The sequence below is a fragment of the Cyprinodon tularosa genome, unplaced genomic scaffold (assembly GCF_016077235.1).
Source record: "Cyprinodon tularosa strain WSP-4 unplaced genomic scaffold, ASM1607723v1 ctg999, whole genome shotgun sequence".
Lineage (NCBI taxonomy): Eukaryota > Metazoa > Chordata > Actinopteri > Cyprinodontiformes > Cyprinodontidae > Cyprinodon > Cyprinodon tularosa.
Genome location: NW_024039783.1, coordinates 16442 through 88530, shown reverse-complemented (window position 1 = coordinate 88530; position 72089 = coordinate 16442). Strand labels below are relative to the sequence as shown.

Genomic DNA, 72089 nt, shown 5'->3' with positions numbered 1-72089 from the left:
GCCCATAGGAAGACGTTACGTGGATATAACCTAACGGAATATCTTCAGAACGGCTCCAAATGGCACAAAACTCATATGGGTGAGTAGAACATGATGTAATAACGTAAAATCAAGGAGCCAAAGTAAAAAAAACGGTGTTCCCCTTTAAATGGAGAGGGCTGGTCTTTTCAAAAATAACGAAAATCCTCCATGACAGCTTTAATGAAATCTGCGGAGCAATGCAGAAGTCAGACCAGAAAAACTCCTCCTATGGATTCTTAAACTGTAAAGACTGCTTCAAATTTGCATATATGCATTTCTCATGCCTCTTAGTTCTCTGATCTCCAGCAGTATATGGGTGAAAGGCGGGGTTCTGTCACCAGTCTGTCACAGGGTGAAGCAGACACACACAATCATACGCACAAAAACTCACAGCTAAGGACAATTTAACAATGCCCATTAAGATAACAGTCAGGTTTTTAGACTGTGGGAGGAAGCCAGACTACCACCACTGCAAAAACCTGGAAATAAGTAAACATTTGGTAAATTAAGTGTATTTACTCTTAATTGGAGTGGGTAAATAAGATGATTTGCCAATAGAATGAGATAATTCAATAATATGCACTTAAAATAAGATAATGCAATTGTTTTTTTTTTCTGAGTCTAAATCCAAATAGTCTTGTTCCATTGGCAAAGTGTCTCACTTACCTCCTCAATTAAAGAAAAAATGACTTATTTAGATTTCAATGTTTTGGAGTGCATGTCTATGGAATGTGGGAGGAAGCCAGAGTACCCAGAGAGAACCCATGCATGCACAGGGAGAACATACAGTAAGACTCTGGACTGTGATTCAAACCCAGGACTGTTTTGCTGCAAGGCAAGACTGCTACACACAGTGACTCTGTGCAGCATCTAAATATATATGTAAAACAATATAACAATTTAAAATAGGCTTTGTCCCACCAGTTAGTTCTTTTTATAACTAAACTGCACACATTAACTGTGTTTAGTCATATTCCTTTAGTTTGATCTTTTAGAAAAAAAAAATAGTGAAGACAGAAGTACAGATGAAATTTCTGAAAATTAAACCTCAGTAATCTCATCCAGGGGTTGCTGAAGTTGCAGGATAGGGGCTCTGGACGACCTGACCACATGTTTTCTGCCCTGTTTGGGTAGAAAACACATTGATCCTAATCTAGATGTAAAGTTTTTTTTTTGTGACATTTGAAATTTTCCCCAGACATTTTTTTTTTTCCTAGCAGGTTTTATTCCAGCAGATCTAAAGGTAATTAAAGTAAAGCCTCCCCAGAGCATGATGCAACCACCAGCCCGTTTCACAGTAGGGGAATTGTGCTTATTAGGAATGTGAAGCCTTTCTATTTTCAGATGATGGATAGAAGAACGCTCTGGGATATTGTTTTATAACCTCACATGAAGCCAAATACTCTAACTTAAATTCATTGTTTGGGTTGTTGGCATGTCCAGTGCACCGACCTGAGGGCGCTGTATCCTTGGCAGACGCTGACGCAGCACAGCACTCGCTCCTGGTTGGACCGATTCTCTCCCAGGAACTTGCACACTATGTTTCCTCCCAGACTGAAGCCTACAACCACCAGCAGTGTTTGGGGAAAGGTACGCTTGATGTAGTCCACCATGGCCCCGAATTCCCAAGTACAACCTGAAGTAGAGGAAAAAGAAAATGCTTTGCTACATACAGTGGGTACGAAAAGTATTCAGACCCCTTTAAATTTTTCACTCTGTTTCATTGCAGCCATTTGCTAAAATCAATAAAGTAAATTTTATTTCCCAATAATGTACACTCAGCACCCCATCTTAACAAAAAAGAAACTGAAATGTAGACATTTTTTGCAAATTTATTAAAAAAGAAAATCTAAAATACCAAATGGTCATAAGTATTCAGACCCTTTGCTTTGATACTCCTATTTAACTCACATGCAGTCAATTTCTTCTGATCCTTGTTCAGATGGTTCTGCTCCTTCATTGGTGTCCAGCCGTGTTTAAATAAACTGATCGGACTTTTATTAGGAAAGGCACATATCTGTCTATGTAAGAGCTTCCAGCTCACAGTACATGTCAGAGCAAACGAGAATCATGAGGTTGAAGGAACTGCCCAGGAAGATCAGAGACAGAATTGGGGCAATGCACAGATCTGTCCAGGGTTAAAAAAGAATTTAGCAGCCCTCAAGGTTCCTAAGAGCACATAGACCTCAATAATCCTCAAATGGAAGAAGTTTGGGACGACCAGAACTCTTCCTGGACATGGTCATCTGGCCAAACTGAGCAATCGTGGGGGGACAGCCTTGCTGAGAGAGGTAAAGAAGAACCCAAATATCACTGTGACTGAGCTCCAGAGATGCAGTAGGGAGATGGGAGAAAGTTCACCATCACTGCAGCCCTCCACCAGTCAGGGCTTTATGGCACGGTGGCCCAATGGAAGCGTGCATAGAGTTTACCAACAAACACATGAAGGACTCCCAGACTATGGGAAAGAAGATTCTCTGGTCTGATGAGACCAAGATTGAATGTTTTGGCATATATTCTAAGCAGTATGTAAGGACAAAACCAGGCACTGCTCATCAGATGCCCAATACAATCCCAACAGTGAAACATGGTGGCGGCAGCATCATGCTATGGGGTGTTTTTCAGCTGCAGCGACAGGTTGCAATTGAAGGTAAATTGAATGTACAGAGATATCCTGGAAGAAAACCTCTTCCAGAATGCTCAGGACCTCAGACTGGGCCCAATGTTCACCTCCCAACAACTTGGACTTACACAAATTTTATTGCCGTTCTTTTGTATACACAGAGTGTATACAAAATTATATTTCGTTTATTAAAGCTTTTCAGACAGTAAACTAACATTTCCATTCCATAAAGTGCAGCAGTGATCAAATATAAAGACAATGACCTTAGGCACAAAGCTAAAATAACAAAGGAGTGGCTTGGGGAGAACTCTGTGAACATTCCTGATTGGCCCAGCCGGAACCCTAACCTAAACCCAATTGAGCATCTCTGGAGGGACCTGAATATGGCCGTCCACCAACGCTCACCATCCAACCTGACAGAACTGGAGGGGATCTACAGGGAAGAATGGCAGAGGATCCCCACATCCAGGAGTGAAAAACTTGTTGCATCATTTCCGAGAAGACTCATGGCTGCTCTAGCACAAAAGAGTGTTTCAACTCAATACTGAGCAAAGGGTTTGAATACTTATGACCATGTGATATTTCAGTTCTTCTTTATTAACAAATTTAAAAAAAAACTTTCTACTTTTTTTTCTGTCAAGATTGGGTGCTGAGTGTACATTAATAAGAAATAAAATAAACTTTAGTGATTTTACCAAATGGCTGCAATGAAACAAAGAGTTTTATCAAAAGACTTAAAGTAAAAAAAACAATCCACTGAACTTTGTTTCCAAGTTTGAAGACTTTTTGTTAGCCATCCAGGAAGCTTTTTCAATTCAGAATGTCAGAATTGGCATTTAGTTTGAAGCTTTATATAGTAACCCAAACAATTGTTTTGGCTTAGAAAACATGCAAATTAAACCAGATGAATTAAAAAATTGTGAAAAATGTAAAGGGGTCTGAATACTTTCCATTCCCCCTGCATATATCACCATCTAGAAGATCTGTGTTAGATCCTGGCAGTAAATCATGTTGACCCTCCTTACCGCAGGTAAACATGCGCGGCGAGGTGAGCTCCATGTCAGGCAGAGCTCCCAGATGGTTGAGGACGGCACAGCGGTAACCCCGCCGCTGGGAGTAATCCACAAAGGTTCGAATGTAGTTCTTCTTACTATGGTTACCAATCCCAGGGCAGATTACCATAGTAACATCATCTGACACCCAAACAAAGAAACCAAATGAAAACATTAACTGGAGTCACTCTGAGAGTCAGGGTGTGTTTGTGTGTTTCTCATTGGAGTTGTTCATGCTCCTGCATTCTTCAGCCTGAAGCACTCTGCATCCAAATAAGCAAGCAGATAAAAACAAAACAATACTATAATAGTAAACCGACCCCTAAGCTGACACTCAGATGCTACCGACCTCCTGTGCTGTGCTCTCCAAGAGCTTCAAACAGGTCAAAGGTGGCTGTGGCTCCGTCCTGCATCGGGAGGAATACACGAAGCCCGCAGGGTGTTGGAGTGCTGACACGTCCCATCTTGCCATACAGAGCTGTCTGAAGATGACCACTCTTCCCCCACAGTAAGGGAGGAATGTATCTGAGGGGAATCACAACCTCCAGATTACAAAAATGTATCCTCCTTCACAGCCAGATGGTTTAGTGGAAAGGAGAGGGACAGAAGCAAAGATCATGCGCTGTGTGAAACCCACTCCTTGGACAGCGTGGGGCAGGACTTGAGCAGGTATCGGCTGAGCGGCGTGTCCTGACTGATGATCTCTGGGGCCGCAGGTGAACTCGTCAGATTGAGGCAGCGCACAATGACGTAGAGGACTGCAGCCACTGCGGCCAGCTTCATGCCATCAAACATGGCTGGCAGCTCGGAGCCAAAGGTCTCCATGTCGCCATCCTCCGAGAATGTCATGGTGGGAACTTTAGACCTGTGGTTCATTGGAACAACAAACACCTTGCTAAGGTTGTATCATATTTCTACGTGTCTCCTTACAAACACATTTATTTGTATTTTTATGGGACAGACCAACCAATAGAACATAACTGTGAATTCAACATCGTCTGATCTGCTCCTGGTCTCCATGGTGCTCTTCTAAAGGCTTTATTTAAATAAAAAGCAATGCTAGCTAACCTTTGAAAAATAAGCTCCACAAACTCCATCAAAGTGAAAACGAAGCTGCTGCCCCCTGAGATGATTCCCATTTATTTTCTCTGCAGCGATCACTCTTTAATTAACAATTCTTTCATCGTTAAATGAATCAAAATAATGGAGGGGATACTTTTATCCTGACAAAAGTTTGACTTTAGAGGGAGATTAAACAAAACATTTGGATTTATGAAATGTATTATGAGGAAAAACTATTATCAATGATTATCAGTGATAATCAATTGTTTGTTGCCAGATCATGACATCATACACATTAGCAGATGAGGATTCATCCATGGCTCCTGCCTTATCAAAATATTACACTTTGTTCTTAGCTGAAGGACGCCGCTCTCATTCCATTCCCAGCTCTTCGCCACGTACAGAATGAAGATGATAACTGCAGGAACTGTCCTAGTTAGAGAAACTACATTAGTTCTGACACGCAACAGGCAGCTAATATTAGGGATTAACAGACTCAAACATTATTAATAATAATAATCCTAACAATTCCCTCTGACAAGGTGACATTTTTAAAGTCACCTTTAAACAAACGCTTGTATGTCCGCAAACCCATTAATGTCTGTTTATGACCGGGATATTAAAAGAAAAGAAAAACGTTCTTTCATCATACAATCATCAAATAAAGAATCAACAGTCTCCCTGATGATGTAGCATTAATCAGGGATCAAAAGTAATCACAATCAAAACTTCACGCTGTCATTTAAGACCACAGGTTCAGCATCTAACTACAATTTGGGTTTCATCTAATTAAAGGAAAGCTGTTTTAGTTTCCTATGCGCACATTATTTTAATTTACAATAGATTAGGTAATCTAAGCCTATAACTGTAATAAGGTCAAATTCATCTACTGTTACTCCCACCTGGAGGCTTCCTAAGTGTGACTGCTCATCATGGATAAACCATCCATCCACATTTACCAATAGTTCAGTCACAGTAGGGACCAGAAAACCCCACCTTATCGAAACAGTAGTAAAAATGGTGGATGAGCCCAGGGAAATAACATTCTGAGCAAGAAGACCCCATTTTGAATCTGATAATTAGCATAACCATCTAAGTAAATAACCTAAAGCCAATCATGTTCTGAGACTGTCTACATCAAAACAAAAGAGGAATAAAACATGATCTTGGTTGGTCTGAAGCAAAATATTTACATGTTCTTCATAATGAAACCGTTTTAAATAATTGCCCTGCACTTTCAGTGGTCTTGGAGTCCAAATACTAAGTCACCGGCCCCCCAAAAATAAAAATAAATAAATAAAAATAACAAGCATCAGGTGCTAGAGAGTCATCATGCTCAGATAATTTGGCCTCTTGGTGAATTCATTGCTTCCAACTTAGAAGAAATATTTTAATCTCAATAGGAAACATTTACAACCTTAAAGGAAATGATTCACACAGAAATTATAGTTCATGAAATATTAAGATCATCATCTTAAAGCATTTGCTTAAATCAGCAATAATGATCCTTAAAATAAACAAGTTTAAATGATTTAAGTGATGGTAAAGCAACAGCTCTGACTCACCTTTCTGCTTTAGAACCAACAATTACTGCACTGCTAGAAAAGAAAAAAACACGTAATAAAGAAAACTTCACACAATGACACACAAAGACGCTACAATTAAGGTAAAAATGAAAAACAAAAATGTATCTTGGTTGGTTTAACTTTACCGTGAGCTGGTGAAAGCAGAGAACAGGTTCAGTTTTTCTCTTCCAGGTAAAACTGGAACAGAACGAACAGGGGAGAGAAAAAGAAAATAAAACCACACGGACGCCGCAATGAATGTCGCAAAAGTTTCTAAAGTTTTTAAAAAGACACTTCCGGACTCACCATTGTGTTTAAGGAGCTGGCAGAGTTTATTTACAGGCGTCTCTTCCTGCGGAGAAACTGACCAGCTGAGCAGCGAGCCGGAGATGCCTTCAGGTTCCTCCCAGAAAGCTCCAAAATTAAAAAACTTTTCCTCCCACAACTCTAGATAAGTGACGTCCTGAACACGGATTAACTGATATGTGTGTATGTTCTCCCTCACAATAAGGCTATGTTACATGCTTATTCGTATATTCCTTCCGTTTACGGTCCATTTCTCATTTCCGTGGAGTAGTCTTTGGCCCTTTAAGAAAGTTTCAACAGCCCCGAAAGGCAGCACAGCAAACAGCGATCCTTCCCACTGAACCCTACCTCAGCTTTACTGTCACCTCCCTCCCAGTTTGTCTGGTCAGGCATACGCCCTGTGACTGACTGCTGCACACTAAGGTCACAAATATGTGCCCTGATGACAGGACATAGTTGCATAATCCCTCTGAATAACATTCAACATCCAGTGGAAGGACGGAAGTTCACAAACTAAACTAAACTACGCTCAGACTCTTCTGAAAGGAAATAAAAATGTAATCATGGATGAGCAAAACTAAAACTGTAAAAACGTTGAGAAATCTATCAGTTTAAAAAAACAAAAAACAAACTTTGATTAAAACCAGAGTGCAATAAGTGAGTAAAGTAAAAGTTATATGTATACCACTTCCAAAAGTGAAAAAAAAAAAATCCACCAGACTTTGTTTCCAAGTTTGAAGACATTTCTCTTCCCATCCAAGAACCTTTTTCAATTCAAAGTGTCAGAAATAGCGCTGAGATGTGAAGCAAAACGTCTTCAAACTTGGAAACAAGTCCAGTGGATTATTTTTTTATGTTTTTTGGAACGACTATAACCTGGATAACCTGGATTAGCGAGAATCTTCATCAGTATATTGTATATATGCAATATATTTTTTGTAAACAGGATTTTAAACACTGAATTTTTTTTAACACTGTATTTTAAACAGGCAAATTTTTTGCAGCTGATTTTTATATATATATATATATATATATATATATATATATATATATATATATATATATATATATATATATATATATATATATATATATATATATATAGTGTTTTTTGCAGCTGAATTTGCACCAAATAAAAATTCTACGGAAGAGGACTAGGACCACTGGGAAAAAAAAGTTAACAGATTTTTTAATTTTATTTCAGTTTAGTATGGGGAAAAAAGTCAGAATTCTGACTTTAATCTCAGAATTCTGACTTTTTTCTCAGAATTCTGAGATTAAAGTCAGAATTCTGACTTTTTCCCATACTAAACTGAAATCAAATTTTAAAATCAGTTAACTTTTTTTAATTTTCAGTGGCCCTAATCCTCTTCAGTATAAAATTATAAAATTCAGAATAAGGCATTCAGTTTATAAAAATATTCCGTCTTTAAAATTAAGTGCTAAAAAAATGTAGTATTTAAAATTTGGTGTACAAGAAAGGCCGATTCCAATTAGACTTTTTTCCTTCCATAGCATACCACTTCAGTGGCAATGTTATGCAAAGTGCGTTATATGATTAAAAACAGCAGAACATATGTGCAGTAAAATTGCTAAAATCATTCAAAACATCAATCAAGTATAATAATAATAAAAAAAAAAAAAGTCAACCAACTACAGGTGAGAATCCCAGGGAGATGGTCAATGTATAATAAGATATTTAGTTTCAGGCAGCTTTTCAGCTGGATTACTGTAATATTAGTTCTATTCAATTTCATACAATAAAATACTTCATTAATTCCAAAGGGAAATTAAATGTTGGAGCAACTCATATGTTTTTAAACAGTTGTTGATGCTGTAGGAAGGAAGGATCTTTTTTAACGGTCTGGAGAAGCCTCTGACTGAAGACACTCTGTTGTTGTTTAATAGTCTAATGAAAATGATGTTCACTGTGGTCCATAATCTTCTTCACTTTATGAAGAACTCTTCTTTGTAGAATAATCTCCAGAAATTCTGGAGGAGTTCCTAGAACATCATCAGCTTGTTGAGATTTTGTAAGTAATTTCCTCTGATGCTGTTACCACAGCAGATGATGTCAGAATGGATCACACAACTGGTAGACGACCTGTAGCATTGGGAAGCAAACTCTGTAGGACCTAAGCTTCTGCTCTGTCTCTTCTTGTAGACGGCTTCACAGTTGCGTCTACAGTGTAGTTTGTTTTCCAGGTGAACATTAAGTTATTTCCTAAAGGTATTTCTACTGCTTCACCTCCACTTTGTCTCCCATGATGTTAAAAGGATTCATCTTGTTCCTGTTTGTTCTGAAATCTTCAATCATATCCTTGTTTTGTTGACATTCAGGATCAGATGATTCCAAAAAAGTAAAAAAAAAAACGAATCCACTGGACTTTGAAGTGTAAATTCAAAAAATAAGTGTGAATTAAAAAAAAGAAGTCTTTCCAAGTTTGAAGACGTTTTTCTTCCCATCCAGGAAGCTTTTTTAATTCAAAATGTCATAATTAGTGTTGAGCATGAGGTGTTATACAGTAGCCCAACAAAGCCTTGTTTTTGTTTAGAAAACATGCAAACAAATTCCAGTGAAATGTTTCTTTACCTTTTTTTGGAATGTCTATGACCTGTATGACTGAGAACCTTCATCAGCATGCTCAGATGATTGTTTTAACACCATGCCACAAAGCGCTTCACCAGCTCTCTGTGCTCAGCTTCTGCTCCATCTTTGATGCTCCATCAATGACTGCAGAGTCATCCCAGGATTTCTGCAGATGACAGGACTCTGGAGACAGTAAAAAGAAACGGAGAGAGTACCATCCCCTGTGGTGCTCCTGAGCTGCTGACTACTTGATGAGACAGCTGAGCCTTCAGGCTAACAAACTGTGGTCTGTTTGTCAGGTTTGATCCAGGTGATTGTTGATCCCTCCACCCGAGTCTTCTGGAGTTTCTCTCAAAGTAATTCAGGCTGAATAGAGTTAAATGTTCTGTATAAATCAAGATCACGATCCTCGCAGTGCTGTCTGCCTTGTCTAAATAACAGTGGGTTTGTTGAAGCAGGTGGATGATGACATCATCAACTCCAACTCCATGGTGATACTGCAGAGGTCCTGATAGGTATGTGTCTGCTCGCTCAGGTGAACCAGCAGAAGTCTCTGGACCTTTATGATGTGGGATGTAAGGGTTACAGGTCTACAGTCAATCCCAATAGTTTCATGTTAGCAGGGTAGGACATAAAACAACTGTGTTAAAGTAACTAAATATGATTAAGTAAAGGCCAAAAGTGGTTGCACTATTTTCTTCAGTGTACTTCATTTCTCTTTACCTCGAGTTGCTTCTGTATAATCCTCAACAATTCCTTGTCTTCTTTCTTGAAGTCTGTTTTTATTCTTTAGTTCCTTCAGATCACCTGTGATTCATGGTTTATTATTTGGGAAGCATTTCACTACTCTTGTTAGGATGGTATTATCTACACAGGTGTTTATGGAGTCACACTCAGTTATTACATTGATCTACATTCAGAGAGATATTTATGATGAGACTATATCTGAAATAGTTATTCTGAACTCCAATTTTAACAACCCTTTGCACATTTAACCTTTTAACTAATGTCGCTGAAAATTTTTATATCTAAAATGGCCCAGATAGTGTAATTACAGTAAAATGAAACTATGTTACTTTTGCAAGGCACTGTAAATAAAACATTTGTTGCTGAAGATTGTTTGTTGGTTTGTCTCTCACCAATTAAAATCTGAATTCACACAATTTATTGTTTAACAATTCCAGGACATTAAAAAATCAGCTGGTACGTTTTCCCAGTGCCACACGTGTAGTTTTGGAATTCATAATTTATGGAGACATTTTTTAATCATGTTTACTATACAAATACTTCATCATAATCTTATATTGATAAAGTTTTATAAAGTTAAGCATAACGTTGGAGTGTTTAGCATAATTCTAAATGGGGGCAAGTTCCTGGAGGCCCCATAAAACTCTGTTTACATGCATAGTTAATACAACTATTCCATATTTGTGCACATTAATTATGTTTTTGATTAAAAAAAATCCTTTAGCTAAAATGCCAAGTGCCAAATCTAGTGACTTTTTTCCGCTACTGGAGACTTTGTAGACAACATCTAAAAGCAGCGAACTCTGCTCTCCAGAGCAAGTAGAAATGGAGAACAGAGAAGCAGATCATGGCTTGTCTACAGTGAAAAGAATGACTGGGTTATTTACTTTGGCCTTTTTGGAAACACAGGAAGGAGTAATCAGCTAAGTGAGCTTAGTGCTTGGAAAAAAATCTTTCATTCCTTTAGAGACAGCATGAAAAGTCAGCTGAGTACAAAACATAGAGAGGAAAACAAGAAGAAAAGGGACAAGAATAGAGGGACAAAACTTAGAACAGATAATGGATGTCTATTCTATTAACATTTCTCTATCTGTAGAATGGGTCTGTTTGATGTCTTGTCTTCTCAGTTCAGAAGGCCCCCTGTCTGTCTTTGCCTAGGGCCCCAAATTTGCTAAATCCGTTTACACCCATCCTCAGTCATAGAACAATCACTCTTTCTATACAACAAAGTACATTGTTTGTTGACACGGTAACAATAATCTACAATCTTGCATTTATTTAAATATTTTTTTTCTTATATTTTTTGTTAATTAGTATTGGCTTGCAATATACATAGCTCATTTAATAATTGGGGGGGGGGAATCCCAGTTTAAAAAAAAATTTGTTTCAGTCATCAGTTTCTAGTAAAAAAAAAAAAAAAAAAAAAAAAACATTAGTTTTTGGTTTTAAAGTATCAAAAAAAAAATAATCGTACGGACAGTTTTTTCAGTTTGGTCAGTTTAAATAACTCCAGTAAATACTTTGACCACAAGAGGGCGTTATTGATGTATAGGTTTGCATGTGCCCTCATCTTGACTTTCACACAAGAGTTGTAACAATGCACATATGCTGTAAAAGCCTTTCAATTTTAAAACAATTAGATTTGCATCGGATGCTTCTTTCATGACGTCCTGATCTTTGATGCATGAGCTGTTTGGACTTATCATGTTTCTGTGAGGGTGACAGAAGTGAAACACTGCAGATGCACACATAGGAAACATTTATTCACACTGTTGCAAATTTCTTCAGAAGCATTTCCCTTTTTTTGTGATTAAAACATTGCCTTGAGGTGGGATGAAATTGAACAGATCTTCCTTTCACTATGTGATAAAAGCCCTTGCTGTGGCTTTAACAATGCAAAGGTTATCTGTGGGAGGAGGATTTTTATAAAGCAGAACATCAGACATTGATGCTATTGTGGAGTTTTCCTACAGCTGACCATTAATAAAGGTCAGAAACGAAGCCATGGTTGAAATCTGATGAGAGCGGACCATCGAGGTGTCACAGCCAGCCCCTGCTGTGTTCCAGTAAGCTGTCATGTGTGAGAACATTTTAAGGTACATTTAAACTGCCTTGGCTTGTTACTAAGCTACAGAAAAGGTTAGCTTTACACTGCTGTAAAAATGTGTTGACTCTTTCTGTGGCTGCTGTAGCTGCTGCTGTTAGAAATCTCAGCAAGCTGCAAGGAGAGAGCTGTGCCAGAGTGAGAGGAAGACGATTCACAAGCCAGATTCTAGTTATCTCACTCTCTAAAATGACTATGACTCTGTTTCTAGTCTCTAAAATCTGGGGTATTTTAGTGTGAGGTGCAATGCTTTAATCTTGATCTAATACCTAAACCCAAAGGAAAGGCCACGTCCGGAACACTTCTGACCATGGTTAGATTTAACATTTAACATTTAGACCTTTTCAAAATAGAAAAAGCAGCAGAGATACAAAAGGCAACTGTAAACCACCTCAATAGGCAGAACGTCCAGGAAACACACAACCAGGCAGACGAGCCCAGAGCCAGCTCCCATGTCAGAGGATGAAAAAGAGGACATGCAGTTAGTCACAGTCAGTGAGAAAAAGCAGAGAGAGCAGAACGTTAGAGATTGAATTAACAGATTCTGCAGAGTGGGAAGATAGAGATAGAATGAAGCAGAATGATGAAATGGGGGTCCCTATGTCCTCCAGCAGTCTAAGCCTATAGCAGCATAACTATAGAGATAGCTCAGCATAACCTGAGCCACTCTAACTATAAGCCTTATCAAAAAGGAAAGTTTTAAGCCTAGCCTTAAAAGTAGACAGGGTGTCTGCCTCACAGACTAAAACTGGTAGTTGGTTCCACAGGAGAGGAGCCTGATAACTAAAAGATCTGCCTCCCATTCTACTTTTAGAAATTCTAGGAACCACTAGTAAACCTGCAGATTGGGAGTGAAGTGCTCTGTTAGGAACATAAGGAACAATCAGATCTCTGATATAAGATGGAGCTTGGCCATTTAAGGCTTTATATGTGAGAAGGAGGATTTTAAAATCTATTCTGGATTTAACAGGAAGCCAATGAAGAGAAGCCAGGATAGGAGAGATATGATCTCTCTTTTTCATTTGCATCAGAACTCTGGCTGCAGCATATTGGATCAGCTGAAGGCTTTTAACTACAGTTTGTGGACTTCCTGATAGTAAAGAATTACAATAGTCCAGCCTTGAAGTAACAAATGCATGGACTAGTTTCTCAGTATTACCCCTGGACAGGAGATTTCTAATTTCTGCAATATTCCTCAGATGAAAGAATGAAATTCTAGAAACCTCTATGATATGGGATTTAAATGGCAGGTCCTGATCAAAAATAACACCACACCACAAAAAGGCATCAATTGGGATGTGAGGGATTTTGAACCATTTTGGTTATGTTCATCAGATGACATTATGTTCTTCTTTAGGATCATCTGAATGCCTTTCCACATCCTCCTGGTGTTGCTGTCGTCGTGGAAAAGATCCTGGATCTTCTGGCTGCTTCGCTGATCTGATGGCACGTTTAAGTTGGCACGTGCTGTTCTTAGTGCCTCTTTATCAATAGACTTGAAAGCTGAGTTTAATGCTTTTAGTGATTTCTGAACCTCTCCATTCATCCAGGGTGGTTGGTTGGCCCAGGTGGTGATGTTCTTTGTGATGCTGACGTCCTCAATGTTAATGTAGGCTGACACAGTCATGGCATACTCATTAATATTTAATAAGTTGTCATATGTTGCTGCAGCCTTGAAGATGTTCCAGTCAGAGCATTCAAAACAGCTTGGAGTGTCTCCATGGCGCCCTCAGACAACACTCTTTAACTGTCGGTTTAGCCCTGACCAGCTTGGGCTTATGTGCAGGGGTAAGCATGACAGAGAGGTGATCTGATGAACTGAGGTAGGGGCGGGGGGTTGCTCTGAATGCATCTTTGATGTTAGAGTAAACCAGGTTTTAAGTGTTTTCACCCTGAGTTGCAAAGTCCACATGTTGGTAAAAATAAGGGAGAACAGTCTTCAAGTTAGCCTGGTTAAAATCCCCAGCAATGATGAAAACACCCTCTGTGTGCAGATTGGAGCTCAGAGATAGCCTGGTATAGAGTCTTCATGGCCTCTTTAGTGTTAGCACTGGGGGGCACATAAACAGCAGTGACGCTAACCACACTGAACCCACTTGGCAGGTAGAACGGCCTGCAGTTAACAGTCAGATACTTGATGTTTGGAGAGCAGAAGCTGGCGACCGATCTAGCATTTTTACACCAGCTGGTGTTGATGTAACTGAGCTTTGGCCAATAAGCACAGTCATGGTTTGAAAAACAACAGGTTGTTCTCTTTAACAATCTTCCGATGTCTCATTCATCAGGCCCAGACTAAATTACAACTTTTGTCTCCCATTTATTCTGGTTTATCAGGCTAATGCACCTTTTCATCTGGCTCTTTATCCAAAAATAAACAGTTTACAGTTAGATATTTGCCTTAGATGTAATTTAGGTTCCTTTTGGTCAAAATAGGTTTTAAGGCAAAGACTATGTTTTGCTGTGTTCTCACTTAAAAACATATTAAATCTACTTTTTACTAGTGTTGCGGCGATTACATTTATGGCTCCGATACCGATACCCGATACCTGGCTGTGCATACCATACTGATACCATCTGTTTGAAATTGATAGGTGTGTATATATGAAGAACTGTGGACTACTTAGGTGTAAATTAATTGCCATCATGGCTTTGTCAAGCTGCTGCCTACCTTTGTGAAGCAAGAAAAAGACTAATACAAAGTGAATCCAGTAGAACTTTTTATGGCCTACCTGGAATGGGTGACAATAGTTGAATAAACTTTTGGCTCTCAAAATGTTATCGGTGCCCTATTTGTCGGTACTGGCTGATACCGATACGACCATTTTAGAACCAATTTTGAAAGGCTACTACTTTAACAAAAATATTAAATGAAATATACTTTATAGGAGTTCTCCATTAAACTAAACAATTTTTGTTTTTTAATAAACCTAAATTGTTTAAGGTAATAGTTTCCACCCCATGTAATTGTACAGTTTATGAAGTGGCTAAAGATTTAAAAGGCTATACTGTGATTGAATTACACACAGAAGAACCTTATGTACTGAATTAGGTGACTTTCAAATGTAAAAGCAAATCACTAAAGCCACCATTATTATTGTTGTCATTAAATGGTAAAACTGAAACAGCTAATTTCCCCTGAAAGCCTTGGTTTCAAGGTTAATTCAGTTTGTATTGATTTTTGTTTATCCCTACTGAAGAAATGGGCGGGGCTATGATGAACAGGGGATCGCTATTGGCTGAGGACTGATGCGCACGTGCTCCTTCCCTCCGCCTGTTACTGGGAGCTTAGTAGCGCTCGAGCCCCTCAGTATCAGCAGCTTTCAAACCGCCGCGGAGCTTCAGCAGAGCTGTGGTTTCTGCTCACCGACACACAACAGCCTGTCTACGAGCGACAGAACCAGCGGCCATGGCGCCTCTCTTCCTCTGGGTGCTTCTTCTCTCAGGCGGTCTGCTGTTTGGAGCGAAAGGTGAGCAGCTTCTCCTGTTTGTTCTCAGCGGAGTGATGGACGCCGCTCTGCCTCTAAACTTCTTCCAGCTGTTCGTCCTGTCGGTAAAGTTTACTCCAAACTCTATTCAACACCGGATGAGATCCTTTTTTTAATATTAAAAAAGTATGTTCGGTTTATTTATTTATTTATTTATTTTTTGTTAAGCAAACAATTCGTTAATTTAGGGAACAAAAATCAAGGAATGGCGAGCAAATAAAGTTTTTCACCACACTTTTACAGAACATAAACAATTAATTTCTAATACTATCCGTTAAAGTTCTCCACATGCTTTAGAAACAATTTTAAAACATGCATAAGCCTTACAAAAAAACAAAATAAAAAAAACAAAACATATATCTGGGTTAAAAAACAAATGCCTTCAGGTGATTTTTCTGCATGACCCCCTTTTTTATTTTTATTCAGGCTAATCTGCGGGTCCTCCTCTAACCTCTGGCCTTGGTTTGAGTTTCTGTGCATTGAAGTGATTTAGGCCAGAGAACAGAAAGGCCTGACCCCCCCCTGCCTCCATTCTGCTCACCAACATACCAGAGAACAGGAAGTGGTCCCCCATGATGATGGATGAATGTTATGCTGTCAAAACAAAAATTAAATGATGCTTGTGTGTTTCCTGCCAGATGTCATTTTATAAAATCTTCTTGTTTAACAGTAGGGATGGTAAAACATCAGTAAATCCCATCTTTGATAAAGTTTAGAGTAAAGGAAGTGTCTGTGGAGGCTAGTGGGGTTTTCTCAGAGGGGGGCTAGAAATTCAAAATAGATGTGATCAAGTACTGAGTTATCACGCCAGTATGTTTATATGAATGCCAATAACAAAACACTTTATAAAATCAAAACATAATTTCATGTACAGGTTTACTTTTTGTCCATAAATGTTGCCCTTCTGAGGCTTTGTGAAGGTAAATCTGTGTTTTGCATAGTACAATATTAAGTCACAAGCCTAAGAAAATAATGTACCAGTTTAATATTGCAGAAGCTATTAGTCAGCTTTAGATTTTTTTAATATATAAGAGCTATTTATTTTTTGAGAAAGTGTTTATTTAAGAGCAACTATGCAAATTAACAAACATCAAATTAACAAACGGGGGCGACCAGTGGCGTTGGATGTAGGAGTTTGCCCTGAAATCAAAGGAATGATGGTTCAAGCCCCGGCTCTGACTTTCAGTGTCGATGTGTCCTTGGGCAAGACACTTCACCTGCATTATCTGCTGATGGTGATCAGAGGGCCCCGTGGCGCCAGTGCACGGCAGCCCTGCTTCTGTCAGTAAACCCCAGGGCAGCTGTGGCTACAATGTAGCTTGCCACCATCAGTGTGTGAGTGTGTGCGTGAATGACTGAATGTAGAGTAAAGCGCTTTTTCAACTCAGGAGACTTGACCAAAGTGGGCAAAGTCTTAAGTACAGGCCATTTACCATCTAGAAAAAGTAGACTATATTCTATTATTTTCCATGTGATTCCTAGATTGTTTATTCCTCTTTGCCTTCTCTAAAAATGGCGCAGATCCTGACGTCTGAAAAAGGAGGCAGGGAAACAGAATACAGCGTTAGCCTCGCTGCATGCAGCTATCCTAGTCTTGTAGCTAAACCAGTTCCTGGACGTTTCTTCTGCCATTTCTTTCTTTCTCTCTCTCTCATGGCTCTCCAACTCCTGCAACTCACCCTGTCAATCACCCGCCAAACGTCTGTGATGTGGCGGGAGGTGGTGAGCAAATACGCTTCCTGTCACCTCAGGTTGTAGCTTAGCTGCGCCCAGAGCTCTCCTGTCCTTCTCTATTGCAGAGAAGCTACTGCACATGTACAACTTTTAATGAGAGTATAGGGGCAAAGAGTTTTTTGCTCTAGGATGGAAATACGTCACCAATCTGACAAAAAATGAAAACAGCTTTACTTGTCATTGAAGATTAAGTATTTATCTTGCACATCCAAATAATATATATGAATATATTTTGAAATATTTTAAATTTAGAATTAAATTACATAAAAAAATAATGTATGTCTTAATCAGGGTCATTGGGTCAGTGGGTGGGAGCCCTAGCGCCATCTATTGGCCTGCCGCCTTTGCGTCTGGTTGTTTTTTTCCAAGACTTAATACTTATCCTGATCTGCTTCGAGAATCCTTTCCTGAAATGATGATGCATTCTGTGTCTCCTGAGGTGTCTTTTAAAAAAAATAAAATTGACAAAAACAGAAAACTTATAATAAGGAAAATGTCTCAGAATCTTTTGTTTTTCACTTTTTCAAATTTAGGGATTAGGTGTGGTGATGATTAATAATGTTTCGTTAATGCAGAAGGAAGCTTCCAACCCTAAAAGTTTGCTGAATTGCCAGGAAGGGCGAGAAATCTCAGAGATGTGTTCCTTTTTTGTCGAAAAACAAACAACCTGACAGCAGGGTTTACAGGATTCGATCCATTCAGCAGGTTGTGGGTTGCTGGTGTAGCTGCTGAATGGGGAGAAGTGGTTTTGTGCTTAGGCGTTTTTCCCCTCAAATGAAGCACTTATGTTGGCTAAGAGAACCAGGGCTAAAAATAGCCCCACATTGAACCACTAAGGATGCTGGAAAATGTGTTTGTTTTTTAATTCTTTGTCTGAAAACTAATCTGTGCTAAATCTGGCTCAATTTCACTGGGAGATTAAAGATACACGTTATCAGCCAGATAATGGCTCTCTCTGTGTCTCTGGGGTTGAATGTAATTTCCTGCTAATATGATAAAGTCTTTGCTACACAGATAAACATGCATTGGTGTGGATATATGTTTAATTTTAGGTTCTTTAATGGCTCATTCCAGGAAGAAGATGTTGCTTGGTGCAAGTTTAGTTTCTTTAACGCTGTAACGCTCTTTATCTTGCCATGGATGTTGATGTTTTTGGAAACAAATGATATGAAGGTCTAAAAGATAAGAACATTTATAAGCTTTATTAGAACCCTAAATCCCTGCCATGGTTATATCAAGGGTATTTATTTTTGCTGCCCTTGTGTTTGGCTGTGCATGTTTCCCTGTGTTGGGATGAAGTGTTTATAACATTTCCAGCGTGTTTCTGTGTTTAGCCATATTATCATCCCCCATCGATGCTCAACGATTAAACAGAAAATTCAGTGCTAAATTCAGAGTCTTGGATGAGTTTTTCCTTTTCTTTAAAGTGAGCTGCCACATTTTTACACTTCTTTTTTTCTATTTTATTCCAAAAAAGCTTTAAATGTTCAGATTGCCTTTTATATAAAGCAGATAAAAATTGTTCTACATGCTGCTAAAGTGATGTAATGAAGTCTGCTCATATTCAGAATTCAAACATCTGAAGATACACTATATTGCCAAAAGTATTTGCTCACCTGCCTTGACTCACATATGAGCTTAAGTGACATCCCGTTCCTAATCCATAGGGTTCAATATGACGTCGGTCCACCCTTTGCAGCTAGAACAGCTTCAACTCTTCTGGGAAGGCTGTCCACAAGGTTTAGGAGTGTGTTTATGGAATTTTTGACCATTCTTCCAGAAGCGCATTTGTGAGGTTGCACACTGATGTTGGACGAGAAGGCCTGGCTCTCAGTCTCCGCTCTAATTCATCCCAAAGGTGTTCTATCGGGTTGAGGTCAGGACTCTGTGCAGGCCAGTCAAGTTCATCCACACCAGACTCTGTCATCCATGTCTTTATGGACCTTGCTTTGTGCACTGGTGCACAGTCATGTTGAAAGTGAAGGGGCCAGCTCCAAACTGTTCCCACAAAGTTGGGAGCATGAATTGTCCAAACAGTAACTTGGTATGCGAAAATTCTCAGAGTTTTCCTTTTCAACTGGATTAGGTGCCAGCGTGTGAAAAAGCAATCCCAACATAATCTCCTCCAACCTAAAGTTTACACTTGCCAGAAGGCAGTCATACAAGTACGTTTCCTTTTTGTCGAACCACAAACCTACAGCAGGGTTTCAGGATTGCCGATGCATAGCGGTGGTTCGGTAGCTCGATGGGAGAAGGTTTCACTGCTCCTAAATGACACAGTTGGCGGCGGGCTAAATACCCACGATTGACCACTAAGGATTGACAATGTGTGTGTTTATTGGTTGAAACTAATCTGCTAATCGGCCAATTCATGGAATAATACACTATCGCAGATAAGCTCTCTCTGTGCACTGGTCTGAGCTAATCTGAATAGAGGCCACATAAGTTGGAGGTCTGTGTGATTATTTTCAAAGTTCTAAGCTCATTCCGGAATATGTGCTTGTGCAGTTATTCTTCGCTGAACCCTTTACTTGCCTGTTTGATGTTTTGGATACAATTGTAGGCTGAAGTTGCTGTATTAAACCCTAAACCCTTGCCATGTTATATAATATAAGCTGCAGTTTATGTGGATGTTTCCCTGGTTTGGTTGACAGTGTTCTATCAACATTTCCACGCTGTTTCTGTTAGCCTATTAACACCCCATCGTTTCACGATAATGTTTGTAAAACAGGTCTTGGATGACCCTAGTGCTTGAATTTATACACCTGTGTTCTATTGGAAGTTGATTGCCTTTAAACACCAGATTAAAAATTGTTGGATGGTGAGTAAAATCTCTATGCAAATTTAATGGGTACTTTAAATATGAAATTATTACATACTGTTCAATAAATGATAAGTGTTTTCAGTTAAGAGTAATTGCCACTTAGTCAGATATCCCTTTTAATTTAAAACTGACTGGCTTTAGGTATCTCGGTATCAACATTACTAGAACGCTAAATTCTCCCTTTTCTGCTAATTTCTCACCTTTATCGTCTAAAGTTAAAATGGACCTACAAAGATGGAGAAGTTTACCACTCTTTTTAGTAGGAAGAATTAACGCAGTTAAAATGAATGTTTCGCCCAAATTTCCTTGCTTTTCCTACCAAAAAAGTTTTTTTATAAACAATTGACCAGACTGTCTCTAACTTCTTACGATGTGGAAAGGCTCCCAGGATCCGCAAATCTATTATTGGTCAGCTCACATTCATAAGATCTCATTCTGTTTTAATCCAACCTCTCTGGTTTTACAGACAATCAAGTGGTCCTTTCCACACTAAAAATTTCGTATCAATTTAGGAGGCACTTCAAATTTAAGTCAGTATCTGCTTTAACCCCTACACTAAAAAATCATTTATTTCAGGCTTCATTTACAAATCCAACCTTCCTAGCATGGCATAATAAAGGCCTGTAATGTTTTAAAGAGTTTTACAAGGATGATATTTTTTGCAGCTTTACAGATCTCTCAGGAGAATTTAATCTCCCACCTTCTCATCCTTTCCGGTACTTTCAAATTAGACATTGTGCTAAAAGTTGTTTTTTTTTTTCTGTTCCCCCTCTTACCGCCAACTCAACAGCGGGATGAGCTATTAAATCATGACCCACGTAGAAAGTCACTCATTTCTAAAATGTATAATGAAGTTCTGTCTTTTGACTGCTCGCCAACTACTAAAGGTAGGGATTCCTGGGTCAAGGAATTGGACGTAAACTTAGAGGGTGATTGGTGGGACGCTGCTTTTAAGACAATTAATTCTGCGCCTGTCTTACACTTGTTCAGTTTAAAGTACTCTTTAGAGTTCTTTTTCTAAAACTCGACTGTCCCAAATGTATCTCAGCATCATAAATGCAACAAATGTCATGCCTCACCCTGCAACTTATCCCATTTGTTCTATTGTTGTCCACTACTTTCTTGCTTTTGGTCGAATTACTTGATGCCGGGCCAAAAATACTTTCTGTGGTTATAAAAGTCTCTCCCCAACATTGCCATATTTGGGCTTCCAGAGGAGCATAAGCGGTTTACTTCTAACCAATTATATATCTTAGCATTTACTTCATTACTGGCAAGACGCTGCCTTTTTTTACACTGGAAGTCGACTAAAGTCCCTCCCAGTACCCAGTGGCTCAATGACACCATGTCTTTTCTGAAGTTGGAAAAGATCCGATATTCAGCGAAAGGTAATCCTGATAAATTTTATGACAAATGGCTTCCCTTTCTTACATTCTACCGCTCTCTTCAGTCCCTTCCCTCTGATTGACCCCTCCCTTCCCCTGTTTTTTATTATTATTTTTTTTATCTTCTCTTATTTATTCTTATTGATTTCTTGTGTGGCTTTATTTATACTAATTATAGCTAAATTAGATCCTCAGCTATTTAGCTGTAACTATTACGATATTTATTATTTTGCTCTCTATATTTTTTTTTTAATTAGTTACTTTTCTAATTTTTTTTTCCAGCTGTGTGGTGTACTGTTTGTACCATTTAATTAACAAAAACACCCTAGGAGGTCGATTGTAAGCCTTATTCTCAAGTCTTCCAGTTGCATAATATTGTTAAGATGCCAATATGTACATATTGTTAATTACTGTTACTAGGGATGCACGATATAATCGGCCCCCTATCGGTATCGGCCTTAAAACTGAATATTGGACATCGGCCACCCCACCGATATTTAACCCGATATTTGATCAGTTTCTGAGTTTCTAAAGTCAAAAAAAAAAAAAAAATACTACTTCTTCTTCTTCCTCAAAAACTTCTTTTTTACAGACTTAAAAACTTCTAAAGACGAGGGAAAAAATATTGATACATTAAAATATCACAATATCTTCATATCCTGATATATTGCCATTTAAAACACCATATCAATCTCTTTTACTAATGAAATATATCTATATGTCATCTTAATGCTATGAAATCCCCGAAAATTCACAAAATTTTGCCATATTTTTATATATTGATATATTGACGCGGGTTCGATCTATTTTACTAACAAAATCTCACAAGAATTTGGAAAATATCACGAGAGTTTGTAACAGAACGATGAAATTTCATGAGATTTTGAAAGTAAAATAGATCGATACCGCGTTTTTTAATATCAATTTGATATCAGCATATGAAAATATATTTGAGTATATTATTTTTCAAAGTGTCAGAAATGGATAACAAAACTACTATTTTCAATGACTACTTATTTTTGTCCAGCTTTAACATCGGTATCGATATCGGTTATCAGCTACATGAGTTTTAATATATCGGCATCTCGGATATCGGCCAAAATCACAATATCGTGCATCCCTAACTGTTACCCAATGTGCAAAGGATGTGCACATGGACACACATCTCTACTGTAAGGTACATTACTTCCTAATAAAAAAAAATAAATAAAAAAATTGAGTAATTGCCACTACCCAATCTGTTGTGAACAGATATACATCCAGGTGTCCATAAATAATGCAGTTATGGTACTAAAATTACTTATTTTGTATCCTTAAAGAATGTTAATACACATCTTTAAAAAATGTTTTATGAGTTTTCTGAGACAATTGTGATGCTTTTTACATTTTCCTCGATAAACTGCTTCTGACTTCATCATGGGACATGCTCAGAGCAGTCTGGCAAAATAGGATTAAACCATGTGTATCTGCATTTAAGTTGTTTATTTAGCATTAAATAAACAAACATGCTATATAGTGTGGTGTTACGCACTATATAGCATAATGTTAACATGAAAGGAAAACATAAAACTCAAAAAGACTACATTTATGTTTTAATCCGAAGCTGAAAAAGTTAGCTCCCGGAAGTAGGTGGTGATGGTGGTCAGGAGCTGTGGCTACAATGTAGCTCGCCACCATCTGTGTGTGCGTGAATGAATGTAGTGTAAAGCACTTCAAAAAAAGGCGCTATAGAAGTACAGGCCATTTACCATCCTTTCTGACCGGCAATCTCTCCCTATAGCTCCTCTCTGCCATTGGATATGGTGATAATAGATGGAAGATGGTGTTCTACATACTCATTCCAATAGTGTGTACACAATCTGCACCATAACTAGTCATATATTTCACCTGTTAGCAATACCTCAATTAATGGATTAATAAATAAATTGATTAATAAATGGATTAATATCGATTAATCGATTTTAATAAGAATGCAGTCAATTCTTAACTGGTTATCCAGACTCTAAACCTGCTATTTGCTGAAACATCCCACTTAGAGAATTATTTAAGCTAAAATTTGTAAAAAAAGAAATAGATTTTGGTTTTAAAGAATTACTAAGTAGTAGCCTAATAAAGATTGCGTTAGTAAGAGGATTGAGGGGTCTCTCATTGCTACCTGACGATGCCTACACCTTCAACTGTCAGTACCACCAGTCCGGTGTCAGTCTGAGACCTCTTTCCTACTGCAACCATTGGGCTAACATGGGTCGACCTGCTAGCAATCGGCATTTGGCTCCCTTCCTACAGGCAAAACAAGCTGGGTCTAACCCCTTGCTGGCAGCTGAGTGGCCTCTGTTCCCCTGTGGCTGCGTGTCTGACACCATCCGGCTGTGTTAGTGTTGATGATGTCACCAGTGCGACAGAAATCAAGGAAGTAAACAATGGAGAGCAACATGTAAGGAAGCCAGAGTGTAGTCGGTGTGCTTTATTGTTTCTCTCTATCATCTGTCTTAATCCCTCTCACCAGAGCTGCTCCATGTTTATTGAATGTGAACAGGTGTTTCTGCTTGTTAGGTCAGAAGTGACTGACGCGGTGTGATGATGTCTGTATGTTGTGCTAAATGGTGTCACATAATTTAGCAGGTCAACCTGGCTCTGGTGTTCCCACAGCATGCCGATCAGAGCCAAGGTTATTTTAACGCGGGTTGCTTGCCGCACCGTTTAATCAGAGTAGACGCGTGTCAGTGAGCTTTTCCCGCTGCCACTAACAGTCGGTTGTGGGTTTTACCGGGACAGGGCTCAAACATGAGAGAATTTGGGCAAGGCGCTTACTCTGGGGTAAGACATCAAACAAGGATCAAAAACCTATGCAGACATGGAAATGTTATTGGACTTGTACCGTATGTGCTAACCTCTGTTAGTGCTACTACTTTGGCATTAAAATTATCATTTTTTTTTTACTGTGCTGCTATAAAACATGCAGACGCTGATTGATTTTATGAGAGGAATAAAACTGTTTACTGGGTATACAGACTGGCACATATCTCAAAAGCGCAAGCTGCAGCAAAAAATGCTGATGTGCACTAGTTTACATTATTTATAAATTTGATATTGGGCATTACTACCCAGATATTTCACCACAATCTGCATTTTTCTAGCTGCTTTGAGAGCAATGGTGCCGTAGCCTTATGTGGGTGAATGGGGGCAGTGTTTACAACAGTGCTGTTTTCACAATGCCCTGTAGGGGGAGCACTATTTCAAAATGTTTCAGAAGATTGAGAAAAAATGAAATCGCTCTGAAACTCCTAAAGGGTCATTTCTAATTATTTTTAATTAGTCCTACATGTTTATTATTTAAAAACATGTTTTATCAACCTCTCAATCCACCTGTTTGCCAGCGACTGTTTTTATAGCGTTTACAACTAACGACTCAGAACGCATAAAAAATTAAAATGGTACATTTTTTACCAATAAACACATGTTAGACATCGATAGAAAACTCCACAATTCAACCACCAAGTTGATTTTATGGACACAGCGAGCACCAAAGCACATTAAACAACAGCAACGACAACATAGCTTTGAAGGCGTCCAGAAGCCATTTCATAAATCCAATCTTCAATTGTTTGTACTCCATTCATCCATAAGGGTCCTCAGAATAAAAGCAATCCAGCGTATTAGGAATAAAATATTCCATGATGAGAAAATTGCCACATAAAGCCATTTTTTTCTCATCAGAATCGTTAGCTGGTCATAACTAATGCTTAGCATATTTCTAAGAAGACATGCTTCCTCAAATGTTTAAGTCTGAACTGATGCAGCTTAGGCTGTCTTTTAGTTAGATTATTTTCAGCACCTAGAAGGTGTTAGCTTTCAATTAATGTATCAAGTATGTAATTTGGGCTTACAGTTCCTCAGTTATTTGCTTTTCCATTTGGGTATGCAAAATAAGCGAGGATTACTTAAAGAGGTTAATGTTTGCTTTTAGATTAATTAGGACAGAAAGATATTGCTAGATAACTCTGTCTATAAAATAATCTCTTTACTGTCAAGTTTAACCGTGTGTTTACGATCAGTGTGGTCCTCTCTCAGTGCCTGTAATGAATGCATCCTTATGTACGATGGCTTGGATCTTTAAAGCGCATGGAGAACGGTGGGTGTCAGTGAATGGTGCATAGGCTCCCGGCTTTGGGAATCAAATATGAATGTTCCAGTAACAAATCTGACTCATCCCATCTGCTTGTGTTGGGATTTCCCTCCAGGCTTCTACCCTCCTCATCACCAATGTTTGTATGTTTCCTAACTTCTGGGGATAATATATATTTTAGCTTTAAGCTCCCCGGATCAACATTTGATCTCATTATGGAATATGGTCTAATTTTAGATGATTATTAGTATACGTCGCCCCACTTTCCAATCTGCCGTCTTGAATATTTTACATGCTGCTGTGTGAATGTCATCACTGAGCCGGAAAGGATCTTGAATCAAAGATCACAAACTGTTCCTTCAAACCAACTTTATTTAATCAGAAAGCCGTGAAAAAATGACGAATCCAACATTGGCTTTTTTATTTGAATAAATCTTTTTGTTGTCAGCGCTTTGATCCCAGATCTGATTCAGCTCCGGTTCTATGGAGGAAAGTGTGTTGTTGTTTTGCCAGTGCGTGACTCTGGTGTGTATTTATAGACTTTTAGAGCAGGAGCAGATGGCTGTGCTCTGGAGTCGCAATCACAGATTATAGAAAGCTCACCTGCAGCTGGAGCCCTGCTGATCTCAATATTTAGAAATGTATATAAAACAGCGCTTTACTCTTCAATGCTCAATAAACTCATATCCTGTTGCACTTCCTTTTTCAACCCTCCTGCTGTTCTCCAGCTCATTTTAAGACTAACCAACAACCACAGGCTGCTTTAATGCCCGTCAACACAGCCCCTGACTCGTGACAGGGCATCAGAAACGGGGGGTGACACCACCCTCACTCCTTGGCTTCCTGGAACACAGAGTCCTGTTAGTTTACACGCCCCAGGATACTAGTGTGTGCATGGCGATGCAGGGAGCAGAGCGTGTTTGGTCTTTTATTTTTTTTATTTTTGTTTTATATAATACGAACACTGACCTACTAATGCATGGTAAATGCTTTTACATTAATTCCGCTGCCTTAACGCAGCCTCTGTTCTTGCTCCTCCAGCTGAAATCTCAGCCTGAGAGCATCACATGTTTTACCGGCTGGGTCACATGTTGGGTAACTTGTTCAGGTTAGGATGCAGGTGCTGCTTCAGAGGACTGCTTACTTTCATGGGACCTGCTGTCTACCCAAATAAATGAACTTGATAAAATTATTTATTTTAAGGATTATGTTTCATATTTGAACTATTATGCATTTCATCTTAAAGGTCTTTTTATTTTACAAATGTTTAACACCGGGCAAAAGTAACAGTTTCTGTTTTGCAGTGGTATGATCTTGTAATTTTACAACATATTGCTAATCAGTTGTTTCTAAGAAAAACAACTGATCATGCAGTGGCATGTGAACTTGGGTCTTGTTCCAGCAGGTCCAGATCTTAACTGGAAATAGTTGCTATATTACGTCAGCTGAGCATACCCGGTGTCAATACTTGTTTATCCCTTTCATTTTGTATGAAAAATAAACTTAAACAGGCGTGTATCCCTTTAGTCATGTACAAAAAACTAATTATTGTTTTTTGAAGCATATGGCGATCTGTCCTTAAATTGTATTTTTTTTTTGTACATGAATAAAGGGAGACACGCCTGTTGAGGTAGTTTAAAGTATATTTTTGTACAAAATTAAAGGGATAAATGCAAATCTGATGTCATGCGTATTGAATAAAGTTATGCTAGTCTGACTCCAGAAGCAGCTTTGCACCTCATTATCCATCCATTTTCTGTCACGCTTAATCCCAGTTGGGCCATGAGGGGTGCTGGTGCCTACCTACAGCTGTGATGGTACAACCTGGACAGGGCAACACAGAGACAAACAACCATTCACTCACACCTAAGGAGAATTTAGACAAACGAATTAACCTAACAGTCCTGTTTTTGGACTGTGGGAGGAAGCTGGAGTACCCGGAAAGAACCCCAGAACCTGGAACCTTCTGGCTGCAAGGCAGCAGTGCTACCCACTGCTCCACTTAGCCACCCTCATTAGTGTTATGTAAAAAAAACTAAAAAAAAAAACCCACCAGTGCTTTTATGATGTTTGGTTCAGCAGGTAAAGAGGATGTTTCATTCCACCCCAGGATTAAAAAGAAGAGGAAGTGGGCAAAGATTGCTTACTTGGCTGGATAATATCCAGATCCAATCCAGCTAATGGGGCACTTTTTTTTTTTTTTTTTTTCTAATCACTTTTATCATTTTTCAAATGTTTAAAAAAAGTAGTTTTAGCTCTAAAATATAAAAGCTTTATTGGCGTTAATATGGCGAGTTGAACAGATGTAACTTCAATGCACACTATTGTTACATTCTTGTCAAAATTATCATGTTAAATTTACATTTGTGTAAAGTTTTAGACTATAAAGGAAGAACATGAATAAGACTGATACAAGCAAATGTCGTTATGTCTCCTTGAACCCCAGCCGGCCTCAGCAGATGGCCGCTCACTCTGAGCCTGGTTCTGCTGGAGGTTTCTTCCTGTTAAAAGGGAGTTTTTCCTCTCCACTGTCGCTACAAGCATGCTTAGTGTGAGGGATTGCTGAAGAGTCAATGAGTCGATGCAATCAGCTGGTTTTCCTTAGATAGAAAACTTTGAATCAATCTGACTGGATGATCTGGTGAACTGTATAGTGTCTTGAGATATGTTGTGAATTGGCGCTATAGAAATAAAACTTCTATGACTCTTTTGTGGCATCTGCCCTCCTCTACGCTGTCGTCTGCTGGGCTGCTTGCAGCGTAGAGCGGGACAGAAAGAGACTGAACAAGCTAGTGAGAAAAGCCACTTCTGTCCTGGGCTGGACTCAATAGAGCTGAGGTCTTCAACAGGGGTCGGCGACCCAGAGAGGGTCCACAGAGGTACTGCATGGGAGTCGTGAAAGTTTTTGTTGATTAAACTATTTTTTTATATTCCCCCATACAATTTTTTCCACTAATTGAAATATCTTTAAATCCACATTAACATGAATTCAACAGACTGTAGTAAACAGATAAATGGAGGCAGAAGATGTCTTTCAGTCATCAATGCTCACATTCAGCGACACACAGGAGCTCTTTCAAGCTGGACACCGTTACATTCACAACACCTGTCCCATCAACCAGGAATCAGAAATATTTTAATAATCTTAGGGAGAAATTACTTTCATTACATTGCTATCTGTTATAGAGTGACTTTGGGACCAGTTTAATATAACACAGTTTTATAAAATATATATAATTAGGGGGTCCCCGCTCCATCTTGCCATAAGTTTGGGTGTCCTTGGCCTGGAAAACATTGAAGCTCCCTGCAATATTGGAAGCAGCTGAGAGGAGGGTGCTGTCCAAGCTTCCATCCACCATGGACAACACCTTCCACCCTCTGCACCAGACTGTAGAGACCCTGAGCAACTCCTTTAGTCAAAGACTTTTATACCCTGTTTGTAAAAATTTATCCCTGCTGCCATCAGACTTATAACAGCAGCACTATATCAACAACTTATGCAATCACTATTTTAATACCCTGTACATTAACCTGTTTTTTATGTTTAATACCCAGTGCAATAACTATATACATAAATACCTATTCATTATGACTATGACCTGGATGACTGAGAATCTTCATCAGCATAAATACCTATTATGTGACCTACATTTATTAACCTGTGCAATAACTCTGAGTAATAATCCTGTTAAATTAGAGACTACAGCTGTTATATATATTTATATGTGGACACCCTGTATATACTGTGTATATCCCCCATGCACCTATTTCCTCCTTTTGGCACCTTTCTTTTTGACTAGTGAGCCGATAAGTGAATTTCTCCACTGTAAGATCAATAAAGTCAATCAATCACTTTGTTCAGCTTGTGCAAATGTGTTCTAATACCAGCTTTGTACGTCAAAATAAAATAATAAAATAACTGAGTGATAATGAATCGCATGACAAATGAATCGTATGACAAATTTAAAATAAATTTATTATTTGCTTGCTTGTTGTCGTTTAGGCGACAGGCCTAGTAACAGCTGTCTTTGCTTTTTGTCTTACACTGCAAAAAGCCACTTTGATTTTGAGTGCATAATATCCAATTATCTTATTCTAACCATAAAAATACTCTTTCTATTGGGAGATCATATTATTGGCCAACTCAAATTAAGGGTAAACACATTTATTTTAAGAAACTTTGACTCATTTTTAGATTGTTTTTACAGTGTTTGAATTATCTCTGTAACGCTTAAGTACTAGACAAAGCCGTAGCTAATAGAAGTAAATAAGAAACAAAAAAAAAAGGCTTGATAATGCTGCTCCTGTGGAACGCCTTTTACAGCTATATCTCTATTTCTTGGGTCATTTTTAGTCTGGTTTTGTGGGATTTATATATTTAATTATTGCTCCGACTGTCGACGTCTGTGAATTTGGGAGACTCTTGTGGGCGTGTCCTGACAGATGTGCTGTTATAGTTCTCTAGCATTCAGATCCTGATTAACTTTAGCAGTTATCTAAATAAAGTTGGATTGAATTGGAACTGCACAAATTGGAGCTATAAGGGGGTGTCTTTATAGTCTCTTATATCTGGCTCCTACAGCCACTTTACGTTTCTGTATACAAACTAAACGCAACATAAAACAATGTCCCTCAGACACATGCCGCTTGGTGAGTCAGGCATTAAAATTTCAGATTTGTATTTTATTACCAGTTAGCATAGCATTTTACTTGGTTTAATTAATCATATCATATTCATTCATTTCCATCATCCTGACCACCTTAACCACCTCCGCTCATCCCGACACTTCTGTGTCTCTTGATGCTGCCCAGTCTGGCAGTCTGACATTTCTAATGCTTTTAATTTGGGGTTTGTCGCATTGAAGACCAACTACGAGAAATGCCTGATTTTATTGCATAATTTAAATGAGTATTGCTTCTGTTAGAATTGCTTTAGATTAATTGACTGTAAATTCCTAGTGAATAATGTTTACATAATGTTTAAATAAGTTGGATTTTTCAGTGTGAGATTAATTCAACACATGACTTCCTATAAACTGAGGTCACTATTAACTCTTTAATTTTTACCATCACCATGTTTCTAAAAAATCAGAGTTTAACAGATGTTCCTGGTTGCTGATGACTTTTTAGACTTTTTCACATTTTTGGAGATATTTTTTATTTCACAAATTTTTTCTTAATGTAAAAGGAGTAGGGCTGCAACTAACGATTATTTTAAAAATCGATGAATCGGACGATTATTTTTTCGATTAATCGATGAATCGGACAAAAAATATTTTTTATATTAACCTCTTTATTCCAAAATAAACATTTTAGACAGAACAAACAAGCACACAAGTACAGGTTGCTCATTAACTGTACTGGTGCAATATGAAAAATAAATGTTTGTGTTAAAACTACGCAAACTTACATGAGAAATGTAGCTGTACATCCACAAAATATAGGCTACTTTGTTTCATAAAGCGCAAAAAAAGACATTTTTGTTTTTAAAGCCCCTAAGGGGTTCAAACAATAGGCCGCCCCATTTCAACAAATGAGTTTTTTTTAGACTAGAAGAGTTCGGCCTTTTAAGACAGGAAAGTATAGCAGTTAAAGTTGCTACTTGAGAAAATGCTGAACCATAGAGATAAAAATAGCCCTGTGATTCAAATTATAAATTGTATTTGGAATAAAAATGAGAGAACTAGGGGTGTTAAAGAAAACATCCTCCAAAGACAGATATTTACATGGGAATGTGGCAAATATAATTAATTGACATATTACTGATCTTGCTGGATTTTATTCTGCTTTACTTCCATAAATTGCAGGATCTTCTTTACTTTATCTTTGCCAGAAGATTTAAACTTTAAAAGCCTTGCCCTCATAATTTGCAAGTTAATTTATTTATAAAGTAAATGTAAACGCTGCTTAAGCTAATTCAAATGAAATTAAAAGTAAAATAAGTAGCCAACCTTATCACTGTCTGTAACCTACTAACACGGTAAGGAAAGCATCAGATGAGCTACCTGAGAAACTAACGTTACGTTTCCCCACTTTAAAACCAAACAAACATGGTGGTTCCGTGCCATGTTAATTTCTTTTGAAAAAAGTTGCATGTTATCACTTTTTTCACTTTACAAAGCGCAGGCTATTTTAATTATTGTGATCAATTTGCGCCGTCAATTCCAGTGCATGCGCGCCTCATTTGCAGTCTGGACGCTGAGGCTTTGACTGCAGCGCTGAGAGGGACTCCTGCGGGAGCAGGGGGAGGCGCCCCACGGCAGAGTAAGAACGATGCATGCTTTCACGTTAGAGTCTCCAAAAGCCGCCAGTGACACCGAAAAAAAGTCGCCAGATTTGTCGCTAGTCGCTTTTTTGAAAAATAGTCGCTGGAGGGGTCTGAAAAGTCGCTGAGTTGGCAACACTGCACCTGCGGCGCTGACTCGCTCTGCCATATTTTTTTTTCTTCCTCTTTCAGTCAAGAGGCAGTGATGACGGCGCGGCGGATGACGCAATAATCGCGCGACACAACTAATCGATGATCAAATTCGTTGCCAACGCTTTTAAAAGTCGATTTTTATCGATTTTATCGATTCGTTGTTGCAGCCCTAAAAAGGAGTTTAGACTTTGCTCATGTTCTCATTAAAATGTCTTTGAATGAAAAGGCACTGCGTGGGTTAAAATCGTTGGGCCGTTTGTTGAGTCAGTTGTAATGACATCTTCTGTGGTTTTTACATAAAACGCCCTCCACTCTGTGCTTCATTCAGAAAAGAATTATCTTGAGTATTTCAGCCAAGAATAACTCCACCACAAAGCAAACTGCCAACATTATGTCTAGCCCATTTTTCTCGAACTTAATAAACAATGTTGTAGCTTCTAACACTATGTATTGGGTTTGGATCTAAATTGGCATTTCCAAATGCCCCATTTGTGACTTCCTTATGGAGTAACACCCCCTCCTTCATTTGGTTTGTTTCTGTGAGGGCTGCATTGTCTACATTTGCAGCCAGCTCTCTTTTGGATGGTGTTTAAATCTTTATCTTGGTTTGAGACAAACTAGGAAAGGCCCAGACCATGACTCATGCTAATTGGGAATAACACAATGCCCTCTGGAAATGGCCTTTCCTGCCAAGTATAACGCTGCATACCTTCCTAATGGCGGTCAGGGCATAGCTGGCACCACACTGGGTACCTTTAACTCTGAGCTCTCCTCTTTTCTTTTGTGTGTTAGGACGTACCCACAGGTAATGGAAAAAGCCAACATGCTTTTTTTTTGCAGTTGTGGAACAATGGATTTATGACTTATGTTATCTAAATGATTGTCGTTCCAGCCTTCTTTTTTGTGTAGAGAATTAGTTTTTTCTTTCGAGTCCGATCTATAAGGAACGTAGAGTTCCCCTGGAGTATAAACCACCCTCTGTTACAAACTGAAACATGTTGATTGTGAGACAGAGCAAAGTTCTGGTTTCCTGGGAAATGGGAATGAGGCGTAATCAACAATCTAGGTTACTGCAGAACACAGCAGCTTATTTTCCAATCAACCGAGAGTCAAACTTCAGTATTTGTGGCTTCTGCAGGTTTTCTATTCCTGGTTTTATTCGTTGTGTTTCTTACAGACAGTCTGATTATTTCGGGGAATTTCAAAGAGGTTTTTGTGGTTTGATCCCGGCCGACGACTTTTTCAGTGTCATCAGTAATTTCATTTCCTCAGTGAGGCAGCCTCGCAGCTGAATTATCCTTCTTTTGGTGCAGAATGCAAACTTTACAGAGGTTGTTTAATAACATATGCAAACTGTCCAGTTTTTCTTTAACTGGGCGGTTTTCTAACAGCATCTAATCGATTCTTCTGGAAATGTGTTTGGGATATGCAGGCTTCCTGAAGGGAGCTGCCTGTGGGCATAGGAAGGGAGGTTTCATTCCTTCCCAAAGATAAACAAGCAGTGACTTCCAGATAAAGACGTGTTATTGGTGCCAGTTAGACCAGTGGCTGAGATGTGTACGATCTCCAAGGCCGTGACATTGAACACATCACTGATAGCTCACCATATGCAAAGGAGCTGCACGTCTTGAATAAAAAGCTAAACTGGACTTTTTCAGTGAAACTCTTCTCTGTGATTTACTCCATAATATAAAATCTGAAACACTAACTTGGTTCTAAATGTTGCTCAACATGAGGGTAATTAAAAGGTCCCCGTTATTGTACCTTCTCTGGCACTCTTCATAATTTAATTTGCAGATTTTTAAAATACTTCATTTGCTAGTGGATAATTATCAAGTACACTTTTACTCATATTTGCAAGTTGAAGTTTAAATTCATACCAGTTTAGTTAGAAATAGACTGAAACTTTGTGGCTTCTCCAGAAAGACGAACCAAAGAGCTTCCCTTTAGAAAGAACAAAAAGGGGAAATATATTTTACAATATTGCATTTCATAAAATTGTACCAGTTAACCTGGGTGTTTGACAAAGGTGAGTATTTTATGCTCAGTGCTTAAAAGTCCCTAAAGTCTAATGTTTTGGACTGTTTCCATGAAACCATTAATGAAAGCTGAACAAATGTATAACTGCGGGGCAAAGGTCGGTACAAGTACTCTTAAGTACTTTTCAAAGCGGATGACCAGCGGCTGCAGCACCACACCTGTTAGTGTTTTATTTGGAATCCCAAAAATTGTGAAGACCAGCCAAGTTTGTTTCATTTCAGAAACTTGAGGAAAATCACAGTATGATGGTATTATTATTATTAATATTATTACAAGCACAACGGGCTAATATTTGTTGAGAATTAGTGGAGGGTTGATTTTTATTCTGTATTATTTTGCCTTGTTTCAATCCTGAACAGCTGTCAGATAGCTTAAAATTCTCTGAATTGTAGTGGTAGTGATGAGGAGGCCATCTGTTAAACTGCTCAAGCTTGATTACACTACAAAGCTGTGATTCCTAAGAGGAGCATCAAATCTAGAACAAGATGGTCCAAAAGAATCCAATCTGTGTTTAACATGGGTCCATCCAATGACAGGCCGTGGCCTCCCTTCTGCCCAGTGAAGAACATTTATCAGAGCTATGAAAGAACTGGGTTAACTAAAAGCCCTTCTCTCTGATTTATTGTATTTTCTCTGATATTAATATACTGTAAGGTTCAAACCCCTGATTGAGAAAGTTTACAGTTTCTGGTCTTCATTGATTGGGTCATTTCTAAAGATGCAAATTCTAAAACATCCTTTCAAAATTAAACCATTTGCCTTTTATTTACTTTATCTGAGTCTCTGCTTTTCCACATGAAGCTGGGCTCCCATATGGTCATGGAGCAGCTGCATGACGGTGGAAGGATCCAGTGTTTGTCTTGTTTACACGGCAATGATGGCTTACTCAGCTGTTCAGGCCATTACACCAAACCTGCAGTTGGCAGTTTGTCATTCAGCCTTAGAACAATGCAGTATTATGAAAAACAGCTGGACAGAAACAGAGAGAATGTTTCTTCTTTTCATGAACTCCTCCTGATATGATTTGAAAAATAAGTTTGTTGCTTAGCCTAAACTCTATGAATGCTAAATTCACTCTTAGTCTACTGACAGTGTCATTATGATATGCTGAAGATTCTCAGTCTTCCAGGTCATAGTAATTCCCAAAAAGTAAAAACTCGACTGGAAGACCTTTTGCTTCCAATCCAGGAAGCTGTTTTTATTCAAAATGTCAGAAATGGCATTTTTGGTCCACTCTATAAAACCGCGAACTCAACGCTAAATCTGACATTTTGAATTGAAAAAGCTTCCTTAATGGGAAGAGAAATGTCTTCAAACTTGGAAACAAAGTCCATTGGATTGTTTTCTAACTTTTTTTGAAGTCTCATTATGATCATAAAAAAAAAAAAAAAGTGGTTCCTTAAAGTTAAATTCTGTTTGTTTATATAGCTCCAATTCACAACACATGTCATCTCAAGGCACTTTAGAGAGACAGTTCAGTCTCAGTCAAACAGGATAAGACCATATGAAGCTACTATGAGAGAAAGCAGTAAGGGCATAACAGTTTGAACTAACAAATACTGCAGAATGAGAGAATAGAGATAGAAGGATGAAAATGGGTCCCTATGTCCTCCAGCAGTCTAAGCCTATGCAAAAAATAGCCCAGGATAACCGGAGTGTTTTGGATGAGGTATAAGAACAGTGTTGCTCTTCTATCTGTCTGCAGGTGACCTCTGTCCCGTGAATGTTTGTGAAAATGGGGGAACCTGTGTGACCGGTACAGGGACTCCGTTCATGTGCATCTGCCCTGATGGTTTTTCTGGAGACACCTGCAATGAGACTGAAACAGGTATGTTAACTTCTGACACCTTAACTCCTAGCTTAGACTACGTTTTAATGGGAATCTTTTTTTTTTTATCATTATGAATTACCCTCAGCTTATTTCACTTAATGCTTAAAGTTTGTTTTGTTCTCATCCAAAAGGGCCATGTAGCCCCAACCCCTGTGAGAACGATGGCGTCTGCGAGGTGACTGGTCAGTCCCGCCGGGGCGACGTTTTCACAGAGTATATCTGCAAATGTCAGCCCGGCTTCGAAGGAGTTCACTGTCAGACCAGTAAGTGTCTGCTCTGTTCGAAACGGTGAAATTAGATCAATCAGGTTTTATTTAGGAAGAGCTTTAAAACAACCCGATTTAATGAACCTGCTATGAAAATAGATAAATAATTAAATTTCGACAGGAAAAAAAGATGATTAAAAAACGGTACATCTAGAATTTAATTTTTAGCATTAATATAATGTTTTTCTAAAGTTCTTCCCTAATAAAAAAGTTGAACTTAATTTTTTTTATGAAAGGTTTTATGTTTCTGTGTTATGATGAAAAAAAATCTAATAGCAGTATGCTACTGCTTGTTAAGTTGGTTATTAAAGCTGATGATAAATAACATGAGCAGCTAATAAGGTTTTTAAGAAAAATACATTATTTGTGATTTTTCACAGTATGTTGTATTGAAGAAAGGGTTTTTGATTTCCCTGGTAAAAAAAAATCCCAAAACGTTCTCAACAGCCTCACATGGAAAATCCAACATGGCGTCTACTGTTGGAAATATTTAAGACTTGTAGTTTTTTACCTTTCAGGAAATCACAGACGGCGATGAACAGTTTCTATTTATGAACCTAATGTTCAAAAGACATTATTGGCTTTTATTGTGGATGGCAAAACGAGGACCGGATTTCACTGGTTTTCTGACTTTCAAGTGAAACATTAACTGAGGTTTGCCGTCTTCATCAAATCAGAGCTCTGGGGTAAATGAAACGCAGCGTAGCGTCTAGATGCAGTTCAAGAACTAGTCAGAGAGTTGTTTTCTAGAACAGAGCTTTCCAAAAATAACAGCAATAAAGACCAGTGGTCCCATAAAAGTACAAATAGTTATCACGGTGTGTATCTATATATAAATATAGTTTGATGGAACTCTATTAATTCATCATTCATTAGAGATGTACAATTTTATGATATTAAAGTATTTAATTAATCATTTTAAATTGATATTGTTTATTTATTAGGAAATATACTCATTTTAATCATGCATTATTTATGCATTTATTTTGTTATGTTAAATTTAGTTAAATAATAAAATAAACAGTTTAACTTCAAATTATTACACTTGAAAAGTTTTGTGATTTTAATGAGATTGTACTTTATTCTACTGCTTTAAGGTCTCGGTGGCTCGAAGTAGTTGAGAGCGGTATGAAAGGTTTCGTTGTAAAGCAAATTTCGATCCAGCCTGGGAATCACTGATCTATTAGAAAAATTAATGAATATGTCCATTCTTTTAAGAATAGTTTTATCTCCACTGCACTAGAGAGTGGGGCTGAAACTTTTTATAGAATTAATTGATTTAAATAATCGTCGACTAATTTAGTAATCGATTAATCGTTAACTGGAGAATAGCGTCTCGAAAACATACTTTTAGCTGATAGATAAACCTACTTAGAGCAGGAATTATACCAAAATTGTAAAACTATATATTATGATTATATTATGATTTTGCATTTGAGATAAAAAAAAAAAAAATGTTTTCGCTTGTCAGTATGCTCCATCTAGAAGTCCTCGAGTGAAAACGTTTTAGTTTCACCTGGTTTGATTCTGTAAAAAGTGTTCTTATAAAACCTCTTAATATTAAGTGAATAATACAAACATAATCAAGAGATTAATTGATTATCAATATAATGGTTAGTGGCAGCCTAACAGAGAGGCGACAGTGAAAACATGCTGCGCTCCTCCTGTCATGCGCTCAGAGACAGATGGCTACTGTTTGCTTAAAACGTAGCAGCCAGATGTGAACCAAGAACACATTTGTCAATCACTAGATCAGACCTGTTTTCTGTTTTTGTCTGTTTGTTTTCCTAAATGCTGAAGTGCACTATGTATTTGATTATGAATGCATTTCCCTCCTAGGTGTCCTGGGAGCAAATTTAAGTTCTGCAAAAGGTAACAGTGGAAATGAAGCTGTAGAAAAAAACTAAGTTGTGCGTGTGTGTGTGTGTGTGTGTGTTTGTCTCTTTTCCACCTTTTAGATCTAGATGCCCTTTGTTTTTTTAATGTTTTTTCTTGGCTGCATGTAGTGTAGTGGAATTCAACATCATACAGCAGGGATAATCACTGAGCTTAGCTTTGTCCCTCAGAATGAGGCATTGTTTGAGGCTATGGACATAAAAATGACAATGATATTTCTAAATTAGAAGCACCACATTTTTTATCTCTTCACCCAGCCTGACAGCGGGGACCCTATTTTACAGAAATCATTTATCATTCTTACCTCAAACCATTAGTTAAAATGTAGACCAGGCGCCTAGGTTGTCTGTTTTGAACCAGAATCCCCAGAGTGAAACTTGGATTCCAGTCTCTTTCTTTTTTTTTTAACTTTGATTATAACCAAAGCACCCGTTTACATTTCTGCCCAACCACAAAAGCCAGAAATCACAGCTCATTCAAATGTGTTCATCCCCAAGTCATTCAGCAGTTCAATTGACTTGGGTGTTAGATTAACAGCCCTCTGCAGAGAACTCTGCTATGATAATTGAATAAAACCTTCCTGTCTAATATATGGGGAGTCATGTGGCTGTGATGAGTAACAGAAACTGTCATGTGGACTGCGAGGTCAGGGAGGGCCTGGCGTTTGTGTCACTATCACACTCTTGGCTTATTGTCGGCTTCAGTCTTAACACCATGGCAGGGTTGTATTCACACAAATGACAGAAAGCAGCAGTTATTCATATTTTAGCCAAAAAATAAAACAACGAATTATTATTGGTAGCTTCTACAATATTAGCTTATTATTTGGGTGCATTGAAAAAATAAAAACTATCCGGTTTTATATGACAGCATGCGCTAACCAGCTAACGTTAGCTGGTTTTGTAGTTGGGCCATCTGCTCAGGGACCCAGTTTGAATGAGATACTTGACAGTCACACCTCGTTAATTATTTCAATTGAATGTTTAAAACATTCGCTTAATAAGATTGATGCCAGCAAAACCCTTTTGCAACTGAAAATTTGATCTTGACTAGCTTGGGTTTTATTTAAAGGAAAAGTCCAGTCATATTCAGAATACAAACTTCTGAAAGTACTTTAAATATGAAATTATTACATACTGTTCAATAAATGATAAGTGTTTTTAATTGAAAAGGGAACTTAAAGGGAACTTTTAAAAATGCTCTTAATGTTTTCAAATTTCTTATACATGGATGCCCTAAAATTGAGAGTTTTGGTGGACAGATAAATGCCGAAAAATACCTGCCTGCTTTAACACCAGCGCATCGTTTAGTGTTTTTACAGCAGTATGCTTGAAAATAACACCAGTTAAACTTTTTAGACATGTAAGGCATCATTAGAAAGCTTAGATTCTCTACAATTTAACCGGCCAGTTCATTTTATGGACACCATGAGCACCAAAGCACAATAAAGATATAGCAGCATGTTTAATCCATAATTTCTAAAATAAAGTTCTGACTTAAACTAAAGTTCTTGACATAAAGCCGATCTTAGATAGTTTATAGTCCATTTGTTTTTGCAACAATCTCTCCTTCTTAATATATACGCCATGTGCGAATCCAAACTGAGTCTTTCTGACTCCAAACTGAGATTTCTTTTTGTATTTTGCCCCAAAGCAGATGTGTTTACTTTGCAACTGCGTCTCTCTTCCTTTCAGACCCATGAAATTGCTGGGCAGTCAAACGAAAACAGTCCTGGGCTCTGTCTCAGTCAGAGTTACACTGCCCCCTGCAGGAAATCATCCCCATTGACTTTCAATGAGCGCTAAACGCCACGACCTCGTCCGACACGATTTTCTGTGGGATCGGACGGAAAATCTGTTGTAACATCAGATTCTGTGTGTTCTGGCACATAAGGTCCAAATCGAACACTGCCGTTTAGAGCCGTTACTCTGAAGTTCTGCTGCAGTTCTGCATCCCAAATGCTGCTGATAATCCTGCTTTTCATGCAGTGGTAGTTGGAGAATCACCCAGTTATTTTTTGTATTATCTATATGAGCTGCTTTACATAGTTATTTTGGTTATGGTCTGTGTCAGATTGTCATTAGTCTTATTCTTCGATTATATTTTACATGATACCTTTTCACAGAGCTGTATAAAATGGATCCATTTAGATGGTGAGAAGTGGCCCTAATGGGTTCCTTCAGATATTCATGTCAGATGGGAAATTAAAGCTCAAAATGTTTTAGGTTTTTTTGTTTTTTGTTGTTGATTTCTTTTAGAAACAGATCAAAGGAAACCACTCTGTGAGAGGAAAAACTGAAATCATTCCCTTCCCACATGAACCAGCTCTCATAACCAGACCGTTTACCGCACACATCCACACACGCATGGTTCGTCCCTCACATTAGTCCAGCCAACAGAAAGTGCGGGTCCACAATGGATGTCTGAAGCGTCAGCTCTGCCGCTGTTGCCGGGCGAAAGAAAACGAGCATGGAGGCGGAACGGTGAATTAAGGCTGCCCTCTTTACAATGTCACACTACCTGCTCAGGTCTGACTGCGGCATTTTGGAGCGCCCTGTCAAACGGGGCTAAGTGCCTCAACGGGTGGCAGAGGGAAGGAGGCGGGTTAAAGTGCATCTCCAAATAAGAGATTCAGGGCAAAAGAGGGAGAGAGATGTCAATAGCTGCTGACTTCAGGGCATAGCAGATGGATGGAAACTGTGAGGAAAATAGTCCTTTTCCTGTTTATAAAGCCAGCTTTTTCAAAGCAGCTTCAGGCAGTTATTTTTACTTTTCCAAAGTCACCAAATGATATGTGTATGGGGGAGCTAATCCCTCCGTAGTTTTAGGAGAGTTTTTCACTCCTCCCAGGATGTGGCTGTGTGGACAGACTGGGCTCCGCTAATGAATACATCCAGGCTTTGCCCCATCATGGTTTAGATTGAGAGGGATGAGCATTTCCTGCTTGATTTTGTCTGAGCTAAGAACGCTCTTATCGCAAGATAACATGACTCGTGTTTTGGTTAGATTGTTTGCTCTTAGATGAATCGTTTTAAAGTTAAACTATGGTAACTGCTTATTTATAAATAGACTGTGATATTTTCAAACAAGCTGCAATTAACAAAAAAACTTCATGCATTTCAGCATCAGATGGCATATTCATGTGGGCGCTTCAGGTTTAAGAAAAATAACTGTTCTAAAAGGTCAGGCTTTTACTATTCCTCCACAGGGAGAGCACAATCTGAGCTACTATAGACTCTACTGGTACTCCATGTTCAGCCCCTCCAAAAAATAAAAATGGCTTATCTGGGAACTTCTTCAGGTTTTTTTTTTTTCTAAGAGGCTTTGATTATCAGTACATTTACTTTTTATATATGTTTGCTCTATTAAATAAACTAAAGTTGCATGATCCTTGTATTATTAGTGTGCTGAATCAGACAAAAGAGTCTAGCTGCAGACCTGCACTGTGAGTTTTTCCTGGAAGTTTGTCAGTCTTTCAAAGTAAAAGTGAAATAAAAGGAAAGCTATTATATCGGAAATATTTTACATTCCCATGTTTATTTCCTGGGCCTTCGCAATAGAAATATGTTTGTCTATTGATGATTTACATATGTATAATCTCTTTCCAATTCAACTGGATAAGGTTAAAAAAAAACACAAGAAAATGTCAAAATGCCAGACATCTCTGATGTGTGTCTGCAAGTTTTCTATATTCTAATAATTTTCTTTTAGTATTGTTTATGCTGTTCTTGGACCACATAGATTCCCCAACGGATAGTGTGATTTCAAATGAACTTAGCTTTGTGTTCTCACAGTAAATTACTGAATAGATACATGACCAAAATAGGCAATAACTTAGACACAGAAAAACATTCAAATGTCTATTTATTTTTATTTTATTGGATGTGTTTATTGTCTAAAACAGCAGATTTCACAGCATGACACAGCGTTTAACTTTAGGCGAAGTTCTAGAGGGAGTCACATTGAAATGTACGTCTGTAATAGCAAATAATGTTGGAATAAGTTAAAGAAAATCACCCAAAAATTATTATAAAACCCTGTTTTGTTGGCCTCTAAGTGGAGACAAGTAGGGAAAAGGCACAGTTAAGTGAGCGCTCACCAGGCAATTTGTCTTCTTCTAATAAAATCCGGCAGCTCATACGTGCTACCCGGTATTCCAAAAGGCTTCGAATAAAACGTCCAGATTAAACTTCCGGTCCCGATAGTGCAGGAGTCCACACTGTGCAGATCTGCAGCCAGAATCTTGAATCATTGTAACAGGTATAGAATAAACATCCCTAAAGCATTTGGATAGAGAATAATCAGGATAGTGTTCAGTCAAAGCAACAAAATATGAAATATTTTCTCAATATCACTATTGCAAAAAAAAAAAAAAAAAAGTATATTTTTAGTATGGCAACATATAAAGGAACTGAATGCTGTAGGCTATAGAGGGTCTACATACATTCACTGCTCAGCCAGTTTATACCCCCATTTCACATCAGTGGTAGGGGTGTAAATCACATCCATCATGGCGATTCCATTCAGTATCGATTTCCTGATCCAACTATTTGATTATTTTCGATACGCAAGAATACACCACGATACGATTGGATTCGATTAATTGGTTCTTTTTTTTCTGTTTTTATTACACCTTACAGGCTAGACAATGTTTCAAATTTAAAATAAATCAATGAAAGCTGTGATATCGTTCTGTTATTTTCTGTTGTTTCTAAAAAAAAAAAAATGCATAAGTACAAAAGTTGCATCAAAAAATACTGCAGAAAATCAGTGCAATGAGTGCAATGCAATACCTCGGCTCCAGACGTCCCCGCCCCCTCCACAGACACTCCGCTGCAACTCCCAAATTGTAGCTGACCGCAGACAGTGCAGCAGACGGGAGGCCGGCTTGCTTTATTTTTGTGACCGAAATTGCGGAAAACAACTCGTGAAGTTTGACCCGCTAGAAGAGCGAAGTGCAGGAGAACGCTGGGACCCTTTTTCCACCTGGATCTCTGTTCTTTTTGGCCCTCATGTCTCTCCGTTGTCGGACTAAACTCACCCCCACTTCCTCAACGCGTCAGCCAAATCTAGACCCACAGCGTGTAGCACAGACCACGCTTCATACATCAAAAATGTTTGTGTCAAGCTCACTGCGACACACTGCTGTAAGAGTATAACCAGGAAGCGCGGTAGGAGGGCAAAATAGGTTTAGCGACACCGCAGCACGGGAGGGAGAATTACGCCCAGGAGGAAATGGATAAAAATAGACCCGAGGGAAAAAAAAAACATGAATCGATTCTCTTGCAGACGTATCGATGCATCGGATCGTCGGCTGTTGGATTGATGCATCGATACAAAACCATTATTATTTTAACCCCTAATCAGTGCTGCCGTTTTTCCGTCCTGCTCTAAACAAACCAGTGCTTACTGGTTGTTCTTTTTTTTCTGCATAAATATTTTCCTCAAAGTTTTGGATAAGCCTAAACTGTCCGAATAGTGGTATATGTTTTCCTTTAAAGTTCTGTTTCTGTCATTGACCTAGATTTGGTTCAGTCTGAAACATGACAGATCAATTAGATCTGATCTTTAGACTGATGGGATTATTATGGCCAGATTCCTGTAGTATAATAAAGAAAATATCTGTAAAAAGAGGGTCTGCTGAGATGGCAAAAACTAACATGACAGATATGAAACGTTCTTCAACACAGGTTGTATTTTTATAACATCAAAGACAGAAAAAAAGTGCAAGGAATAAAGCCCCTCGTCATGCCTTGCAGGTTTATCCATCACATTTGAGGTAGAATCTGAAACAATACATATCATTACACCTTTGGCAATACTCGCCTTGTAGTGTCCGGTTTCCTGAATGTCATCATATTTGTTAACTGTATTCAGAAATTAATCTTGTTTTTTACTACATATTTAGGTAGTAACCCTGTTTTAGGTGATGTAGTTCATCCATGTGATGGACTGATTTACATGTTGAACTTGAACAATGATGATTGTTATTGGGCTGTCTGTTCTTCATGCCCCTCTGGTTGCTACCTTAGCCTACAGCTGAGGTTAGTGGACTAATCTCCACACCTCAGTCCCATTCGTCTCATTTTCCCCCTTCTGGTTAAAAAGCAGGAGCATTCATGATCATGATCACTGATTCGTGATCACTGCATGAATTAAACTCACTGAGCAGTTCCCACTAACCAGACTTCTTCACAGCAGCTTCCAGTATAGGACGAGGACATCCTGTTCAGTGTTCCCTAAAGACAGAAGCTGCATTTAGGGATTCATTTTAGTTTTAGCTTTCTTTCAAAGGAAGCTGGAATCTCTGTATCAGAAACTCCAGTGAACCCAATTATTCAGAGCTTGCGGCTACGCTTTTCAAAATTACTATATTCCTTCTATGATGAGTGAAAATAACTGTTTGGACACAGAGCTATTTATAGAGGTAGCGTGTGGGCGGTAAGATGAAGCCATGTGTGTATTCACTGGGTAGAAACACTACATCTGTGCTTCTGTTGGGTTTTCCACTTTTACTCTGTAGAGATGGAGACCAATAAAGACTGAAGGTATAGAAATATGTTGTAAAGTCCGCTTATTTGCCGGATTTTGTTGTAAACAAATAAATCTGAGCCTTGAGCTTGAAATAAATGTTTTATTCAAAGCAGTTTTATCAACACTGAAAGGTTTTTATGGGTGAGATGTAAAATCTGTCTCTTATACTGCTCAGGTGCTTTGATCCCAGAATAATCTGAGGATTTTTTTAAATGGAACTAATAGAGTTCAGGGGCGCCACCCTCTGTTGACAGAATGAACATATGAGCAAACGCTTCACTGCACTAAGATTTTCCTTAATGCTTTAGAAGGATTTTTTTCCTCTTGAGTTTTTTTTATGCAACAAGCTTCTCAACACCACATGATCCCCTGGTGCTGCTGGACTTTCACCCACATCACTTTTTCAGGATTATTACAAGTCACTAAGAAGTAATAATCTTCCTTCACTAACCACCATTTGTGTTTTTCTTTTTTCAAATCTAGTGATGTCAAAGCCACAAACTTCAATGGATTGATTAGATTTTTACTGTAAGAGTTTAAATGGTGGGGCATTACAGTTTTAGTTTTGAATTCAACCAATCTTTGCCTTTTTGGGGAGAAAAACCTGTATGGAGCTAAACCAGCGACAGTTATATCAAAAAGGAGAGATCTAAAATAAAACATTGAAAAAATAAACACAGGAAAATTAAACAAAAAACATTTCTACTGAAAATTAAAAACTTAAGATGATACTCTCATTTTATGGTGCACCTTGTTATTTTTAAGAGCATATCTTCAGTGTCACTTAGGGAAGCACTGATTACAGATTTCTGGCCTTTCACCAATTCCTGATCTTTAAAAAGCCTGATATGACAATTCTGATTTTGAACGATAAAATTTTCTTTTTATAACTGACACTGTTACTGTTTTAAGATTACAACACACACAATTTTTTTAAGTAAAGGTCCAGGCCTTCCACCTCTCTGGTATTCTGTGTCATCGACCCACAGTGAACTTATTGGAGGCTGCTGTTCAAGTACTGCTGCTCAATATAGGTACAATTATTATTTTTTTTAATGTTATCTTCATTGTCTTAAAAAAGAGCAAAGGGATTAAGTTTAATAAAAAAAAAGCTAAGGACTTGTTTTTTTCAAGATGTAAACAGCTCACTTTCGCCAATAACTAAGTTGAAGTTCTCAAGACTACAGTTATGTTTAATAAAGCAACCCGTATAACTCATTGTTTATGCTACTGTGTGTCCCTGCTGCAGCACATGGTCTTATAAAGGCACTAAAATAACATTTATAAAGAAATTCTGCAACACACACACACATTTTAAAGGGAATTTACTGGATCAATTATTAGTTTGTGCAGCTAATGAAGATGATCATAATAAAGATATGAGTGGGACAGAAAGAGACTGAACAAACTGGTGAGAAAGGCTGTTTCTGTCCTAGGCTGCGCTCTGGACTCGGCTTAGGAAGTGGCTGAGAGGAGGCTGCTGTCCAAGCTTCCATCCATCATGGACACCACCTTCCACCCTCTGCAATAGACTGTAGAGGAGCTGAGCAGCTCCTTTAGTCAAAGACTTTTACACCCTGTTTGGAAAAAGGAGCGCTACTGCAATTACTATTACCTGTTTCTCTATATTTGACACTCAGTGCAATAACTATATAAATATAAATATCCATCTATATAAACACCCATGTAATATAAAAAAAAAAATAAAACATCACATGAGGACGCACTGTATATACTTTATATATACCATGCAACTTTTTCTTCCTTTGGCACCTCCTCCTTCTTCTTCTTTGACTATTTGAGCCGATGGAACGAGTACATTTCTCCACTGTTAGATCAATAAAGACAATCAATAAAAATTTTGCCCTTACTTGTTGTTGAGGAGTAGAAACCTGTGATAGCACTCAAACCACCTGCAGTATACAATTGGGAATATCCTAAGTTTATACCTTTTCAGTAGCAATGTTTGAATTTCAAAGTGTTTTTTTTTTAACAATGCTCCAGAAAATTGAAGCATTTGGCAGCATCATGCTGCGGGATATCGAGTTCAGGCCAGACGTATAACAGTGAGAGGAGCTTTTCTACACAACCATGCCAAACCGTTCAGATTGATTTCATCCAAAAATGTTCTTGTATGGGTTCCTAAACCTGGTTTTAATTTTGGAGTTTTAGCTTAAATTAAGACCAGTACAGGTGCATGCCGGACCTTTAAGATTTATACAAATGATTTTCCTTTCCTATTACCTCATGTGGGGCTGTCACTTAAAGTTGTTGAGGTTTGTGGCTTTAATGGGACAGATGTGGCTGCAGGAGCAGGAAGGTTTTTGTGAGGTGCTGGAATGACATCTAACTCCTTTCCTTTTTCTAACTTTATTTCTGAAATTAACCATGGCCTTTGTCCTTTGACTTCAGGTGTTAACGATGCGATTCATCTCTGCAGATGTGAACGACTGTGCTGCCCAGCCGTGTGAGAATGGCGGCACCTGCAGAGACTTGGAAGGAGACTTTAAATGCCACTGCCCTTCACCGTATGTGGGCAAACAGTGCCAGCAGCGTAAGTACCATTGACCTGCACACAGGGGCGGATTTGGGAGATTTGGGGCCCTGGACAAAGACAGGCTGGAGGGCCTCTAAATTTAGAAGAAAATGCATAAAACAGACCCATTATACAGATAGAGAAATGTTAATAGAATAGACATCTATTATTTGTTCTGTTGTGTCCCACTCTACTTGTTGTTTTCCTCTCTATGTTTTGTACTCAGCTGACTTTTCATGCTGTCTCTAAAGGAATGAAAGATTTTTTCCAAGCACTAAGCTCACTTAGCTGATTGCTCCTTCCTGTGTTTCCAAAAAGGCCAAAGTAAATAACCCAGTCCTTCTTTTCACTGCAGACAAGCCATGATCTGCTTATCTGTTCCCCATTTTTCATTTGGATGAAATAATAGCTGCATGAATCATGACAGCAGACAAGATAGAGGAGAGCAGGAGGCGGGGTTACCAATCTACTTGCTCTGGAGAGCAGAGTTCACTGCTTTTAGATGTTGTCTCCAAAGTCTCCAGTAGCAGAAAAAAGTCGCTAGATTTGGTGCTAGTAGCTTTTTTTTTAAATCAAAGTGCTTGAGGGGTCTGAAAAGTGGCTAAATATAGCGGCTAAAGCGCTAAGTTAGCAACACTAACTGCATGGGAGCTGCCTCGGAGCTCGTCTGCCTGGCTGTGTGTTTCCTGGACGGGGCCGCCTTTTACAGCTGCTTTTTGTATCTCTGCTTCTGTCTCCTTGAACCCCAGTCGGCCTCGGCAGATGGCCGCTCACACTGAGCCTGGTTCTGCTGGAGGTTTCTTCCTGTTAAAAGGGAGTTTTTCCTCTCCACTGTCGCTACAAGCATGCTTAGTTTGGGGGATTGTATTTGAGTCAATGAGTCAATGCAATCAACTGGTTTTCCTTAGATAGAAAACTTTGTATCAATTTGATCTGGTTGAACTGTAAAGTGCCTTGAGATGACATGTGTTGTGAATTTGGCGCTATATAAATAAACTGAATTGAATTGAATTGAATTGAACACTGCTCTTTGCACCGTTTGTTTTCAAATGGTTTGCTGCTGTCTGTTTGGACCTTTCTGAACATGTGCAGCAAATGGACTGATCCAATATGATGGACTCTTAATCTTATAATATTATCTGATGGCATTTTAGCCAAAGGATTTGTATCTAAAACATAATTAATGTGCACAAATAAGTGATAGTTGTATTAACTATACATGTAAACAGAGTTTTATGGGACCTCCAGGAACCTAATATTGCCTAATGGTAAACCCCCTGCTGCCTCCACATCAAAATGCTTCTGCTTGATAGCAGATATGCTTGAAAAGTGATCAATGATATAACAGAAGAGTTTTAAAAGAAAGAAGAGAAGTTAAAGAAGAAAAAAATTTCTTTAACAAGAAATTGAGATGCCGGGTTCTTCATTCAGCCAGCATTTTAATTTCAACTGGCAAGATTTAGTTTTGCCAATGTTCCAGCCTGTTCTGGTCACAAAGGATAAAGGTTGAATAAATAAGGATTTACCAAACCACTTGAAGCCTGCAAAAAGCTGCAAGGATTTTTTCCATACAGGTTTAAAAACAAATTGGATACAGTAGAAGATAGAACATTAAGAGGAAGGACTGTGAACTGTGATGGGAATGAAGAAGTGTTTAAAACAACCCCTCTAACCCAGATACAGTAGCTTTGCTGGTGTCAGACAGCCTGAGTGAATACTTTTATAAGTAATTGAAATCGAGCACAAATATTTGGAAGGGATTGAATAGGAAATTGATTGAAAGCTGCAGCTGGAAGGAGTTTGTGCGTTCCATTAAAATCAGCATTTTTTGCTAGTTTTTGTTGTGAGCTGCATCTTAGCCTGTAGGTCCAAAAATTATACAAAAAATTGCTCTTAAACGATTGTTGAAGAGCCGAGTCTATTGTCGATAGATTTATTGCTCAACCTTAATATGTATGTATATGTATACATATGTGTATGCATGCATGTATGCATGTTCATATGTATCTGTAAAAATATAGAGGAAAGAAAAATGGAATTTAGATCAAGATGACCCTTATTAGATTCTATTGTGTTAAATTATACGTTATATTTCCCCTACGTTATATTTTTTTTACTTTTCCAATGAAGCACAGATGGTGCTTTTCAGAGCAAATATCACCTTATCCATTGTCTTTGTCAGAACCTCATACTGCAGCACAGGAGGGCAAACTGCAGAGCTTCTGGATGATCAATACGCCCAATAAAAACTGCGTGCTTTGATTGAGCGATCAATAGCTGATTTAAGTTCTCTGATTGAGGGCTGAGTCTCCTTATTTTAGGGTCAATTAAAAGACAAAAGAAAAAGAATAACTTTTGTTCTCCGTGAATGTTTTTTTGTTTGTTTTCAGATGCATAACTTTTTCTTTTTGTTGTTTGGAGAAATTTGACTGTATCACTGTTGGAAGCAGCAGGCTGAGCATTCAAACCATCTCTCTTCTGCAGGCTGCATTTCTCTCCTGGGAATGGAGGGAGGGGGCATCGCAGAGTCCCAGATCAGAGCCTCGTCGGTGCGCTACACCGTGCTGGGCCTCCAGCGCTGGGGCCCGGAGCTGGCCCGTCTCCACAATAAGGGACTGGTCAACGCATGGAGTTCAGCTGCTCATGACAAGAACCCATGGATAGAGGTCATTACTGCGATTGGTTTCAGTTTAACACGAGGCGGTGGGATGGATAGCGTCGATTAGTGGTCTTTTAGTTCGGTTTAGACTTCATCTTAGTTTCTGCTTCTCTTTTATCCTTCTAAACTCTCATGATCAAACTGACTTGGTTCATCCCCAGATCAACGTGAAGAGAAAGATGCGCTTCACAGGCATCGTGACGCAGGGCGCCAGTCGCATCGGCACAGCGGAATTCATCAAGGCCTTCAAAGTGGCGTCCAGCGTGGATGGAAAGACGTACACCATGTACAGGACTGAAGGGCAGAGCAGGGACCAGGTAAGGACATGGGTGGGGTTCTGAGCTAGCGTCTTTACTAATGGTTTAAATAATAGGATCAGATCAGTCCTCTGAGCCGTAAAACAGCTGACTTTGTAGAATTCATTAAATGATGTGTCCTGGAATGGAGAGCGTTCAAAAAACAGGGGAAAACTGTTGGTTTTGAATATTTTTCCAAGTTAAATATCTTCTAAATGTGGCATGCATTCGTTAACATATCTACACTGAAGTTTCCACCATGGTGATGGCAGTATCATGCTTCCATGTTTTCCTCAGCAGGACCAGGGAGCAGAGGTTTCTTTTAATTCAATTAGAAATCTATTGCTAAACATGAAAGTCAAAGTTTATGCTTTTGTAATGAAAACTGTTGAAATGTTTCATCTTCACTGCTGATCCACTGACAGGATCCTCCACATTCCTTTTCTCGTAGCTCTTTGTGGGGAACGTGGACAATGACGGCACTAAGACCAACCTGTTTGACCCTCCAATCATTGCGCAGTACATCCGCATCATTCCTGTTTTGTGTCGCAGGGCCTGCACCCTGCGCATGGAGCTGGTGGGCTGTGAACTCGAGGGTAAACGCAGACACAACTGAATTTAGCAAATTAGCTGTTGGTTGCTCTCAGACATGTTTTAGATTTCCTACTAACTTTGTTGGTCCAGTCCAAGACTCTTTCATCCAAACCAATTTACTCTATATCCATCCATCCTAATCCCACCATTCATACTCTAACCCCTAATGCTATGTTCACACCAAACGCGCAATGAGCAGCAGAAGCAGCTAGTTTACATGCAAAGTGTACGGTTGAGCAGCAGGAGTAGCAGATATGTGGGGGTCTGACAGAGAGATAATCTTTGAAGGCAGGATGGTAATCTGGATGAACTGACTGCACAGACCATGTTTTCAGGAGGACTTTCTCAAAAAAATTTATTAACTTCACTTTTTACCCACTGATCACAGCAAATATAGCAAAGCTGCTCTCTGCAATTGAACACAGGAGCAGCAGAAGCATCAGACGCATCTGAACACACTTTACTGGACACCTGACCTTAATGTGGACAAACACCAGAAATGAAGCAGCAGAAGCTTTTTTGTTGCTGAAATCGCCTGCGGGGTAAACGTAGCATAAAGGCCAATTAACCTGACAGTCATCCTTTAGTCTGAGGGAGGAAGATGGATTCTCCTTCGTCCTACAGGCATCAACAGTGAAAAAGCCTGATATGTTCCTGTCTATTGCTGTTCTGTCAAGCCTTTGGTTTGCCTTATTGTTCCTCATGTGCCACCGTACTTCCTTTGAACTCGCTGGCTTTGCTCTGTTTGATGTCTTTCATTAAAAGTCGTCTTGTCACATCAGGGTCTCGTCTCCCGTCTTACATTTCTTTAGCATAAACATGGATTATTTCCCAGTTGTTGCTTTTTGTGTTTCAGTTTAAATCTCATTGTTTCAAACACAAAAAATAAGGAGAGCTATTTTAAATATTATTTTTTATTTGAAGACCAAAGGAACAAGTAACCAACAGCTTCCTCAAACTGTAGTGGTGTGAAAGAAAGTACTCCCTCAAGAAGTTACTCAGTTAAAGAAAAGCTACTCAAAACAAAGTACCTAAGTAATGTACTGCATTTCCAGCATGAACCAGCACTGCAGTTTGTTCTGTTAAAAGAAAGATGTGTTGAGAAAGGTTGATGAGATGAAAGATGAATAAATTTCACACTGTGTAGTTTAAAAAAAAAAAGCTTTTTTATTGTTTGCTCCAGCAGTCTACCTCAGCAGTGAGATACTTCAAGCACTTAGCCACTAGAATCTAACCATTCCAGGAACTCAAAAATCTGATTCTAGTCTTTTCAGCGAAGGCATCTCGACCAATAACTACAATCCTGAACCTCAAAGCCAATCAGTGAGACATTTTCTTACTGTCAGAAGGTGAATAGGTGATTTTAATTTAGGCAAACAAGCAAAATAATTTATTTTACTGATTAGGATCAGAGCTGAACCCAGTCGACCCCAGGAAGGCTGCAGTTACAGCAAAGATGCTCTGTTGTTGGTGTCGCTAGCTTAATGTGGCCAAGACAGTTTAAAAGGGCTTCAGATTAATTTGTCTAAATTTAATTTGTCTTTGTATGTTTTCTAACCGGGTAAAGCTGATGGCATTGAGGATTTCTAGAGCAGTTACAGTTTGCTGGATCTTTGACTCAAAGAATGCCCCATCATATAATAGGAGGATCCTTTAACCGCTGATTCAATCAGAACCAGGGTTAGAGTTTTCTCTTCTCTCTGATATTACATATCTAACCACTAGATGGCAGCAGAGCTAAAGTCTGAGTCTAAAGCTCTTATTTTGGAACCTGTTTGAGTTTGTAGAATCTGAAAGGTTGACCTCTGTCACTGCGTGACGTTTCCTTTGCTCCGAAGCCTAGAAATAAATATTTTCAATGTTACGTCTTCAGCGCTCTGATTGTTGCTCCTCCAGTCCTGCTGTATGTCCTGCTGGTCACCAAAACATCTGATGTCTGCTGCTTCACATCAGCGGTTGGCCTGAGCTGCTTCTTCTCCATCCTCTGTCACGCTCCTCCCTCGTTTCCTCTGCTCCTTTTTCCTCTTCCTGCTCTCACCTCCGCAGTGTATTCAAACACTTCAGGTTGTTCGGAGCCCATGGGCATGAAGTCCCGACTGCTGTCGGACCGGCAGATCACAGCTTCCAGCACTTTCCGCACCTGGGGCCTGGAGGCGTTCAAGTGGCTGCCGCACTACGCCCGATTGGACAAGCAGGGCAAGACCAACGCCTGGAGTCCCGCCACCAACAGCCGCTCTCAATGGCTGCAGGTAGGAGAGAGCGCACTGGAGCAGCGTCTGCTTTTTAAACATGCCCTGCTGTGTATTGTAAAGTTGTGGTGTTTTTAGGTGGACCTGTTGTCACCCAAGAAGATAACGGGGATCATCACTCAGGGGGCCAAAGACTTTGGCTCTGTCCAGTTTGTTTCGTCTTTTAAAGTAGCCTACAGCAACGACGGGAGGTCCTGGACTATCCTGAAGGATGGAACCACAGGCAAAGACAAGGTTGGTCCAAGAATACAGACCAAACCCACAAATAACAGGGATTCATTAAAGAGGGGGTAAAGATTTGAAAAAAAAAATAAATAGATTAGCTAAATAAACTAATGAAACCTCGAAGGGAATATTACCTGCTGGTTTCTAAGCAACGTCAGTTTGTTTTTATAGTACAATTCAGGACAATTCAAAGTGCTTTAGATGAATAGAACAATAGAATGGGCATACACTGTACATTTTTTTGCCCTTTCCGGGTCGATTTTCCAGTCATGGGATAATTTTTTCAATTGGGGCATGTTTCAGCCTCATGGTGCATCCTGCATTGTGTTGCAGGGGGTAACGACCACCTCCTGATAAGGAATTGTAAGGTGGGGAGAAAATAAAACGTATTTGAAATTCAGTCGGCCCTCCTGAGGTGGTGGTGGACAAATCCTGCTGTTGAAGTAGAGTGACGAGCCGATTTACCAGAAACTTGATTACTGCACATGTTCAAACAGTGGAGTTCTTCTTCTTCCAGATAGATGAGTCTGACCAGCTTCATCTCTCAGCACTAATTCCGACAGGTGGTTTTTAAAAGTGTAGTGTGAGCAGGTAGATCGCATCAGAGCGTCTGGTTGCACAGTGTGAGAACAAACATGGTGAGCTGTGAAGCTTTAAACCCTGCAGTTTGGTCGTACAGTGTGAGCTGTAGCTGCATGCAGCGATTGAAAATATCACAGTGCAGGGGTTGACGTTAAGGATTTTTACCACTTGCCCAGAAACAATTTTTACTTGCCCAGTATAATGTTTGATAAATATAGTTCCTAATATACATTTTTGTATATATATCAATGAAACATGCTTGTTGTTTAAATTTTTTTTTAAATTCAGTATTTTTTAAGTTTACAAGTTCCTGGTGTGTACAGGTAAAAGCCAGTAGATTAAAATATTTTGAAAAACTTGATTTATTTCAGTAATTGCATTCAAAAGGTGTAACTTGTACATTGTATTTATTTATTGCACACAGACTGATGCATATAAATGTTTATTTCATTTAATTTTGATGATTTGAAGTAGCAACAAATGAAAATCCAAAATTCCGTGTGTCACAAAATTAGAGGCTTATACAAAACAGGGATTTATTAGAAATGTTGGCCAACTGAAAAGTATGAAAATGAAAAATATGAGCATGTACAATACTCAATACTTGGTTGGAGCTCCTTTTGCCTCAGTTACTGCATTAATGCGGCGTGGCATGGAGTCGATGAGTTTCTGACACTGCTCAGGTGTTATGAGAGCCCAGGTTGCTCTGATAGTGGCCTTCAACTCTTCTGTGTTTTTGGGTCTGGCATTCTGCATCTTCCTTTTCACAATACCCCACAGATTTTCTATGGGGCTAAGGTCAGGGGAGTTGGCTGGCCAATTTAGAACAGAAATACCATGGTCCGTAAACCAGGCACAGGTAGATTTTGCGCTGTGTGCAGGCGCCAAGTCCTGTTGGAACCTGAAATCTCCATCTCCATAGAGCAGGTCAGCAGCAGGAAGCATGAAGTGCTCTAAAACTTGCTGGTAGACGGCTGCGTTGACCCTGGATCTCAGGAAACAGAGTGGACCGACACCAGCAGATGACATGGCACCCCAATCACTGATGGTGGCAACTTTACACTAGACTTCAGGCAGCGTGGATCCTGTGCCTCTCCTGTCTTCCTCCAGACTCTGGGACCTCGATTTCCAAAGGAAATGCAAAATTTGCTTTCGTCAGAAAACATGACTTTGGACCACTCAGCAGCAGTCCAGCTCTTTTTTTCCTTAGCCCAGGTGAGACGCTTTTCGCGCTGTTTCTTGGTCAACATTGGCTTGACACGAGGTATGCGGCAGTTGAAACCCATGTCTTTCAAGCGTCTCTTGGTGGTGGATCTTGAAGCGCTGACTCCAGCAGCTGTCCACTTCTTGTGAATCTCCCCCACATTTTTAAATGGTTTTTTTCCCCGCAATCTTGACTAGGGCGCGGTGATCCCTATCACTTGTACACTTTTTCTGACCACAGTTTTTCCTTCCCTTTGCCTCTCTATTAATGTGTTTGGACACAGAGCTCTGAGAACAGCCAGCCTCTTCAGCAATAACCTTTTGTGTCTTTCCCTCCTTGTGCAATGTGTCGATGGACGCCTTTTGGACAGCTGTCAAATCTGAAGTCTTCCCCATGTTTGTGTCGGCTTCAGAACTGGACTGAGAGACCATTTAAAGCCCTTTGCAGGTGTTTTGAGTTAATCAGCTGATTAGTTTGTGGCACCAGGTGTCTTCAAAATGTAATCCTTACACAATATTCTAATTTTGTGACACACGGAATTTCGGATTTTCATTTGTTGCCACTTCAAACCATCAAAATTAAATGAAATAAACATTTGAATGCATCAGTCTGTGTGCAATGAAAACATATAATGTACAAGTTACACCTTTTGAATGCAATTACTGAAATAAATCAAGTTTTTCAAAATATTCTAATTTACTGGCTTTTACCTGTATATGCATGCGTCAGATAATGAACTCAAGCCTACATTACCGTGTTAATATGCTTTTCAAGCCTTCCTGCACATTCTTTTCAAACTAAACTTTGCTTTAAACTGTTGTGTGTTTGGAAAAATCTAAATTGTAATGTTAAAAATCTCAAAAGACAGAAGTCAATGTCACAAATGAATCACTTTTATTTTAGAGTCACGGTATGTTTATACAAGATAATACAATTAATATAATGTGACTTTTCTAGAGAATCATTATACATAGTTATTTTATACAGGGTTTTCATAACATAACAGGTAACCAATTTAACATGTTTAGCTCTATAACATTTAAATGCACCTCTCCAATGTCTAAGAGAAAAAAAATTTAAAGAACATTTTTTATTGTATGACCTGCATCACTGTACAGAAGACTGCCATATGATGAAATATTTACACTGTGCGCATGGCATACAATTATGCCAATTCTCCTAATCCCTGACCGATAATTTTTAATCTAGGGTTATCTGGGTGGTGGGTGAAGGGTTGAGGGTAAAATAGGTGGTGGGTGTGTTTCTGTACTTACATTTTTTTTTGCCTTGTGGTTGTTTTTTAGCCTGCTAAGTCAAAAATCACGCCATCTGGTGGAAAATCACGCAGCTTTTTCAAATCACGCGACAATGTGTACAAAACAATAAAAATGGCGCCTGCAACGCTTCTGCGTCATTTTCATCGAATGTCGGTGATTTTAAAGTAATTTTGAGTGATAAATAAATTTTTTTTTTGCCTTCATTGCATTTGCCCGCCGGGCAAATGCAATGAAATTTGTACTCTCCCAACAATAAAAACTACTTGCCCCGGGAGATCGGGCGATGGTTAACGTCGAGCCCTGCAGTGTACGCCCGGCTTGAGACCCGACAGGTCATCTCTATGTCACGTATTTGTTCTGTCCAGCCACTGAACCAGGTCATCTAATCTGCTACAGATTGGACTCATCTGCTAAAACACTAGCATCTATAAGTGCAGATGGAGAGCTCCACAGGGTAATAGCTAAGGTTGTGGAATACAAATTATGTTGATGTTTTTAGTTTGATGTATTTTGCCTTCGCCTTAATTTCCAGATTATGAACTTTACTGCGGTCGCATTTAACAGCAGGGAGTTTCATCAGAGCCCTTCATCAGTGAATCATATTCAGCTGCAGATTTTTAATGAATCAGGATAAATTTAATTGTTAATTAAAAGATGACCAATAAAGCAGAGTTTTTCGGTAGGAGTCACGGGTTAAGCTTTGGGTCCCAATCAATTCATAAAACTGCTTCAGCTTTGCCTGTAGGCCTGTTGTGGTTTGAGCCTTTGGTTTATTTCTTTTTCTGTGTTCTGCTCCTCAGCTATTTCCTGGTAACAGTGACAACAACGTTCACAAGAGGAACATGTTTGAGCCAGCCGTCTACAGCCGATATGTCCGCGTCCTGCCCTGGGAATGGCACCAGCGCATCACCCTGCGAATGGAGCTTCTGGGCTGTGATGAGTAGCACAGTACAGAGCCCGCCTCCCCCCCCCTCCTCTCATTTCTTTCCTCCTGAGCCGTTCCTGCACTGACTCGCTCTCAGCCCAAGAGGGCAGCAAACGATAGTGTAGCACACCACCAAAACCCTGGCTGGTCCGAGGTGGAAGTTGTTACCCCTAACCGCTGTGAGCAGGATCTCCATTCAGCTAAACTTTCCTTTTCTCTTTTCTTTTCCATCCAATCTGATGTCGTCCACAAGCAGAGCGGCTCCACTCTTCATCATTCCCTCCTTCCTGTGTCAGAAGTCAGGGGTAACAAAACTGCTGATGTATCCGACGGTGCTGCTAGAAATACCGTGAACCTCTGAGACCCACAGCTGGTGATGTAAATAACCCAGCATGAAGCAGCCTTTATGCCCAGACTCCAGTCCAGACAGCATGTGGCTCGTCTTTCTGGAGCCGTTTCGCTTTTTATTCTATTCTACCGAGCAAAGATAAAAGTCTTATCAAAATGTTTGCTGTAACTCTATTTAGAAAACAGATTGTATATGAAAAAAAGGTTTATATTGGGGGCAAAAATTGAGTAGCGACAATAAAAACCATATTTCGAGGTGTCTGGAGGTTTGCTTTAAGTATTCTTGACATTTCTCTGCTGTGATTGAGACGGTAACCAGGTCATTTTCCTTTGTTTTATGAGGATTAGCATCCAGACAGTAACTCAGCATGCAGTAACCACCCTCAGGGAGAGGAAAAATGAAAGGATATCAATATTGATTTCTGCTATTACCTTCTAGTCCCCCTACTTTAGTTTTATTGGTTCAGGAAATGAGTTAAAGCTGAAGTTTTGACACATTGTTTGTTTCTACATCATCAGTCCGGCAGTTTGGCTGCTTTCAAGAGACAAAACAGACTCTGGTCCAGAACCTGCAGCAGACAAAGAGGGAATACAGTAAACTAGCGATGCTCCTGTCCTATTCTCTCTGACCACCTTCTACACTGTTCCATAAAATAAAAAACTAGATTGGATTGTGTTGTGATCTCTAAATGAAGAGAATCTTCGCTGTTAGATTTGATGCAATTAATGCAGTTGAAGCATATTTAATTCTTTTTCTCCCTGGTTTCACAGAATCTTATCAGATCCGTTTTACTTCTTTAATTTCCTGCCAACAAACTGCTTTAAGGAGCCGCGTTAAAGCAGACGGTCAGTGTAGAGGAGAAAGGCTGGATGTTCTTTCAGGGCTAAGCTGCTTTGCCTCCTCACGTCCCCCTAAATATTACCTTTACTCACTCCTTGTTTTTGTGGTTGTGTTCGCTCGGTTTCACTTTTCATGGCACTTTTTTATGTTTTATATTTGTATTATTAAGAATGGAACAGAAAGGTGTGTACGGAGTGTCTAAATGTAGACGGTAAACTGGCCCTAGTTCAGAAAGACTGAGGGAAGGCTTTCCATTGGACGCTGATATTTGTTACATGCATTGATAATAATCCAGGACCTTTTGGTGTTTTGTTGTGCAGCAGTGGTGGTTGTTCATGTTTGCTTTATAATTCAGCTCCAGGATTATTCCAGAAGTTCAAAGCTGCATCCCTGCTGAGGCCACGTTAAAATAAACCAAATTAGAGCAGATTTTTCCGCCTTCGCTGTTCCTGACGGGACCTCAGTCATCACCATCCGCAGCCCCCCACCCCCCCACTGCATTCAATCCCTTTTCATCCCATGAATTATGAATTTTGGGCTCGTGCAATATTATACAGTGTTGATTTTCATAGCAATGAATATAAATTGAAGGTGTTTAAAAATGCATGAGGGGGCGGCGAGCCGCCGGGATGCTGATGTCAGACACTGTATAATATTTATTACAGTCACCTGGTTCATGTCTGCATGTGTTTTTATTGATGAGGTGATTTCATTTAATCTGCGTTGAGCTCACTGATCCCTTTAGAGTTTAATCCCTGTTAGTTTTCTATGAAGGATCTTTGTGAAATATTCTAACTGTATTTCTCCCTAATTAGAGTAGATTTGATGTTTTTTATTCTGTTGTTTACTAAATGACCTCCTGTTTGACCTTTGTATATCCAGATAAAGTTTAAATAAAGAATTTAAAAAGGGAGATTGTGGATGTTTCTTCTTTGCTGCTGTTAAATGTGTCCATGTCGAATGTTTGGATCATGTGACTCATAATGATGCTCGATTGGCGAGGGCTGCTTTCCATTTAAAAGGTGAAAGATTCAAAGACCTGCAGCACTGAGGACCGTTCCCCCTGCTTTGCATTTCATGGCCCCCCAGGGGCCTAATCCCTCTATCTTTTAAAGGCATCTCCATCCGTGCAGGGCTCCTGTCCTCTTCTCATTGCAGTGTGAGAAGGTCACCCTTTGGAAATGGAAAACCTCTGTAGGGTTTGAACCGTATGATCGATATGGAAATGGATTCAGATCGAGACGCTGAAGGTTAAATTCACTCTCTTAAAACAATATTTAATTTCGCTATTCTGAGGGAAATTGCTCTGCTTCCAGCAGCCGGTCCCGTTTTTTGTCTCAGAAAAGTAGATTTGTTTGAACTGTTGAAAAGAAGGCAACAGTTTCTCCTCTCTTGTCTTTCATTATATCGAGGACATGATGATGGCCTCCTTCTTTTCCTCAACTTTTAATCTGGATTTCCAATCCCTAATCTCCTCGAAATATAGCAGATTGATTCCGTTTTCTGTGCTTAAAGCTCAGTAATTAAAATTTCTTTTTTGACAACCTTTTTTTGGTCCAATTTTTTATTTTTCCCAAATATATTTTATTACATTTTAACATTTTTATAAACACACACTGAAGGATAGTACAGCACAGTATTTAAAATAAATCCAAACATACATCAAATAAAATTACAACAATATAACAGAACGAAACTATAAATAATTAAAATTAAAAATATAATGCTTCTCAGATGGTATCAGTATCGCTTAAACTTGACATCTCATTACCTCCACCCTCTTCCAGAAAGGATAAGATACCATATCTCTGCTAATTTGTTACATTTACCTTTCACTATACAAGGTATTTTTCCATGATCATGTCAGTTGCCATTTCTTACAGCCACTCATTTACATGTGGTACTTGGATTATTTTCCAAAACAAAGCTATAAAACGCATGTCAAGGAAATGTATTCCCTTCTTCTCAAAGGAATAAATGCAAAACAAATATTTTTGCTGATCAAGTTTTTATTTATTTTATTTTTTAGCATAATGAAATTAAATCAAGGGTAACAAAATTAAGCTAAACTTTAAAATGGTTCAAATTGACATCATCTGTTTAAAAAAAAAAAATCTGAAATTGCTTTGCAAAGGTTTGAACGCCTAAAGAAACGGAGTACATAAAAAAAAACAAAAAAGGAGGTTTGAAACAAACGTGATGCCGCCAGCCAATCAAAATCCTGCTGAGGGATCCAAAGATGGCGGCCAGCAAGTCCAGTAAGACAGTTGAGCTCCTTATTTACAGATATTAGCGTCGCAGATATAAAATGTAGCTTTTCTAAACCAATTTAAAAAAAAACAAGACTTTAAATATTTATTTTTAAGACCACACCAACCGAGACCTTGTATGTTCTTTATCTTGTCTCAGTTTTGTTTAATGTGGTTTTGACTACAACTCTATGAAATATTTATTAGGTTTAAGCTCAAGGAAGTGATTCTGACGCTCCAGAGGTGATTTTTCATTCTTCACTGATTGTTTTGCTTAATGAACCACAATTTCATCCACCTTTAGCATCATTAAAGGAGAATTCCGGTTTTTAACACTTTTAGCCCATTTTCTGTAGTGTCCAGGATGAAATCGAATGATCGACACCAAAATTTTGACAATTGCTCCTGTCTCTGCTTTTTGGCTCATGCAGAATCCCCCCCTGGCTGCTTCAGTATGGCTTCCATTGTGCATGTCCGATAATGTCCTTAAAACAACCTTAAACGTTCTTTTTTTAAAATATGCTACTCACCGTGTCGTCAGCGCTGTTCAATGACGTTCCAAAAAAAGTTTCGTAAAGAAAAAACGTTCCTGTAGTGTTTTATTTAGCATTTTGTAAATCCCATTGAGTTCTGTTGGAATAGTCAATATTCCCCTGCCACCGGAAACGGAAATGGGGCCTGTTTACACAGTTGTAGTCTTTTCGCTTCACTCTGTGTACGCCGACGTCGAGGTGCTAACGTCTCTGTTAAACACTTTAAAAAACTCTGAAAATGGAATACGAAAGGTGGATTCTTGACTCTCGACGTCGGAGTACACAGTGTGAAGCAAAAAGACTACAACTGTGTAAACAGGCCCCATTTCCGTTTCCGGTGGCAGGGGAATATTGACTATTCCAACAGAACTCAATGGGATTTACAAAATGCTAAATAAAACACTACAGGAAAGTTTTTTCTTTACGAAACCTTTTTTGGAACGTCATTGAACAGCGCTGACGACCCGGTGAGTAGCATATTTAAAAAAAAGAACGTTTAAGGTTGTTTTAAGGACATTATCGGACATGCACTATGAAAGCCATTCTGAAGCAGCCAGGGGGGGATTCTGCATGAGCCAAATAGCCGAGACAGGACCAATTGTCAAAATTTTGGTGTCGATCATTCGATTTCATCCTGGACACTACAGAAAATGGGCTAAAAGTGTTAAAAACCGGAATTCTCCTTTAAGCCACAGTTTCCTGCTATTATATCACTCTTCATGGGGACTAGATACCCCATGTATGATGCTCTCACCACCGTGCTTCATTGGGACGATTTTAACTAGATGCCCGTTTCATCTGACCAAATCATTTAGTTTTTCTAAGGCCCCGTCCACACGAAGTCAAACCCTGGCCTAAACGCACAAATTTTTCACCAAACCAGCCTCTCATCCACACGAAGCCGGCGTTTCGGGGGTCTGTAAACGATCTTTTTTTTATTAAGCCTTCAGAGTGGGAAGATTTTGAAATGCCGTTTTCGCATTTCCATCTTTAAGCTCTAACCGCATTTTTTTTTTCTTACACGCATGCGTCATAGCGTTGCCTCTAAACACGCATGCGCGACACAGTATCACAACAACAATGGCGCCGTACTGTGTTGAATGGTTGCTGCTCATGCTACTCACCCTGCTGTCGGGCTTACAACAGAATCTTCTTCTTCTGGAATAACTCCAGGAAGAACAGAGCAATATAGACGACATAGTTCAGCACCTGAATTTGACTGAACCACGAAAATGGACCCGCAGGGCAACCATGTATAAATATTAGTGCGCATGCCCAACATTTCGTCGCCTATTTTTGCTTTGGCACCACAGCGCCACTTACAGGCCTGGCATACACTTTGCAGCGTTTTCATGCATTCGTGTGGACGATCACATTTATTTTACGTCTCCGTCTTTAAGACAAACGTTCTGGAAAATATTAGCGTTTCGTGTTCGTTTTGACTTCGTGTGGACGGGGCCATCATCTTTGAAGCTCAATTTCTGTCCCCAACCATTAAGGCCTTAGTGGTGGATGACCTGCTGAACGCTTCTTGGAAACCAAAGGAATAAACGGAAATCTACAGTATTCCAGCAAAATCGCCTCCATTTTCCAGCCACTGGGGTGACCCCCTCTTGGATATTTATTTTACTCTGACTCCACCCTTTCACTGAATTACAGGATCTGACCAGGAGATGAAGCTTCTCTTTAGATCTTAAAGTTCACAAAACATGACAGAACATGTTAGAACACATATTGATGTTTAAAAAGGAACTGAAGAGGGACCAGCCAAGGACCCATCAAGAAAAATTGGGAAATTTTGAACGGGTACTCCTGTACCTCATTGGTTGCCTGCAAATCCTTCCATTTTTTTATGTTTGCACAAAATTAAAACTCCCACTTTGTCCAAACGCTGTCCTGTTTGACCAGGACAGGGGGGAGGGGGGTTCATCCATTTGCATCAGCCGTGTTTTAAAAGGGACTAATCCAGTGCATGCAGGACCCTGGAACTCTTAGAAATGAGGCTGAGACATAAAAAAAAACACTTTCCAGATGAGAAAGCAGGTTTTAGGAAGTGGGGACAGCGGATGCCTGCGTCTGCATCAGCTGTGCTTCCTGTCAAAGCCGTCAGGAAACAGTCTGCACCACATCTGGATGGAACAGGATGGATCCAGTCCTGGATAATGGTTGCTATTTTAGTATCGATCTAAACATCTCCTGGAGGGACGTCACCTGAACCCTGTGCTATTTCTGCTCACATAAATGTTTGAAGGCTGGTTTCCTTGGCAGGTGATGAGAGACTCTAACAGGGATGATCAAAACCAGTTTGTCTTTCTAGTTGGTTCCAAAGGAACATTTGAGAGTTGGAGAAAGGGAGAAATTGCAGTGCTTTCTTGCTATTACAGTTCATTACACCTTCTATCTTTTAATCAGGCTGGAAACTGTCTCTCCTGGCTCTGCACTTCAGGCTCCTGATGACCTTTGATTCAAACCTTGCTCTCTAATCACTACAGTGACTCTGAAACGGCACCGTCTTTCTCCCTCACACACACACTCACTCTCTTTTTATGACTAAAAGCCCTTTTCTGTGAGAAGTCTGTGCTAATGACAGCGTGCCATTGCTCAGCCACACAATCAGCTCCTTGTCTCCCCGATCAAACACACATGCAGACTCATTCTCCTTGGTGTTGTCTCTCAGGGATCCAGGTCGCAGCTTGTCTAACCTCTCAGGGCGCTGAATGCGGCTGACTGTCGCTGAAATTACACCCCTCTGCAGCCCCAGTCAGCCAGCAGTTCACATGGGCTGCTGGTATTTAGGGCCCCAGGCTACAGTCTTTTATCTGGGGGTTTTGAGAAGAGGGTTGGTCTGGTCTCTTCAAACACAGAGAGATAATGGCTTTAGGGACACACTGGGAGGGGAAGGGGCTGTCAGTGGCTGAGAGAGATGTGGGGGGGGTGGGGGGTGGTGGGGCTTGAATAGAAGGAGCTTTCTGTTGGCTATTGACTACACCTTCTTCAATGTTGTGAGATTGGATTTGGAAATAAAATAATTATGCTAATAAGATGCTCAATGTGAAGCTATATTCAGAAGCATTTTGTTCACACACTGCCAGAGACGTCACTTTAAATACATTAAAAGAAAATCGTTGTTTTAGCAACATTTATGAGTGTTTGAACATGAGGCCAGAAGTTTAACGGTTTGTTGTCTGCAGAGAGCCGTGAACCAAACATATATGCAAAACGACACAGAGCGTGGAGCGCATCAACTGTACGGTAAACCACGGTGGTGGTAGTATCATGGTGGGGATATGAATCGTTTAAGACTGGAACTAAATACTGGAAGAAATCGTGCAAAAGAATGCAACCGTAAGCATGCAGCCGGAGCTATGCTGCGTTTGGCTTTTTGGGTGGCCTAGTTAAAGTCCAGAACCAAGTCCAATGTATGATTTTTCTTTTCTTTAGTGATGGTTTACATATAAAACACATTAAGACAGATAGTTTGTATTTGAAAGGTGAAACATTTTGGGTTAATGATGGATAATAACTTTTTTAAGCCTTGTCTAACAGGACGAAAACATGTCTGCATTTTGAACAGAGGTGGAAAGAGTACAAAAAAATTGTAATTGAGTAAAAGTATCTTTACTTTGCCTAAATTCTTCTTAGAGTAAAAGTAAAATTACCCATCTCAAACTTTACTCAAGTAAAAGTACAAAATTACTTCATTTAAAATGTAATTTGAGTAAACATTACTTAGTTACTTTGAGTTATTTAATGCAAAAAAAGGAAACGAATTGAGCACAAGGTGTTTTAATCAATTTCAAGGCGTATTTCAGTGGACATCCACACTTGCAAAAGATCAGCTGGGCTAAGGAACATACTTCCTCACAGCACAAGGACAGTCACAACCTGAACCATAAAGTGCAAACAATTTTCAATCCTACTGTCCAACAGACAGGCAGGGCCACATTTAATTTTTTTTACCATCAGTATTTTTTTTTTAAATGTAGCAAAGTAAAACTACTTAGGTTAAAATTTACTCGAGTAAATGTAAAAATTACATATTTCAAAAACTACTCAGAAAATTACAAATTACTCATAAAACGTACTCAATTACAGTAATTTGAGTAAATGTAATTCATTACTTTCCACCCCTGATTTTGAAAGTAGCAAAGATTTGAGATATAAGTAAAACTTTCTTAAATTAAGTGTATTTACCCTTAAAGGTAAATGATGGAATTAGTATTTTTACTCTTACATTAAAATAATGGGGATTATATGCACTTGAAATAAGACAATGCAATTATTTTTCCTATTTTAAACGTAAATTCTCCTGTTCCATTGGCAAACTGTCTCATTTTCTCAATGAAACAAAAAATGCACTTATTTTAAGAAATAAATACTTAATTAGATTTTAGTTTGATCATGTGTCAAACCCGAGGCCCAATATGGCCTACCACGGTAATTTATTCGGCCCTGATGAGACTAAACAGCTCAACATGTCACAAAGTAAAGACTTAGATTAGGCCTAGGTGATTAGATTAGCTTTAGGTTATATCTGTCAGACTGAACTGTCTTTCATCTGTAAACTTAGCTGATTTTCAATCCTCATCAAATCCTTTTCGATCATGCCCCTTTTATTGTGCATTAAAACATTAAAGCATGAGTGGATTTAAACTATTTTACTCTAAACAAATAGGAAACGGAGGCCCCGATGCTGTTATATAACTAAAATCATGAAATTAGATGTTCTATTGAAAGAGCTGCAGATTTTTCCAATACAGAGACCAGTTTGATGCGCCTGAATTGTCTTCTTCCAATCGTAAAAAGTCTCTTTTATCTCCTCAATTGCGAACAAATGAGCTCATTTTAAGAAAAAAATGGCATATCTAGATTTAGATTTTTTCCAGTGTGAGACACAGATGACTGGAGAAACTCAGGGATCCTAAAACTGAAGTCTGCTGCCTTTGAGATCTGGAGAATGTCAAGAATGTTTGTGGGAGGAGGAGGGTTTCTTTGTTCTGAAGGCATCTTCAGACAATTCACAGCGTATGTGAACATCTAAGTCTCAGGAGCTCCTCTTTTGAGGATTTAGATAAAAATGATTTAGAAAAAAAGATTTTTATAAAAAGTCTTCCAGAATGGAAAGTTTTGATTATCCATAACCGTGGAGACGAGATGTGTGTGGTTTCTGACCAGATGAGTGTGACCTGTGGATGCTTATTTCACCTCACAGCTTGGCGTGCTGTTGTGCGTGGATGAAACTGTCGCCTTAAATGGTTCTGAAAAACCGCAGGATGAAGCTTGTAACCCGTCAAAATAATTCTTATAGTTTAATGCTAAAAATCTCTGGTTTGATGCCTGAAAGAAAAACAGATTCTCTTAAAAGTTGTAGACTATTCTGATGAGAAAAAAAAAAATAAGCAGGAGGAAACATTAATCAACTGTTCCCACCTTTTAAAGTAACTTCTGTCATTTTATAAGGTACCTGGAAAACAGGTGCGATGGCTGCACAGGTTAGCTAATCTATAAGCAGAATGTCCAAGAAAGTTTCCCTGGATTGTTGGAGCATTAGTGGAGCATTAACGGCAGCCTATGGAAGCAAAGAGGCTCAGGATGGCGGAGGTTTTTCTTCTTCTCTTTGAAGCTTCTGTAGCTTTTAGGTTTTTTATTATCTTGTCGTTTTTGCAAAAAAACTCAGTTTCAATTGGCTTCATGTTCAGTGCGTCTTATTCATTTAAATACATATTTGACTGAAAATCCTGTATAATTTAAATTCCTGTTGTATGTTTTATTTACAGCTTTATTTAACCTTTAACATTTATCTAAATAGATACACTTGATCCAATATTGACCTCCAGTCTGTACTGAGGGGCTGAATAAACAAAGCCAGTAATCCCTGCTTGTTTCTTTTAACAGGTCAAATAATAGAACATCAGTTCTGTGATTGCCAGACTTTCTGTGGGGTTAGCAAAAGGTCAAGAAAGGGGTCAGCTAGGTGGACCAGACCACCGTAAATTAAACGAAGATGTAAACAGTTGCTTACGATGGAGACAGGGGGCAGGAAATGCTCCATGAGTTTAAGCATTTGTATGGATCTCAGGATTAATCGTATGTCCAGAAAAGTTAAAAAACAATTCACTGGACTTTGTCTCCAAGTTTGAAGACGTTTCCCTTCTCATTACGGAAGCTTTTTCAATTCAAAAATCTTCCTGGATGGGAAGCAAAACGTCTTCAAACTTGGAAACAAAGAAATGAGTCCATCCAATGAGATCTGGGTCTGCCTTGCCATCTGATCCCTGTGGAAAAAACCCTTCAGCTCCAAGCTGCCATCATTCCTGAGCATGCACCCAAGGTGGACCCCCCCCCCCAACCCAAAATAGGCAATTTACATGTCTCCAGAGGAGAGGCCTGAAGATGGCTCTCATCCGGGGCCACTTGGCCCCTGGCTTGAACCCCCACCACTGAATGTTTAGGCTTATTTCTGGTCGGCAGCATCTTTAAAATGCAAAAAAATGACCCCAAGTTTCCCAACCATACATTTTCCTCCACCGTGCCTCCAGACCCTGTTCAAACATAATCTGTCACAAAGGATCAACTACAACAACTGAAAAACCCTTAAGAAAAATGGCCCCTGCACAACATGCCTCAGGGGAGATGGTTGTTAGTTTGCTCCAAATCCAACAGAGGAGGATTAAGGAGATCCTAAAAGTGCTTCTTTCACTGCCTGATAACATCAGCGGCCTTTGTCAGCAGACTCCGCCCAAACTGAACACACCCAAGCACCATCCCAATCTCCTTTTCTTCACTGTTGAAATGGTAAATGGACTTTATCTATATAGTTCTTTATAGAGTCAGAGGACTTTACCAAGGCACCCTCTGACCACCATCAGTGGTTGAAGGGTTTCCAAGAGCCAACTGATAATCCACCTTTCCTCTCCAACAGGCACGTCTGTCAGACGTTCCCAGCAGAGGCGTAGCCAGAAAAGTTTTATAAGGGCGCCAGGCAATAACCAGTGTACACTGAGAGGGGGCCGAAAGTGGATCGGCGCCAGAGCCTCACGGTCAGTCTACACTGTTTCAACAGGAAAAATAACGAGCAAAAAATCCATATTTTCTAAATAAAGACAAACTGTACTTTCCCACACCTTTACTAAATAAAAGATGCACATATCCAAACATCCGTGCTTTCTAGATAAACGGTACAGTGAATAAAATTTTTCAGGTTTGAGTTCTGGGGCGAACATCTTTTCCATTGTCATTACTTACCTACTTTTATCAATAATCATTCTGCATAAAATTGATATTTACAAGTACTGATATCTACATAAATTGATTATTTAATAAGTTTTGATTAAAATAGTTATTTATCTATGATTTCACTGAAGACTAGATAACTTGCAGAGACGCATCATTTGTTCTTTACCCTATAAAAAACTAAATCTAGTTCTGAAAATAGCATGAATTCTGTATTTATCATCTTTAATGTATATTGATGGGCATAATGAACCAGTAATTTTGTTGTCAAGTAATTGTTAATATATGAAAAATTAAAATGTTTTAAATATTCCACTTGAGAGCATTACTTCTGCCACTGTCTGATCTAGAGGGGAAAGAATGGTAGGGGTGGCCAATGATTGGCTAAGGGTGGCCATGGCCACCTCTGGCCCCCCTTCTAGCTCCACCCCTGGTTCCCAGGTCTGCCTGACTCCAGCTCGCTACCTGATGGGGATCAGTTCCCAGCTCTGTTCATCCGTCTGTCCAAAAAACAAGACACCAGGTCTGATCAGCGTTCTTTGGCTCGATGTTACACCGTCTGACCAAATGAACATACTGTCTATGAGCCTCTGATACCTAGAGCAGAAATCCATGGTAGCACATGCAGCAGGGGCAGTGATGGCCCTCAGGAGCACAGCTAAGTCCCTGGTTGCATCCTATCAAAAATAAACCTGTAGAGGCTCTGAGAAGGATGTTAATCTGAGCTGCTGCTGTTTGCAAAAGCATAAATGATATCCTAGAGCTCATAATTCACATTTAGATGTTAATAATAACTGTTCATGTTGTTTTCTACTGATTATAGTAAAAGAATCATAAAAAAGTGAGTGAATAAAAAGTGAATAAATTTACATTACTACCTGTCAGTTTTAGACTTAATTGAAATGTTATACTAAATAGAAAAGATGTTTTTTGTGCATTTTTTTATATTATTTTTATTATGTTCCTCTCTGAAGGACCGACCGATCATATTGAAACAGGCTCATCCAGTTCTTCATGGGGTTTGCTCAGGTCGGAAATGACCCCACACACTTCACCCCCTGGTTATTCTGAAATCTGCAAGCAGCAAAATTTTAATTTTATTTTTATTGAATTTAATTAAATTTTATTTTTATTTATTTTGAACTCACTTAATTTATTTAGATCATTCCACAATTTAATGGCTGCTTTGGTTCCTGAACCAAATCCAAATAATTTCCTAGAAGATGTTCTGGAACGGAACTGATTGAGTGAATGAAAAGCAAAGCAGCCCCAGAGCATCAAACTGTTTGACTTCTCTAAAACATTTTTTAGTTTAGTTTTGTTTTTTTTAACCCCCAGCGATATTTTTTGGCAAATGTGGGGGTTTTTTAAATTTTTTTTTTAGTTTATTTATTATTCTGGAATCAGCATTTTTTTTTTTTTGTTGTTGCCATGTTTCGTTTACTGAACATAAACACTGTAGAGTGATTTCTGGAACTTGGTTACTTCTGGGAAGGATCACCAAGCTTTGGTTCTCTGGACTCCCGTAGCCTTTAAAAACAGCCTTTTCACTGACTCTCATTCTTATTCATCCTTAAATTTCTTTTACTTAGGGCATAACGAGCCCTTAGTTTTATTTTAGCCTACTTTGTGCGGTCAAGAACTTAAACTCTGCAAGTCATGCAATAATCAAATCAGGGGTTTAGTGAGGTGAAACCTGAATATATGGTAGCAGGGCTGCACGGTGGAGCAGGTTGCAGCACGGTTACAGATCCTGGGTTTGGACCAGAGGCAGTAATAAATGCTTACATTTACTCAGCTGCAGCTCATTTAGTAACTTTTTTACACCACCTTATTTTTATTAGAGTAATATCTTAGCATAATATTTTACTCTTAGTTGAGTAAAATGTTTTGCTGAGTTACTTCTCTAAATAACAAGCAGGTGTGTTTTCTTTGTTTTGTTTTCTAAAGTGCTTCTTGCAGTTCATGAGCTCCACAGTTTATGTTTGTGTTAAAATAAGAGCTTCTGTTTTTTACAAACAGGCTCATGTTAAAAAGTTAAAATTAACACTGGAGATACTGGCTTCATAAGTTTTAGAATAAAAATAAATGAATACGAACACAGTGTTTTTTCTACCTAGAAGTATTTTTTAAATTACATTATTGGTTTTTAATTATTTCATTATAGATTTGCGCAAAATTTTACATCTTCGTCTCATTTTCTTACATAATTTAATACATTGAGATGAGTTTCTCAGTGCGTGAGAAGCCTTTTTACCAAATATGTTTTTACTTTTACTTTAGTAAAATCCTGGTGGGTTTGTTCCAGGTACTCTGACTTCCTCCCACAGTCCAAAAACACGCGTAGGTTGATTAATGGCTCTAAATTGTCCTTATGTGTGAGCATCTGTCTGCTGGTCTGCTGGACACAGGGACCAAAATCTACTACTCTTAAAGAATTTAATTACTCACTTTTTTTACTTGACTATTTTTGATGCACTTAAGTATTCAAAAGTACATGCATTTCCAAGTACTTAAGTATTAAAAAGTAAAAATCAAATGTTCTAATATCAGGACCAATATCAGTAGTAATTTTTAAGAACCTGGAACTTTCAGAAAAAACTTGTAGTGATGCGTAGAACTACCTGCTATAGATTCTACACCACCTGGAAAGAATTTCTACACAGAAGATGGCACAAAAAAGGCAAGCTCAATTATTTCTTATGTTAAAAGAAACCAAAAAAGAAAAGCCCCAGAGTGTCCTGATTCTCCTCACATTTTCACTGTGGAATAGAGGTCTAGTACCACAAACAAACTGCAGCTCTGCTTTGAGAACTCATCTTACTGAACAACTTGGTCACATGGCAACAACTAACGCCTTAAAAATATTATAAACCATTAATAATATCTACCCTGAGTTAATCATTTGTGGAATGTCATCAGATCTCTAAATCAGTGGCATCCAAATATTCTCCTAATAGCTGCATTTTGAATAATAATAATTATGATAATTGGAGAAATCACATTGGAGAAATTTACCTCTGCATGTAACTAGTGTTGCGTCGATGCCATTTTTTGGCCCTGATACCGATACCGATACCTGGTGCTGTTGCCACATCTATACCCAGTTCCTCCCTCCTCTCATTCGTACGGAGCTATGGCACAGCTTACCAACCTGGGTTCTTAAATCTCCGAAACTATTGGGTATTACCTCCGATAGGGACCATGTGAGATCCACCTGGCTGGGCGAACAGAATTCGTTGACCTGCTAGCTGTCTTCCTCCCAAAGCCACATCCTTTTGCATCGAACGGGTCAGTAGTATATTAGCAGCCAGGATACAACCCTACCTGATCGACTCTCCGGTTCATGACAACCTTCTGTTCTTCTACAACAGCACTTGGAAGTTGGTCAATAAATTATTTAGCAACTGAAAAGGTACAAGGATGTTGTTTTATTAGATTTTTTTATTTACATTTCTGTACAGTATCGACCAATACCATAACAATACCATCTGTTTGAAATTGATGTGTGTGTATATATGAAGAACTGCATACTACTTGGATATAAAATCATTGCCATCATGGCTTTATTAAGCTGCTGTCTACCTTTGTGAAGCAGGAAAAAGACTAATACAAAGTGAATCCAGTAAAACTTTTTATTGCCTACCTGGAATGGGTGACAATAGATATTGGAGATCGGCCTGTTTTTCAGTGTAGTCCTGTTTCTCTGACTGTGACTAACTGGATGTG

The 72089-nt window shown here is 38.9% G+C and overlaps 2 protein-coding genes across 5 annotated transcripts in view; one reads left to right on the top strand and one right to left on the bottom strand.

Annotated features, from left to right (window-relative positions):
• Positions 1-6408, bottom strand: part of LOC119777297 (monoacylglycerol lipase ABHD2-like) — a 16832-nt gene extending 10424 nt beyond the window's left edge. Inside the window, exons 1-5 of the mRNA XM_038276118.1 lie at positions 6324-6408; positions 4334-4561; positions 4046-4221; positions 3670-3837; positions 1474-1657 (exon numbers count right to left, since the gene is read on the bottom strand). Of these exons, the coding sequence (XP_038132046.1) occupies positions 1474-1657; positions 3670-3837; positions 4046-4221; positions 4334-4545 (740 nt within the window). The 5' untranslated portion in view covers positions 4546-4561; positions 6324-6408. The remainder of the gene's footprint in view (positions 1-1473; positions 1658-3669; positions 3838-4045; positions 4222-4333; positions 4562-6323) is intronic.
• An 8946-nt stretch (positions 6409-15354) lies between these two features.
• On the top strand, positions 15355-59258 carry mfge8b (milk fat globule EGF and factor V/VIII domain containing b). Of its 4 annotated transcripts, none has more exons than XM_038276122.1 (11): positions 15355-15537; positions 35788-35910; positions 36045-36176; positions 38019-38051; positions 47050-47163; positions 49630-49811; positions 49966-50121; positions 50552-50696; positions 52759-52943; positions 53022-53177; positions 57032-59258. In XM_038276122.1, exons 1-11 carry the CDS (start codon positions 15477-15479, stop codon positions 57173-57175), a joined length of 1431 nt encoding a protein of 476 aa, XP_038132050.1. In that variant the 5' UTR covers positions 15355-15476; the 3' UTR covers positions 57176-59258. The 4 variants fall into 4 exon arrangements, with proteins under 4 accessions (XP_038132050.1, XP_038132049.1, XP_038132052.1 ...); XM_038276121.1 differs by having other exon boundaries at positions 52741-52943; XM_038276124.1 differs by lacking the exon at positions 38019-38051.
• Positions 59259-72089: the final 12831 nt, after the last annotated feature.

Coding starts and splice junctions, on each gene's coding strand:
- mfge8b (XM_038276121.1), top strand. CDS start 15,477: ATGGCGCCTCTCTTCCTCTGGGTGCTTCTTCTCTCAGGCGGTCTGCTG. Junction 15,538..35,787: donor TCTGCTGTTTGGAGCGAAAG/GTGAGCAGCTTC, acceptor ATCTGTCTGCAG/GTGACCTCTGTCCCGTGAAT. Junction 38,052..47,049: donor AAATTTAAGTTCTGCAAAAG/GTAACAGTGGAA, acceptor TCATCTCTGCAG/ATGTGAACGACTGTGCTGCC.